At 39.4% G+C, this 59173-nt stretch overlaps 2 protein-coding genes and 1 long non-coding RNA gene across 5 annotated transcripts; 1 reads left to right on the forward strand and 2 right to left on the reverse strand.

Annotated features, from left to right (window-relative positions):
* Positions 1 to 3286: 3286 nt before the first annotated feature.
* On the reverse strand, positions 3287 to 54557 carry LOC122760175 (calpain-5-like). Of its 3 annotated transcripts, none has more exons than XM_044015262.1 (13): positions 54406 to 54557; positions 43455 to 43628; positions 30583 to 30714; positions 23000 to 23208; positions 22724 to 22916; positions 21987 to 22180; positions 19365 to 19442; positions 18519 to 18714; positions 18314 to 18436; positions 18023 to 18240; positions 17018 to 17139; positions 16025 to 16161; positions 3287 to 3317 (listed from the first exon to the last, which is right to left on the reverse strand). In XM_044015262.1, exons 2-13 carry the CDS (start codon positions 43617 to 43619, stop codon positions 3300 to 3302), a joined length of 1785 nt encoding a protein of 594 aa, XP_043871197.1. In that variant the 5' UTR covers positions 43620 to 43628; positions 54406 to 54557; the 3' UTR covers positions 3287 to 3299. The 3 variants fall into 3 exon arrangements, with proteins under 3 accessions (XP_043871197.1, XP_043871196.1, XP_043871195.1); XM_044015261.1 differs by lacking the exon at positions 3287 to 3317 and adding an exon at positions 13182 to 13913 and having other exon boundaries at positions 18023 to 18219; XM_044015260.1 differs by lacking the exon at positions 3287 to 3317 and adding an exon at positions 13182 to 13913.
* On the forward strand, positions 26006 to 27146 carry LOC122760176 (olfactory marker protein-like). Its single transcript, XM_044015263.1, has one exon. It carries the CDS (start codon positions 26161 to 26163, stop codon positions 26641 to 26643), a length of 483 nt encoding a protein of 160 aa, XP_043871198.1. The 5' UTR covers positions 26006 to 26160; the 3' UTR covers positions 26644 to 27146.
* On the reverse strand, positions 27722 to 30572 carry LOC122760177. The gene is made up of 2 exons (XR_006358332.1): positions 30193 to 30572; positions 27722 to 28082 (listed from the first exon to the last, which is right to left on the reverse strand). It is a non-coding gene; the product is annotated as an uncharacterized LOC122760177 (long non-coding RNA).
* Positions 54558 to 59173: the final 4616 nt, after the last annotated feature.

Consider the following 59173-nt stretch of genomic DNA (forward strand, 5'->3'; position numbering starts at 1 on the left):
CCAAACAGGACATGATGTAACCTGTTGATCTGTGAGCTTGACACTGTTTGAGCTGGTATGTAAGGTTTATTTTTCTGTTACAAAAATCATGAATTGTAACCTGATATCAAGTTTAAGACCTCTGTTCTACAGACTGAAGGAAACATCTCTGTTTCTCACAGATCTGTACAAATATCATTTTAATGCAGGGCAACTTCTGTTTCCTGCATCAAATCCTAATGGTCTTGGGTTTTTTATTTTGTTATAATGCAAACATTGTTCGACACGTGCATATGTTTAGGTTGTGTTTACCAACAATGCTCTGCGTTGCAGTCTGCTTTCTGTATTTGGTTCATTTGAAGACATATGTTTTTAGGTGGAGTAGAGTTCGCTTCTTTGATGCGCATCACAGTTCAGTCCACAAGCAAACACGACTTTTCGAGTAAAATAACGGGTTCAATTTAGAAGGAAATAAAAAATGTATTCAAAATCATTCAGCCCTAATCTAGGGTGTCCAGTTAACCTCTGCATGCTTTTGGACTGTGAGAGGAAACCAGAGAATCCAGAGAAAACCCACACAAACAAATAGGGAGAACATGCAAACCCTGGTCTTTTTCAGTGTAGTACTACGTACTTTACTTGGTTATTTATATTTCTGACATTATTTCTATATTTCTGTTTTACTTTTACTCCACTACATTTTCTCTAACTATCTTTGTTACTTGTTACTACCAAATAAAATCAGAAGAAGAGTTAATACCAGACCATATTTTAAACTAAAGTTTTCACCCATTCACACATTGAAACATGGAGTTAAGGACACATATAGACTAGCAGACAAGTGCAGCAAATGTCATATAATTGAAGTATCCGTTTGAGGTACTTTATACAAGACTGGTCTTTTTGCTGCAAGGCAACAGTGCAAGCCACTACTCTACCGTGTGGCCCAGTTATACTTTCACCGACAGCATTTAAGGTGAGAGTGTTTGCTGAGATGATGAAAAACATGGTGTTCAGTACCTGCTGCAGAATGACCATGGTTCAGCTTCAGATTGACTCCAGGACATTAGACGTCACCACGTGGAGCTTCTGCAAACCAGGCGGGATAAAAAAAAAAAAATCACACGGCTGAAAAATGACAGAAAACATGGTCATTCTCCCACATTTATAACAGGATAATTTCCAAATGAGAGGACTGTGTTCCATCCACTTCACAGCACTTGTCCACACAGCTGAGACAAAGACAGAGACAATCAGCCATGTGCTTCAGCTGGATGAAGGATTACACAGATTCCTGGTGCTAATCCCGTCTCTTTAGTGCGAAGCATAATTGTTGACTGACTGCTGAATCATTTTCTGCTCCGTTATCCTCAGTTGCACTGGTGTACAGACTAAGACGATTCTTTGGTTACGGTCAACTGTCGAAACAGAAGCTTATTCACGAGGTCACAAATTAAACACGGTGTGAACTGAAGGATCGAAAATGAAAACCATATGTCTTGGTTTTTCTGTGCGTTTTCTTTCTTTATTTTCATGATCAATTTAGTATTTAGTATTATTTGCTTATTTTTCCTTCTTGAGCATTTCATTTTTGCTGATCTTTCTTATAGTTTGTATGATTTGATTCAAAGTTTTTGTTTACTCAAATTAAACAAACTACATGATTTATGCCAGTTTTCTATGCAATATTTACACTTTGAGTATACTATGTGCTTTTTTCTGAGACCTCAAAAATCATGGATGTACATTTTTCTAAGTCTTTTTTTGTGTGCAAATTTTTCCTCTTTCTTCTTGATCAGTTGTTTTGCGGATCTGTCATACAGGTGGTTTGACTTGTTTCAAAGCTGCCATTAACTAAACTAAACAAACAATACAAGACAGTGTTTATATAAGTGTAGAAGAAAAAGAACTAAGTAAAACTTACATCCCCAAGACACAAATTAAAGGTAAAGTTCAAAACTTCCACTCCCTATTGTCACAGCTCATGGGACCCCGAGTCGACCTGCTCAGAGATTTTCATGTAACGGTCAATCTCACTAATGCCCTGACTGCTAATCTGTGTGTGTGTGTGTGTGTGGCCTATAATGCCCCTCTAACAAGTACATGTACTGTATGTGCAGCAGTTGTGACTCACATGGCCGGAAGAAAAAGGCGAGTCAGAGGACGTGACGCATTCATCGTCAGTGAGTTAAAGCGTCCATGTTTTCACCACGTCTGTGGTTTATGAATCTGCAAAAAACATGAACACATATAAGTGTATTCATTCATAATTTTGAAAGTAAAGTAAAAAGTAAAAAGTGATCACAGTAGGAAAAAGTTTTTCAGTTTTTCTGCTTGGTATTGTCAAGTTACCACTCAGATTAAGTCTTAAAATACAAAATATAAGATTATCTCATTTTGTAACATGGTGGAATACTTAATATAGAAGTATACAATAATAAAAACAGTGAATTTAAACTTCTTCTAGTACATTTTCAACTTATTTTCAGCTTTCTGTCCTCAAACAAGGACACTTCTGATATAAAGTTTTAGCAAAAACATATTTCTCTAAAGTTAAACGAAAACAGTTGTAAAATAGTAATAAAATACAAATATAAATATAGGATAAAATAAACACAAACACAGGTTTGTGCAGCTGTTCTGCTTAGGACACTGCATTGACTTCCATTCATTTTGGACAGTCTGAAAAAAGCTTTATCCCTAACCTTTACCTAACCACAAACCAAATTTTAGCTCTAAGCAGGTTTTGGTCTCCATAAAGACTACTGGTCCTGACAAAGACAGTGTTTATGTCAGAAAAAGATCCCAAACACCTAAATACAAGTACACACAAACATGCTTCAGCTGACAGGGGACATAAAGGCTCCTTTAAGTGTCGGGCCAGGACACAGTGAGCAGTAAGAGGCTTTAGAGTAAAGCAGCAGCAGCAGCAGCAGCATAGCTGTGGACTGAGAGAAGGTTAAGCCTCAGCATCGACACACATTCACCTGCTTCACTTACCTCTCAACATTTTGTGGTGGTTCCCTCTTCTTCTTCTTAACTTCCTTAGTCTTTGTGGTATGAGCCTGAGAGTTGACAGGACAGTTGATGCAGATGAAATTAAACAATGAAGGATCCCTCACTCCTCGAGCCTCTTGTCACTTTGTTTCCCTTTTCCTCTAAATCCTCTCCCACACTCTCCACTTGCTTCCCGTCCTCTCGTGGTCGCAGCCTCCTGGATGTGACTTGAGGGCTTGAGCCTCGGTTACAGTTTGACGTCCAGGTCAGGAACAGGAGTCTCCAGACTCTTGCTACGTCTCATTCATGGCTGCTGATCCTGATTAGCAGGGAGGCGGAGCCTGTTGGTGGCAGATACAGAGAGCAGCTGAGGGGTGAGGAGGAAGGTCAGAAACTTACTGTGTGACGCTCCAACTACAAGCTGAAAGAATAATACTGAGTAAATGTTGCTCTGACTGGACACATAATATACTATATTTTCTTTTCCAAGCGTTGATGAATTATCGCGAGTGACTAACAGGTAACGATTTTCTGTTTTTTAAAATTGTGTTGACATATATTAAACATATTTGGTTAACTAATGTTAAATGAGGACCAATGCAATACACGACACATGGTCACGATATTATTGGTATCGTGTATTGTATCGTGAGGTCCACAATACCAATAATATCGCGGACCATGTATCGCATATTGTGAGGCACATGGTCCACGATACCAATAATATTGTAGGCCATGTATCGCGTATCATGAGGTATATGGTCCACAATACTAATAATATCGTGGAATGTATTGCATATCGTGAGGCACATGGACCACGATACCAATAATATTTTGAGCAATGTATCACGTATCGTGAGGTACATGGTCCACGATACCAATAATATTGTTGACCATATATCATGCATTGTATAGTGAGGTACGATATGATTCCAACCCCTAAAAACAACAAACTCCGAGTAAGTTTTTCAGTTTTATTTCAAATTCATGCCACAAGTTGACATTAAATACAAAAGAAAAAAAAGAATAGTTTGAGATTGTAGCTATAAAATAACCACAGTGTAAACAAGAACCAAATTCAACAAACACGCCTCAAAAAAAAGAAAAGTTTAAGCTCACGCTGAAAGTAGCACACGGACGAGCTCACAGTACAGAAAATACAGCACGGCTTTCTCATACGTAGCTATCAGTAAACATACCAGTCTGAAACGTAAAGGTAGAGAGGATATATAAAATTAACAAGGTTATAAAATACTGATAAAAGTTATAAAGATAGTAGCGTCTTCTAGAAGTGTCACCATGCAGTAGGTATTTCCAGTCTCCAGTAAATAAATGACAGCAGAAAAATACAAGAAGCATCGCAAGCTCCTTCCTCCAGTGGACAAACCAGAAAAATCTGCCAATTTCAAAACAGTCTCTTCATGATTCTGTCCTCTGCTCTCCTCTGTCTTGCAATTTAGACACATGCAGCAGGACGAACGTCGGCAGGCAAGCTCAGCTCAGCTGTAATCATGTCAAGAAATGATAAATGAAATCATTTTTAAATAATCACGAGAAATTAATTTCTAAAAAAAAGTTTCGCTTTTCAGTCCACCTTAATAACCTCGTCCCATGATACCTCGGCAATTTCACTGAGATGGGAAGAGTTATCGTGACAGGTGTTGTCCTTTTTCTTAGCGATTTAAACAACAGTGTTGAGGGTGAGGCGATGCACAATGTTATCACGTATTGCGATAGCAACAGTCGAGATTATTCTGTCATGGTGAATTTCGCTCATTTGGATAATCGCTGTTATTTTTGCATTACACAGGATGCACATTTTTACCACAGGATAACCTTTCTGGAGGTCGTCATATTTTGGCCAAAAGACAAAAGTAACAGGCATTTCTTTTCACCATCAACCATGATGAAGCACAGTTGCCCTCTCTGTTGTGTGTATGGGAGAAGAATCCACTATCCATGTGGAGCAACTTGGCGGGTTTCACCATTATATCAAAATTGCATCTACTCGCACCTATGCATTGACTTTGTGTGTAAACTCGTAAACTTGTTGGGTGACAATTTTTGCGTTGTGTCCTGTATGAACACATTATTAGCGACTTAAAATATCCAACTCAGCAACATGTAGTTATTTCAAATTGCCACAAGGGGGAGTCTGCATTCTTTAAAATAAAGAATCCTAAAAATCAGCATCAGCCATCGAAGAACCAATATATGGCCGACCTCTGTATAGTATTTTATAGTAGTAGTTTAAAAGGAAATGTTTTCCAATTATCATAAAAACATTATGTACATATTTTGTTCGTCTCACAGAGTATAACACACCTGAGGACAACCTGGATAAGTGTTTTTGTTTCCTTAAACATGACCTGGATAAGCAACAAAGGACAGATAACTTAATGGATTTTAAGAAATTTAAAGGACATTTATTTAAGAGTTGTATAACTATCACTATATAAACACACCTGAGCAAAAAATACTCAAAATTTCGTATTAATGAATAATAATAACATAAAATTCAATTAAATTTTGTGACTTCTGCACAATTATCGCTCCTATTTAAAAAAACAAACAATGCAATATAAAATTAATCCTAACTTTGACTGAACAACACAAAATACAGCCTGAAGATGTGACGTATAAACTAATTTACCAAGGGTGCATCTGTGCAGCACGACACAGAAATTAAATTTAATTTAAGGAAGAAAAAGGCTGAGGAAATTTACCAAAATGTAGAATACTGCACCCCTGTATCAAATATTTGCCCCCAAAATGTCGATGATGTTTGGACAATTAGTTTAGAAAAAGAAATATAAACCGAAGCTGCGCTCAAGAAATTACCCAGGTATCATGGGACAAAAGGCGTTCATGTTCACTGGAGGTATCGAGCAAGAACATCTTCCTCTTGAGCTAAATGCCTGGTATATACTGTCTAATGATAATAACAACTGATGAACCAAATTGCTGCTACTTTTATATACACACTGTATACTGCAGGTTACTGAATACAAAATGTTATAAAACCGGATACTGTTTAAACGCATGCAAGTGTGCAACACAAGCCTCTTACTTCGCGCAGTATGTTTATCAAAGTAGCAACAGCAGATTATGTGACACGACACTCTGAGAACCTCCCTCCCAAAAAAAAATATATACTGTAATCTGTGAGTCGCCAACAGTGCGAGAAGGTCTGAAGCAGTTTTTGCTACATGCACTGGCAATTCTGGATTCATACAAAGCAGTTCAGCTTTATCCAAAAGGGTTCATTCATTGTTGTGGAAACCAGCTTTGACGAGGCTGTGCAGGAAATATGAGTCCACAGGAAATGAGGAAATTCAGAGGGAAAAATCAAGGAAAAGTTCCACACACTCCAGTTATTCTGGTTAGTTCCGCCTAACAAAACACTTTTGACAAAGGATCATGGTGTGCAACAATTAAAATGCAGGGAACATTTAAAGACAAAAAACAACAACAGAGTGTGCCACAAAGTGGTCTTACATTTGTCCAACACATAGCACACATCTTTACAACTCCATCACCAACCTCTAAGCTTCTTCTTTATGCATTAGTTGTTTTGGTTTTTTTGGCACTGCTGTAGCACATTAGTAGAAGGCTGAGGAGGAGGAGGAACAACACCCTTAATGTTTCACTGCAACCTTCACACACCATCACTTCTTCATGTTACTTTTCAAGCAGAATCATGAGCAATTAATCCTTTCCAAATGAAACAGGTAACACTTTGCAATAAGGATATCTTTATTAACGTTAGTGAACGCTGTAATAAGCATTTACTAACTGTTAATTAATATTTTAACTAATGTTTAATACTGTTATTCAAGTTAAATGAGATATGACTCTTAATTTAGACTTCATAAATACATACGTATGTGAAATATGCCTTACATGAGCACAATTAACCACGTATTAACCATAGTTAATCTATAATAATGGTTAACAAATGCTTAATGATAAACTTATACCCTACATTTATGAAGTCATAGTTAAGGGATGGATGGTTAACACTTTAAGACAAGGGTCACAATGAGCATTAATAAAGGCAAAGTATGATTAACAGAGTTAAGTGAGGATTATTTAGTGCCAGTATACATAAATAAAGGGTCATTTACGGTACAAAAAAATATTTATCTTAACAGATACAGAAACCTTTAATCAATATGAACTAAATAAAGGCATTCACAGTTACCTAAAGCTTTAAAGTACTTTTTAGTTGTGGGTTAATAGTTATTACTGGCATTAATAGTAATACAATAACTTGTGAATTAATAACTTCATTCAACTGAATAACATTGATAAATGGTGACTTAAAACGTGAAAGAACTGTTAAATATTTATAACAGCATTAATACTGTTAACGTATTAACGTACACATATTGTTAAGTGTTTCCACAGCAACACAAATATAAATTTTTGTACATTGGAAACAATTTAAATCTTTAATTTCTCATCCCTGCAATAGTATATGGAGTAGTTAACGTGAACTGTCATCATGCTTCTTCACAATGATGAATAATGAACTTTGACTTTATGTCACAAATCACAATTGCAATATCCATTGCAATTAGACATTTTTGCTTGAGTTGTTCGGCCCTAATCGTGAGTGACAGTAATTCTGAAGCACAAAAAATAAAAAAGTGACATCAGCTTAAAACTTACGATGTTTGGGTTAAGATAAGTTACTAAAGAAAATATTTTATAATCAAATAATTAAAAAACATGGCACTTGAAATGTGTACAAAAATAAAAAAGTAATATAAACAGACAAATAAAATGTTAGCTCCTGATGTATTTTCTGTATCTCTGTGAGGTGTAAGTGTTATGTTTACCATGAGTGCAATGTTAGCCTAGCCTGCTAATATGCTAACATTTCTTTGTGACTAATGGAAAGGACATTACTGCCAAAGTTTGGGAAAAATAATAATAATTACAATAGTTATGATTGATTTTACGAAGAACGTGAACAACTGTGACAAACCTAATAGCTGTTTTTAGCTAAGACAGCTTAAAATGTTAGCCTGCTGGAGGCACAAAAAGAAAAAAAAAAGGGGATTATTTAGGTTTTTATGAATCATCCTTTCACGACAATGATGTATTTACAAGTGAACCACTCAGTAAAAATGGTTGATTGATTAAGTCTCTTTAAAGTCGGAACAAAAAGTGGTGCTGTTGTTTGAAAGGAAACACCTGGATTTTCAGAGATAAAAAATCTTTTTGTTTTTAACCAGATATTCAAGTGGTCACCAAAGTGTAAAATTTTCTACCCAGAAAACCAGAAATTGTTTGTTTCCTTGCTTGTAAAAAGACAGATATTAAGATTTTTAAAAAACGAAATAATACGAAAAACTGAGCAAGGACTTATTTTTTGCAATATCAACTAGTTGGTCATACTGGCAAAGTGCCCAAAAATATAAATTAACTACCTTGGTTGTTGAGAAGCACAGAGCATATTAATTTCTCCAGATGGTTGGAGGTTTCTCTCGGTGTTATGGAAATACCATCTTTTCAAGCATCACTGAATATTAATTTTTTTTTGGGGGGGGGTGTTGGCGGCAAAGCAGATGTTTAGCTCTGCGAGTCAAACACGACTGACATCCATGACAAACACAAGCTGCTCCCTAATCTGTGTGCTCTCATTTTCATCCACCGATAATCTCTTGCCCGTCAATCCTATCCCCATAGAAAGCAGATTTTGTAAATATGAACAGTACTGACCTGTGAGGGGGATTAGAGTTTACACAACAGTCACACCTGAAAGCTGCTCTGTACAAATAGCTGACCAATAGAGGGCTCCATGAGAGCAGTTACGACTTCAGCGGTACTGAGTGAGGAGAGGAGAAAGGAAGGGAAAATGGTTTTCCTTCTTTTCTGGTCGGTTAATAAAAACTTTGCTTTACACAACTTGGCATTAGAGGTAGACCAATTAATCGGGTCGATGTTTGCCATTTTTTGATGAGCGGCATTGCCTGATTCTTACAAATTACAAATTGTTTCTCACTGAAACTTTACTTTTTTCATCCTATTTCATGTATTTAATATGTAGTTTGTACATAATTTTTTTTATTAAAAGAAATACTGTATATAACTGCACTGAAGTGCAAAAACAAAATATATTGCAAGACAGACAATTAGTGTTTGACAATAACTTGTTATTAAAGTTTTTAAAAATCTATTTTACAACATTAAAGTAACACCAAAATAGTTGGTTTAACATTAGTGCCACCAAGGACCAAATACACTGTAGAATGTTACTTGAATGTTAAAATATTTCATTTTAAACTTCATTTCAGAGTGTATTTAATTCTTTAAGTGTTACAGTAATACTAAAAAGAGTTAAAAACTTTAGTTTCATACTTATCCTTGGTCCTAATCCGATCTGGTGTTTAATGAACTCTTACTTTAACACTGCAAATTTTACCGTGAAACAGTTATATTAATCAGATCTCTGAAAAATAAAGAAAACTGGATAAATATATGGGCCAAAAGGTCAGCTGCCCTGATTTCTAAAAATCCCACATCGGTCGACCTCTACTTGGCACTTCACTTTCTAACATAGCTTTTCACTTCAATTTCTGTCCCTTTCACACCAAAATAAATGACGTCACAGAGCACAGAGAATATAAATAGCACCTAAATAGTCAACAACTGCCGCTAAGGTTCACAGATGCTAAAGGCGTTATCATTATATCACTGTGTGACAAGACGTAGGCTATAACTATTGATATGATCAGACTGACGTGAGGTGCATTAGTGTAGACATGCTGACTGCTCAAATCTAGCACTTCATTTTTCAGATAAAAAGGATAAATATATAAATATATGTATATATATATATATATATACATATATATATATATATATATATATATATATATACATATATATACATATATATGTATTCATATGTGTGTATAGTATTCATATGTGTGTATAGTAACAATTGAACAGTACAATAACAAGGCCATGAACATACTGGAAAAAATAATCCATGCAAGACACATTTACAGAGATGTGAACTATAAAGGTGTTCAAGTAACGGAAAAGGCGCTGAAAAAAACAAAAACTAACTGTCTTACATTCAACAAAAATGTCTCAAATGACATTAAAATAACTACGATTCTTAATTCTCAATAACACGGAGACAGGGAAGAAAAACAAAACACTGAGACATACTGAAAACCCCCCCGATGAAATTGCACTTTCAGAGAAAATAAAAATATGTGTGTTATTATTATTATTAATATGTGATTTTCAGTTTGGGCCTCTGTTGGACACAAGGTGCTCAAAGGTCAAACTGGATAAAATAAATGCTGTTGTTCATCACAGAAAGGTAATACCAGTATTGGTTGAATATGCCATTTGTAATCCATTTGAAAAGTATTATACAGTTTGTCCCATGTCCCATGCTGTTTTCCTGTAATGGAGACGCAGTCAGGACGAAGGCAATGGCACAGGTTGTTTGGCAGGACGTCTCCTCCGATCTCCCGCCGTTCTTTCACCATTAAGAGGCTTTTTACCACATTTAAATGAAGTAAAGTGCAAGGTGTGTTTTCACCTCAAGGGCTGTTCTCCTTTTTAGTTCACACCTTTTCCCAGAAATCCGTTTTTTCTCCTGCATTTAACAGATATACATTCACGCAAACACACACACACACATGTTTGTTACGCCGTCCCTGTGGGGACAACTTGACCTGCACCTAAATCTAATTGTAAGCTGAAACCAAATAACTGATTTTTACCTTGTCCCCCATTCGTTGGATCATTTTTATGTTATGGTACCCATTAGGATTTAAAAACAAGTACACCGCTATCCCTATGGGGAGAAGTCAACCTGAACCTAAATCTAATAGTAACCTGAACCCAAAGACCAGGTCTTAACCTCCAGAAATCAGCAGTCACATGTCCCTATTGGCTGGTGTGTCTTCACTGTACGGTCCCCAACAGGATTTAAAAACAATGTACACACTCTCTCACAAACAAACACGCACACTCACACTCACACTCGGCGCTGTTCTGTGCCGACATCAGAAGCAGGAGCTGCTGTGTCCTGACGTCAACGTGGACAACAGACTCAAGTCAGAGGAAGCGTCAGGCAGTGGTGTTGCCGCTAAGAGAGGATGTGGCACAGGGGGTGGTGGTTTGTAGCTAGGCTTGGGCCATGCCATGCCATGCCATGCCATGCCAGGACATTCCTGTCTGAACGGGACTATGAGAACAAAAGGCCTGGCTCATCTTTGGTCCCATAAAGCACTTGAATTATGTCACGGTAAGTCTTTGTGATGGGTTGGGAATCGAAGAAGCACCGGCTGCTAAGCTACGACGACAAGATGTGCAGCACAGGCAAGTTAAGTTTCTATTGTTTTTTTTCCTTTTTAGGCATGCAGTTTGGCGATCGTCCATAGCAACCGGCAGAAAGCGTCTCAGGGGAGATTCAGATGGTGCCAGCGATGGAAGACGAGCACGTTCACAAAACGACAGGCAAGCTCTGATTCCTGGGGGAGGAGGAGGGGGAGCGGCGCGTTGGCTTTCATTTGTAAAAAGTCCACGGGTTAAAAAAGTTGACAGCACTGCATGCTTTCCAAAGCACAGGAGGAAACTGTAGAAGAAGTGAGTTGTCCGGGAGGCAGGAAAGTCCACACATATCAAAGGCTTGAGTCGATATAGAAGAGGGAGAGACGTAGAATCTAAGATGTGGACTGGACGATAAAATGGAGGCTGTGCTGTCACTGAGGAAAGCTGATGGGAAAAACATAAAGGGGGGATTTAACATAACCTCCCGTCTCCTCCACGTAGAGAGACATACTCAGCCTTAAGGCAATGCATAGCCCTTGGAAACATTGGCACATGCATGGCGAGTGCAGACATGTCTGCATATGTGTTGTATGTGCACTGTGTGTTCAATCATGACAATAAGAAAGGAAAAAAGGGGGTTTCTTCTTATCGGTTAAGTCGCAAATGAAGTGAAAGTGATTAAAGGTGCAAAATGCAACGTTCTGCCTCACATGATGTTGGTATCACATCGGACGAGTTTTGTTTCAGTTCCAAAATGGGCTCCAGTGCCAAGTGAAATATTTTACAGTATTAATATACAGTCGCTATTAATATATTATATTAAATTATTAGGGTATCTTAAAAAAAGCTAACAAAACAACAATTCTATCAATGAAAAATCTGAGGCTAAATCACCAACTTACAAATATATTTCTGTGCTTGAATCTGAATCGAGTTATGAGTCCTGGTGTCAAATACTACAATGGCGTGTTTCCACCAAGTGGAACAGTTCCTATTTTTTGTGTTTCCATTAGGAGCATTACCAAAATAACCGATCCATAACCCAATCATTTCATCTTTCAGTACCCTTTGCTTGGGGTTCCAGACCCACGACTATCAGCCAACTGAAGAGCGTCACTCCCTCGGGACACCGGTCGCGAGGGAGTGACGCTCTTCAGTTGCCTGCTGTCCATTCTCATACAAAGTTTGACGTCTTGTTGAGACAAACAGCCACAAACTGAGCAGAAGGAAATGAGCTGCTGTTGTCTGTTGTGTCACATTGTTGTAGTCGCAGCAGCACAATGTCACGCTACGTATCTCGCTGACAGAGCCCCTGTATGTAAAGATGTTTAAATGGTTGTTAATTTCAACACCTGTCATATTCACACACATATACACATCCATCTTCTACCACTTTTATCCTCCACATGAGGGCCGTGGGGGGGCGCTGGTGCCAATCCCAGTTGATAGGGCAAAAGGCCTGGTCCATCACAGGGACACATAGTGACAACAACCATCTACAGTCAATTTAGTGTCCAATTTGCCTAATCCCCAAATCTGCATGTCTTTGGACACTTTGCACACTTGGGGAGAACATGAAAACCCCATGCAGTTCTTTGTTCCAAACCAGGTCTTCTTGCTGCAAAGGCAAGAGTGCTAACCACTACACCAGCTGTGTGGCTGTTGATGAGTATCACATGAACACCAAAAAAAAGCAGTGTGGCAGAAAGCAGGAACGAGGCAATATGAGATTCAGTCTCGGTGAAATACAGCTGGAAAAAAGTAAAATCCAATTATTATCCAAAATCCATAAAAATCATGTAGACGGTTCACTAATCACAGGCTGTAAAGACAGACATGAACCACCCACATCATGTCATCAGAATGTAAGTGATCAGTGACCACGTGGACCTACGAGTATTTTCAGATAAAAGACAACTCAAGATACATACTCAAGGCTGTGAAATTGGAATCAGACATGAAAAAGCGATTTTGATCCCAAGAAGAAAGTACTTCAAAATATCCTGGTGACAACAAACCTTCAGTTCTGCTGCCTTCTCATCCTGGACTCATAATTACCTTGATGTAAATGATGTACGTGAGGGCACACGATCACGCAAGCTTTGGTCTGACACGTTGGCACTCAAAGTTTTGCATTTTGCACCTTTAAAAATCAACTCGACTGAAGCTCAGACATGATTTAAGAACAAATATCATGTTGTGAAGAAACACTAAATGAAGGCCGATTTTGGTAGGTATTGTTCAGTCAGGACCTCAGTGAGGAAATAAAGGTGTAGTCCTTCAAATACACTTGAAAGAGAGTAGAATTCAAACACCGATGCAGAGGAAAACAGGGGGAAATGATGAGAGAAACAAAGAGAGAGCGAGCGGCACAGTGAGCTCCTGCGATGTTTGGAGGATGATTGAACTTTTGAGCGTTGATCATTACAACGGCATACACAAAGTCATCAGATGTTGGTGAGCGTGGTGGAGGTGATGAGGCGCACAGTGAGCGTGCCCGGGAGGTCGTTGTCCTGGCGGTTGCCCTTGTCGCGGAGGTGAAGCGTGTGCTGCTCCTGCCGCTCGTTGGGGTCGCTGAACAGGATCACCTGACCCAGGAAGGTGTCCACGATCATGTTCCTGTTGTAGATCTGTTGGTCGCTCATGTGAGCAAGGCAGGGATCCGGGAAGCAAAGGGGAAAGCAGGAAAAGAGAGGAAAGAAAAGACAATAGGGAATAAGCAGTGGAGAATATTTGTAGAGGACAGGAGTGATAGGAGTTTGGATTCAACCGACATGTTGTTTTACACAGAGTTGTTTTATCGGTGCTGCTCGAAAAGAACTTGTGATGAGTCTGTATTCTATGTCAAGAAAATAGAACAGCAGAAATGCTCTTTGCACAGATAAAAATTCACATGTACTCAAACAGCTATGTTTATTCAAGCATCAAAGCTGCTCAACTGATGACGAGAATGAGTTTAGGAAAATCCACAAATGGTTTGTATCATTTAGTTTTTTATCTACACTTGAGAGGAGACGTAAAAGAGGATTTCTGGAAAACCCAGTGTAAAAATGTTGAAATGCCACCATTAACCGGACAAATAACTATATTTGGTAACTTCCGCAGACATCAGAAAAACACGTTACCCCGTGTTACCGCAAGATCTTAGGAACAGCTAATCAGCAGAGATCCAGCTACGTCACAGAAAGCGTCATTGTGAAATTCGATGGAGGCCTGCGACGCTCAAAACTTAAGTTCCCAAAGGCAAAAAGTATGGTCATGCAGCTCGGTCTTGTCCTGCATCTATTGTAATGTATGTATTTCAGAGACTGAAATATGGATGAAAGGAAATTGGATCAGATCAATCAGATAATGTGTTTTTCTTATATATTCTGATATGTATTTTTTGTTTTACCACAGAAGGGCAAGGGACCTTTATTGACCTGAAAATAAAACACTATGTTTTAGCCTTCAATAACACCCTAGGGTTGACATTTTAAATTTACAAGTATTTTGGTGTATTTACAAGTATTTTGGTGTATTTCATACAGGCCAAGGTGATTTTTAGGAGGTTTCCTGTGTAAAATATTACTTGAAATGATGCTGTGTTTACAAATACTATAACAGTATTTATTTGCTGCATCCTTCATCTGTTCTCAGTCGCGTCATATAAAAATAACATATCAATGTATCAATGAGTGGTACAAAGCTTAGGCTTGGTCAGCATTGTGTGGACTCATTTGACGATGATTTTTAATGAAACAGGCATTTGTTTATGTGTTGTTTTCTTTTAAAAGTTACAGTTAGTTTGACATAGTGACTTTGATATTTGCCTTCACAGGTTTAATATTCTGATTACAGAGCGTGTGTTTAAATATCAGGGGAGCAAAAGAAATGAAAATTTATTTCAGCGCATCTCTGCTCCGGGGGCCTTGACAACCTCCACAGCATGAAGACATCTGCTTTCACTCACCACGACACAAATTATACAATTTCACACGTCTGATTGAATAAATTCAATATTACATGAGCTATAATAATTCACTAACAAGTGCGCTGGCTTACAAATATTGCCTGATATTGAGCCTGTAATTGATTAGTTATGGATGTCAAGGGAAAGAGAAGCCCCCCCACACACACACAACAAAGGGATGATATTTGGCTTCAGCTCAATTTAATGAAAATGATATAGTGAATACGGGGATGAGAGTTAGATCCTGTACTTTAAATCTACGGCTTACAAATTTAAAGGGTAAATACCCTGAATGCAGGATTTGTTCAGATATCTTGTTAATGAGAATGGTGTGGAGACATTCATTTAAACTTGAACATTATTGTCTAAACTAAGTGTTTTCATGGCCTGGGAATGCTAATATAAAAGAAACTTAAGGTTCTTTGTTTTCTATTGTATTCCCAGCTTTTGCAGCAAAAGAGGATGATGTGTGGACAAGTGAACTCTTCAGTTAATCAGAAAAATGGCAACAGCCTGTTGTTGTGACACGAGATATTTGATCAGCTAAAATGCGTCACTGTTTATGTTATTCACCTTTTAGCAGCAATTGCTGGTTTGTTCACACAGCAGCGACAGCAAAGAGAAACACGCTTGTGTAATTATGTATAATTATCGCTTGTAAACTTGTTAATGACTGGTCGGGTATTTATCTGATGCCTGAGACCAAACACAGGTCACAGTCAACAGAGCGTCGTGTGTTTCACTTGTTTCATGTTCAGTCGTACGCCGTCCGCAGAGTGACAAGCTCACCTCGATGTGGATGCCCTCTTTGGGTTTCTTGCGATAAAACAGGCCTTTGATGTCGAAGTTTGGGCACCGCATGTCCTTATGAACTGGCGAACGAACCCTCTCTCCTTCACAGGTGATGATCACGTAGGGATTGACAGCTGCAGGGAAAAAAACAATAACAAAAACACGTCAAAACCCAGTGCTGCAATGGGACACTAGGTAGTATATGTGTATTTGGTTGGTTCATGCATTTTTTATTACTTTACACAACTGTTTTTCCACCAATTTAATTATTAAAAATAGTACTTTTTGCTCCACTCCACTCCATTATCAGCACAATATCACAAATGGCTGGTATTGGCTTTAAAATGTGACATGCAGGGACAAAAGGCTGATACCTCCTAGACTTCTATGCTTGTGCCTTCACCAACTGTTTTTTTATGAAGACAATTTATATCTACATCTGCTGCAGCATGAGTATGCTGAAAAGAAACTGTTAGTTTGACGAGAGAAGAGACAAAGTGCCCTCTCCATTTAGACGCAGGGGAAAACATATACATGTATCATGTTATTGACCCAAGAACTCGTTATATCAGCGTTACATCAGATCATGGTCAAGATTTCACATAAAAACATCACATTATATCGTCTTACACTGTGGATCGTTCACTTAAGGAATCTTTAAATGTCTGACTGGACTCGGTCAGCGTGATGATTCAGCCCAGGAGATGGAATTATTATTTGCTGGAAGAGCACATTTTCAACAGATTGATCTAGTATTATTTCAAAATATACGGAAAATCAATTTTAAAATTCACAAAAAAGTGGGTTTTAACATGAGCATGACAAAAGCAAAACAGCTGCAATAAACAACGCTGCATTCAGTTACAGAAGATGGCGTTGTGGGACCTTGTGCTTTGCTCAGAATTCATTTGGCGGTAGAGACAGTGAAGCTCCGCGTGTGTTTGCTGGAGTTTTCGACAACAACATGTGTGTACGTGTCACTGATCGTACCTCCGTTGGAGTCCTGTCCCTGCAGACCCTCAGCGTTCAGTACATGGACCTGAGTGACCAGCTGAGGGTAGCCACACATCCCTGTCCAACATGTCTGAGGAGGCTCGTCTAGAGTCAGCTCTCTGGGAAAGACACAAAACATGACATAGATGTAAGGGAACAGGTTTTTTTAGTTTTTTTTTCATAAACATCAATGGCTCAGATTTTCTTTGTGTGTTTGATCTGCTGAACATTGATCTACTGTGTCTCAACTTGCTGTGAAGCTGCTGCTATGCTCTGACATAAGTAGAAAATGCCAGCACTTTCATTGGTCCTACATTGGTCCTATATTTCACAATAAAAGCCTTGTTGGAAAAAACATAACCGAGACACCAGAGTGATTTTACTGGATTTTACTGAAACAGGTGCAGAATGTGTTGTGTTTGTGGCATATTCAACAGATATAGACGTTGAAACAAGGGCTGCAACGAACGATTAATCTAATCATCGATGATTAACCTGTTGAGCGATCGTAATTGAAATCGCTTGGTCCATAGAAATGACAGAAAACATAGGAAAAGAGACACGTGTCACGGTGAGGACAAGGGCAATTCAAACGTTTGTTTGAACTTGGTGAGTAAAATGTAAAGTGGAACCTTAAAAATCGTTGATTAAGATGTCAGGATTAAGTAGCTACCACATTATCTAGCAGAGGGCGCTGTGAGAGCAGCTTGGCTGTAGGATCCAGTTTTAATTCCCAGGACACAAGGAAACTAAATCTGACATTAAGCATCTGAAAAACACTGTGTGGAAGCATTTATGGTTCCACATCGTAGATGCCAAGGGAACATACAAGCCTGTGGACTCAGTGGTTAGCTAAGCTTTTAGCGCCACCCAAGTCCAGTGGAGGAGAAATCACAGATGAGCAGTGGAACGAGAGTTCACTCTCATGTGACTAAGAGTAACAGTTACCACAGGAGTTAAATGACGCTCTGCTCTATCTCTGGATAGAGATTACGGATTTACTTGCAGTCTGAAGGCACATCAGTAAAAACACGCAGCAGGAAGTCGCCCTGCTGCGCCGGGTCAAAGGTTGTGGGGATGATGACGTAGCGGCCCTCCTTCAGCTCCTTCCTGAGGAAGACGCAGCGCGAGTTGATGTAGATGGAGCCCGCTACTTTCTGCTGGGCTGAGTGCATACGGTACTTCCGATTTAGCTCCACCTGCAAGATGAGAAAATGCCACTGAAAAGATTTCATGTAACAATGATTTTTTCTAATTTGTGCATACATTAGTGTCTCATTTGAGCATTTCTACCCGGTGAATATCAAAGCCTATAGCCAGGTTTTCCCCTTTGCCCTCTTTGGGTGTGGCTCTCTTTTCTTTTTGCTGCAAGCAGATCAGCACCTCGTCCTCCACCTTCTTCACATCAAACACGTACTGCAAAGAATAAAAAGGAACAATCATATGAAGCTCTGTCTTATCTGTAGCAAATAACACACACATCAGTGCCAGGACCAACCTGAGGGTTCTGCAGGAAGGTAGCTTTGTGATTGATGCAACCGCCCGACCGGTTGCGGAGAGGATCCTGCCGGTGGACCCAGGATCCCCTCATCACCTCCTCCTCCCAGGTTTTGTGGATGCTCAGGTAGGAAGTGTTAATGAGGCGACACAGGATGAGGTCGGTGAAGTACTGGCAGAAGTCGTCAAACGTCATCCTGCAGGAGGGCAGGAAAAGAAGAGGAGAGAAAGGAGCGGAGAGAGTGGAGAGGCAGAAGCTTGAAAGAAGAGCTTCAACAGGTGTTAAAAAATAGAGGAAATGAAACCAGGAATAAAGAAAAAGGGCAACACGTAAAAGTGAGACAGAGAACTCTGCCATCGTTACTGAATGAGATTTAACCAATTTGGTGATGTTGTTTTTGGCACTGTTAAAAAAAAACATTCAGCATTTTCATTTTGACTTTAATAATCTTTGAATGGAGGACACTTAATCCCACGTTGCTCCTGACGGCTGTGCCGACAGTATGTGAATGGGTATGAAAGATGAGTGATGGAAAATTAGCTTACATTTTTAATTTGCTTGAAAATGCACATAGATGTGCTGTATGAAAGTGTGAGTGAATGGGTGAATGGCAAAACTGCAGTATAAAGCAGCTTTGATTGTCTAAAAGAACATATACAGAATATACGAAAAATAAAACCAGTGTCAAGTCTTTAAAAGCTGCAGCGATCACCTCTGAGTGAAAGGAGGGTGTCTGACTGAGCTCAGGACAGAGAGGAACAATCAAAACAATTATTTTTAAATGACTCACAGACTCTTTCTGCAGGATTTTCTTTCCTGCTTTTCCGCAGATATAACTGTTCTCACCAGAACTCGCCGTCGTCCTGCACGGTGACGCCCAGCTTCTCTCTCTCGCTCTTGCTCACCTTGTTCCACTCCTCCGAACTGTCGAGAACAAACACAAGAGAGCAAACAATGTATTTACTTTAGCAAACTTTAATACAAAAGCTTCACTCTTTTCTCTTCTCATCTAATCTAATTCTAATACTGTTTTGAATATGGGTTTGGATTTTCACAACATTTTCACAACAGACTTAAAAACACAATTCATGACCCATGTGTTCAAACTGGCAGTTCCATAGTTTTAACATTCATTAGTTAATTTATTTTATTACTGACCATCTTTTTTTTGTTGTTATCTTGTAAAGGTGTCTTTGGGTGACTGAAAAGCGCTATAAAAGTCTGATATATAGTTATTATTATTATTATGATTAGGGCTGCGACTAATAAATATATTTATAATCAATGAATCTGCCAATTAGCTGTTTGGTCAATAAAATGCAGAAAATGTTGAACATTTTTTTATTTGTTTTCTTGAAGCAAAAAGACAAAATCGATAAAACCATAATTGAAAAACAAACCTAAAACTTCTCCATTGTTGTTTGCTTGATATATTCTGGTCAATGAATTTAAGAAGGCAGTGTGCACAGACACAGGCGCTAATAGTTCTTCTGTTAACTCTTAGTATTTTGCATTTTTACTCTCAGTATTTTGTATTTCATACAAACAACTCATGATGCACCGTTAGAAGAGGCTCCTGTGATTTTGTTTCCAGAATTTGACTGGCATTCATAATAATATTTTGACATATGAATCAAGTATCTGACCCTCATGAGCAGTGTGATGTTGTTACTGTGAATCAAACCTTAACATCCAGGTCAGTCCTGTATTCACTGCTCCGGGGGAAACAGGAAGATAATGTACTGGAGGCATTAGCTCCGTGTTTACGTCTTTGTGTTTATGTCTCACTGATAAACGTCGTCATCTCAACAGTCTGTCAGACTCCATTTACTGTAACAGGTTTAATCAAACCATAAATAAATTATTCAGCGAGTGCGAGTCAGTGATTGAACGAGAGGAGAGATGACTCACGTTGCCTTAATAACATCTTTCTGTCTTTGGGGCCGATTAATAATTCAGACGGCGTTATGATCCGACTTTACCACCTCCCTGTTTGTTTGACTGAGTCTGGCAGCAAACAGTTCACAGACATGGAGAGACGCTCGGGGAGCAACTTAATCTCCGATTCCTTTCTTCTCACTAACAAGTGCATGGAAGTAAAAAAGGGAAAAACGGAATGAAAAGCTTGTTTCTGGGGGGGAAAAAAAGCTTCTTGACTTTGGTCCCTTGTGCAAACCAATCTTTTTGGCTCCCATGGGCATTTAAATTGAAGAGGTAGTTGGTTAAATTTCAGCCTCTTCACAGAAATTTCAGTGACTGCACCGTTTCACATCGTTCTCGACAAACAAACAAAACTCCTACTGGGCTGAATTCACTTATTCTTGTTCGCCTTGTGGCTCATTAGCTTGATTGCATCTCCATTTTTCATTGTCAACCAGGCGTTTCCTATTGTGCAGCTTTCCTGTCACCATGGGTATGATACATGGACTGGTGGGTTTTTCCTTTTGCAGTCGTTTCATGTTCCATGTTCCATGTTTGCTGATTTATCATGGGCAGACTCATCAGAAACTAATTCTGAGGGGGCAGTAATTCACACCCATAATTATTAAACTTAACAGATCATAAATCTTCATTTTTCTGTTATTTAAAACATCTCAAAAAAACAGAATTCCATCAAATATGGTGAAGTGATCTTGGAGAAGCAAAACATGATTTCTTGGTCTCTTAAACCGCAAAGAAAAGGAAACAAAATTTTGATTCTGTACGATATTGATCACCACCATAGGAAACAATGCATACTTTTCAATCAGAGCATGTATAATCCTGTGTTTCGATATCATTTCACTCACCAATGAATCCACTGTATAATGTATTTTTTCAACAATTGAACTATCTTTTGTTATTTTAGAGTCTATTATGTAAACTGTCCTGGGTGTGGTTTTCATAAAAGCACCTATATCTTTCAACCTTAATCTCACTTATACATTGATACACTTGATTTTAAAGCCATTTTTCTTGTATTAATATGTGTGAAATAAATAAAATAAGACAATGAATCAACATGTGCTTTGTATTTAAAAACTAAATACCTGTATACCTGAACTATTTGGGATGTTGGTACAGGTCTTACTAGAGCCCAAACAGCCACCGGCCAATTTCATCCTTAAGTATTTTCCTTTTTTTGTTTTTATTCTTTTGAAGACCAATTTCATTTATGTACAGATTATACCAAGGTTTTTATTGAAAATGCCGTATATAATAGAGATAAATGTAGGGAGACAGACCATTAGTGTTGTTGGTTACTGAAGTTAATAATTTTGTATTATTTGTTATCATTAAACATGCGAAACATTATCGACATATAAACGTTAGCGATTATAAATGGCATCAATTATCGGTTATTGGTTGTCCTGATTTCTAAAATTATACATACAAGAAAACATTATTTCTGTTACTCTGGAAACATCACACAGATGACTGTACGATGGCTCATTGAGGTTTTGTGTAGGTGTCGGGGGTTGTAATTACCTGTCGCTCCAGGGGCCGCTCCACTCCTTCTCTCCCCACGGGTTCCGCATGCGGATCATGTGCAGCTTCTCTGATTTGAAAAAGGCCAGCAGTCCGTGACCTAGCCTCACTTTCCGTACGTCCGTTACGGCATAAGCGTGGCCTTTCACCAGGCCACAGTCCAGCCGAGCCTCCATGTCCTCTATTGTCGTCGCCTGGAAAACAGCGAAATCTGGTGGTTAAAAGCAGACAGGTCACTGTGGGTCACCAAAATTATGTAAATTAGGAGAAGGTTGGCAATGTTGTCTGGGAAATTACTACAGGGAAAGCAGCTAAAGAGACAGCGAGCTGGGCTGCAGTTGTGCTTTTGTGTTTGTGAGCAGACTTTAAAAAAGGGCTTGAGAAGCAACAAATACAAGGACATTTGTTGGCTGGAAAAACTGTTCACCGGAAGCTGTGCTGACATTTCACTTTTACTATGTCCAGTGTCTTCAATGAAAGTATAAAAATAAATACTGGCTTTGAAAAGAAACAGGCTGGTGGAGCCAAAGCTTTGATTTTGACTGTTTGAACTTTAAACGGTTATAATTTTGTTGTTAATCTAAAGAAAAGTAGCTGTCATTTCTATATTCCTGCCTACATAGGTTATTTTGTTAGTTTATCATGTTTGAAAGAGTTGTTTCTAAAAATTTCATGACAGATTACAGAAGTCTGGCGTGAGTTGTGGAGTAGGTAAATCTGTGCTGCTCTCCGTTTACCCTGATGGAGCAGCTGATGAGTCCATCTCTGTTGTGTACTTTGAGAACTCGTTCAAAAAGTTGGTTGCGGGCGGCTTCATCCGTGGCCATCTGACCCTCCAGCAGGTCCACAGGCTCCGAGACACCGCCAGTGAAGTCGACCAGTGCGTCGGCCGTGTTCCCTCCGTCCAGAGCCTCGTAGCAGCCGTAAACCCTGCGGGAAGTATGAGATGATTCATTAAATTTACAGTGAATGTGCGTAATTTTTGTGCGTAATTTTTCAGCAGTAGTACTAACTTGGCGTAGGCCTTCTCCACCAGGGCACTCCAGAACTCATTGCTGTCGTTGGAGTGGCAGTACACCAGCTGGTTGTCCACCGTTGGTAACCGGTCGTCAATCACCACATCCACCCACTCACCAAAGCGCCAGAAGCGGAAGTGGAAAATCCCTGCGTACGAGTCTGGCTTCTCCGTATCCCACTCCTGCTCCTTCCAGTCTGGAATGACCTGGAATAAGATGGAGGAGGGGGAAGAAGAGCAGGGGCCGGGTAAGCCAAACAAACACCTGATAGTCCACAGAGCATAAATAATATCAAATTGCAGTGGGCTGCCACCATATCCCTTCTCGTCCGCTGATTCAGGAATATGGGACGAATGCATCACCCTGGACCTTGTGCTCATAAATCCAGCTGTAATAGGACATGGGTGAGAGGTAATAACTGTTTGACTGCAGCGGCTGAGTATGTGCCTGCATTTGCTGTAGACCAGCAAACACCCCTGTGAACACAGCCTCCATTTTGTGAACTGTGAACAGTGGATATGTAACAAAAATACAAATTCATGTGCAGTCAAATGTGAAACAGAAGGAACTCTGTGGCAAGAGCCTTGTCCTGATGGGTTCCTTGGTGGCAGGGTGGTCTGAGCTTCTGCATCCACAGTAGCTTTCTCAGGGTCACTGGCGTTTCGCCCCTTTAGCCTGGACATCTCGCCTCAGTGGCGCTGGGAAGACTAAATTAGACGACACCTGCGGTACAGTTCCCACAGTTGCTGGGAAACTTCAGTGGGGGAATAAGGTTTTGCACATCGTCCTTCCAAACCAACTAGGGCTGCAATTAAGTATTAAGTATTTTCATAAACAATTAATCCGTCAATTATTTATCCAATTAATCACATAATTGTTTGGTCCACAAAATGTCCCGAAAATGTTTCTAACCCCTGGTTTTAATGATTTCTTTGTTATATGGAGCAAAGAAACCAGAAAATATTCACATTTAAAAAGCTGAAAAATCAGAGAACTTGTTTTTAATCAAAAATGTTGACAATTCATTTAGTCATCGATTAAAAACTGATTAATCGCTGCAGCCCTAAAATCGACCTTGTCAACAAAGTCCTAGCTAATGAAGAAATTAAACAAACACAAAGCAACAGTATCGATGTTCTGCCATTGTTACACAGATTCTCCATCACACTTGGAAGGGAAGTTGCGCTGCTTCACCAATCAATTTGGCAAAATTTTACACACTGCACACTTTGAATATCAATATCTGGCGCCAACATATTGATAATCGCATCTGGCGAGTCAGGACAAGTTTGTTCTAAAATATAAGCCTCACAGCCACAGTGTTGTGATTGCTTTTTGAATATTAAGAGAATGTTGCAGTCCCTTGAGTCCGCTGTGACTCAGTGTCATAAACAGAGCATCCAACCTCCAGCTGACCTGAGAAAGGGCATCCATGCAACATCTACGGCACACAGGAAAACTGTAAATGACGCAGCGAGCGACACCACATATGAACTGACTGACACCATCCCAGCAGGCGTCCTTGGGAGATGTCAGAGTGCGCTAACGTCACAGGGGGTTCCTGTCAAACCTCCCAGCAGGTGGTGATACTGACACACACCATCACTGATGGAGAGAATCTTGTCTCTCCAGTGAACCGACTCTGAAGCAGCCACAGCTTCTTTAAAAAGGCAGAGCGACAATAACACAGAGAGAAATAAACAAAGCACTGCACCACAGAAACATCACAGTCATTCTGAAATCCTTTGGGAAGGAACCTGTCTTGCTGCTGCTACTGCTGCTGCTGCTACTTACTCCCTCTGACTCTGCACTGTCTCCGACTCTGACTATCTGAGCTGTCATCTGGAACCAGTGTCGCAAGGCAGCAATAAAGACCTGGAAGGTAAGTGACCTGAGAACTGTCCAGAAACACGAGCAGGAGCCTCCTTAGCTTCACTTGCTGTCTACTGAATACTGCACTGTAAAACCCAGGACAATAAAGAGGATTTCCCCAAACTACAACCCACATTCCACCAAACCCACATTTCAGTCGTCTGTGTGTAACCACACGGCCTCAACTGGCTCTGTCTGATGCCACTTTATGTTTCATCATCCTGCTCAATATCTCCGTTTGTTTGTTTACAACTACTTCATTGTTTGAATAATGGATTTGATGAAGTTGTTGATTAAACGGAGCAGAGGGAGAGACTTTGAATCGTCTTTAGTGCATAGGTTTCTCAAAATCAGGTATGGACTCAAGCCTAACCTCAATTGGATTAATCTAATAACGATAATAATACCACCAAACCAATACTGAAATGGCAACAGTACACACATATCCTTAATTTACATTTAATCTTACATTTAAATGATAACCCTTAAGGATCTTGCCGTTTTAAGACTTTCCTGAAACTTAAGAGAGAGCTACACAATTTGAACCAACACTGAAACACATCTGTTCAAATATAAACAACACTTATAAATTATGATGTCCTTCAAATTAAACCAAATCTTTACGTTGAGTCACTTTACAAAGTAAACAGTTCACACAATGAGCAAGCACTTCGCGTCAATAAAGAGAGAAAAAAAGACTTCCTTTAAACAAGAAGAAATCTCTGGCAATCAGAAGAGCAACAGGGAGCAGGAATTTTTGGTCCTGAAATAGAAGACCAAACGTCCAGTGACATGACACGACAGAATATGAAGGTGTTAGTGACACAGGGAAACTCTGCAGGCACAACATAAGACTTTTCTGTCACTTGACGAGTATAAATATGCCTTTACACTGGCATAACCACTTTGATATTCACATCACTCACACAAGCCTCTTGGATTTTGGTGGTACAGCGTTTCTTTTGAAGCCAAGGAAACAAGAGCGACAAACAAATGTGTGACAAACAGAATCCGGCACGGTTCCCTGAAGGAAATGCTTGTTCTGTGGTTGCAAATGTCATTAGTCCTGGTTGCCTAGCACCCCAGCTCATCTGTACCCTGCCTCCACCCTCTTCTATCAATGTTACACAGACGTGCTCACATGCAGACCGTGCCAGCCTGCAGGCAAGAGCAGATAGTAGGAGTTACTGGACTACGCGAGTGTGAAGACGCTTGGTTTCAACTTGGCTGTCGACTTAATCCACCCCCTCGTTTGATATCAAGCTCTCAGGCCGCTGAATCCAAACATGTCCACAGTGCTGGAGCTGTCGTTCCGTCCAGACACTCAGCTGACGGAGGTCATGCGCCTGCGGGTTCAGTCTCTGCAGCAGCGTGGACAGAAGAGGCAGGACGGTGAGCACCTGCTGCGTCCCAACGAGGCCGTGTACCGACTGGACTTCTCCAAACAGTCCCTCCGATTTTCACAGTGGACGGTGCAGCTGCCGCAGCCCGGACGCATCACCATCACCGCCACCTCACAGCTCTGGACGCCGGACCTCACTCACCTGATGACGCGTCAGCTGCTGGAGCCCGCCGGGGTTTTCTGGAAGTCAAAAGACGACACCAGCGACGCGCCCATCCAGTGCTACGAGGCTGACGCGCACGAGTTTGGCGAGAGGGTCGCTGAACTGGCTAAGGTAAGGAAAGTGATGTACTTCCTGTTTGCGTTTGCCGAAGGCTGCAGCCCCGAGACCGTTGACTGCTCCATCACCTTCACAGTGGACAGCTGAGGATCAGAAAACCTTGGTCAAACACTCGCCACAGACTCTTCTTCTGCGCTTGCTGTGCTGGTAAACTTTTAGTTGAAGATGTAAAGTAGATTTTTTTGTGTACATGGCTCCCAACAAAAGACTGTATCAGAAAAGAAAACCTTTCAGTGCAACATCTGAACTCCTGCAAGAGCTAAAGAACAAGAATAGGCTGTTTTTCTTACTCATTTTGCAAGAGAAGTCTTTTGTTCTGAATTTGAATTTGAATCATTTGTACTTTTCTATTCTGTGAAATTGAGCATATTTCAGTAAAGTTCTAATAAATCTAACACAGCAAGCTGTTATCACTTTTGATTCATGATGTTTATGTTAAGTTTTTTGGAAGGTTTTGGAATTAGTTTTTTATATTTGTATAACTGAAAATGTGTGCACTTTTACTAGAGGTGTAAATCTTTCACAATGTCACAATTCAATTTGATTTCTGATTCCTTGGGTCACAATTTGATTAAACATTTTCAAAACAATTTCTGATTCAAAATAGTTTTTTTTATATATTCAAAAATTTATTCAACACAAGGAGCTGCTGATTTAAGGTCTAATTGGCTGCTGTGTAGGGCAGGTGGCTGAGCGGAAGGGAATTGGGCTTGTAAAAGGAGGGTTGCTGGATTGAATCCCTGTTAGGTGAAAGGATGAGCAAGGCACCTAATCGCCACTGTTAATTGGATACGCTACATTGAGCTCAGCTACAGGGGGACCACATCCAGTACTCCTCGTCCTCAGATACACGGGAGGGTTGCGTCAGGAAGAGCATCCTGTCAAATCAAATACACGGATCATCCACTGCGGCGACTCCTAGAGGGAGAAGCCACACTTTTCTTGTGTGCTAAGAAAGTTAGTGTTGTCATAAAAATAAGATTATAGATCATAAATAAAGATTTTATAGTTGGTAAAAAAGCTTTCTCCTATTTCAACTGTACAACTTTTTACACTTAATTTTTCATCACTGTACTTTTAATTTCTTTGTTACTTGTTATAATTTGCCTGATTTGTGCTAGTTTATTTGTGATTTGTGTGTACAAATAACTAAAACAAACTAAAATAAATGATCAGTAGTTTATTAAGAAAACTTCAAGCACAGTTCATTCTTTGGGCTTGTGTCTTCAGCTAAACCGTTGTCCTCCCTCTAGTCTCCTGTCTCACAAACATTCAGCCCTGATGGGTTTGGCAGAAATGAGTCCCATGCGAGATAACGGCTAGAGACAGTGTGTATTTGTTTATATGTGAGTGAGTGATTCCCCAGTGGACGGTGGAACAGGTTCCTCCTGCCTCATCTGTCTCTGTCATACACGGTGACCCTGACAAACAACAGAACCTCGCTGGCATGTGGATTCCATTTCGCAGCCTCCTCCTCCTCCTCCTCCTCCTCTTCCTCACCACGGGGGACAAAACAGTAACAGTGACTGTAAATGAGTGGACACTTGTCAGATGAAAAGCGTGAGAAAAGAAAATAACCGAGAAGTCCCTTGACGGTAAAAAGCATGTAACTAACTTGCCACCTGAGCGATCAAATCCAGAGAGACTGAACCTCTTTCTTTGAAAAAAAATGTCCACCACTGCAATTCCCAGGTGTGTCAATTAAATTGATTTTGCCTCCAGCCTTGAATGCATGAATATAAATCTTTATTGAGTGCCCTCGTTGTTACGTGTCCTTTAGCTCGGTGCTTGCTTGTCACCTTTTCTGACCAAGGCCCGGGTTTGTGTGAAACGATGCGCGCAAAAATTTGATTCAACAGTTTTGGAGTGAAATGAAAAGCACTCAGATTCTGTTGCGGGTAATTAACGTGTACAAAATACACAATAATTATGTTTTGAAGCACCGGCACTCAGTGATTCACCGGGGATAAGTATCGGTCCCTGTGAGACTTTGACAAGTACTTGTTCTGCTTTCATAGGAAGTGAAGCTGGAGGCTAATGGAGGATGAACACATGAACAACTCTGTTTCAAAATTCAGTTTTACAAAAGGCAAACAGCAAATAAATTAATAAATACTAATAATAAAATGTTTAAAAAAAATTGTTGAAATTTTCCGGCTAATTAGCCAGCGTGAGTAACAACATTAATATTCAGCCTTTCCCATTAACTGTGACAGCGTGCCATATTCATCAGCGTTCTTTAAACATTTCTCAAAACATAACAGATTTCTAATGCGGTTTTTATTTTATTAATGAACTGCACAAATGTGGACGGGGCTATTTGCCTCAAACCACCCTCTGGTCCATTAAGTTTTATGCAGTCAGAGTTTCAGACCTTTATAGTTAAAGCTGCAGTTCTCCATCATGTGACACCTGCGACTGCTACAGATTGAATTAATCCTGTGATATTTGAACATCCGACACGCATGTATGTTGAGGACAATCTCAGGAGTATTCAACGTAAACTGGCTGCCTCTTAGCAGTGTGTTACTGTATAACAACAATGGAAGACACTAAAGAAATAAAATATATTAGTAACTAAAGGAAAAAGCCTTATTTGGCAATAGCTAAAGCTTTTCACAACAGTTTTTAACAGTAAACTATGGTATTTTGAGAATAAATTAATCAGTTTAAGTTTTAAAAGAATAAAAGTAGTACTCCAGCTTCTTTGTTCATATTTTTTGGCTTCTTATCTTCTCTTTGGCAGCGACTGCAGTTTTTTTTTACCTTACTTTTTTTCAGCAGTGGTGCGGGTGTCCATGAGGACACCTAGATATTAATTATCTAGGTGTCTAGTAGCGTTGGCACACTGTTGAGAGAATGTAAGGGGAAAACAATGTACAACCTTTGGGTTGACATTGGCATTCTGAATTTTTCCTGACATCTTTATGGACCAAATGACTTAATTGTTTGACTGATTCAAGTCTTAAGAGGTTGGTTTAGGGGATAAAAAATGCAGCTGCATCCTGTATCTCTCCAATGCTTTGCAACAAAGGTCTCAGGAGGCTCGAAACATGCCGTGTGCATGAGAAGCACAAGGAAGATGAGGAGTGGGGATGAGCTGTGTCGGTGACACAGCTTCTCTTTAATTTTTTTGTCCGTTTCACATAAGAAGCGATCCTTGAAGGAGATGTGGAGCAACAAACAAGTAGTGTGCCGCACATATTAAAACATCAAGGTAAGATGCACTCAGTTCTGGAAGATGGAGGTAAATACTGCACTAGAACATGAATATCTAACCCAAGAAATGAACATAGGGCTGGGGTTGAATTTCAAGTTCTTTGAGTGAAATGTGGTGAAAACATTTAATAAATAAATAATAGATAATAAGGGGAAACTGATACGTGATTGAGCTAGTGTTGTTTGGAACTGGGGTTTACTATTTATGTCAAGACAGTGAACGCAACGCACAACAACTCAAAATTAACCACGATGGTTGTATTTTGTAAATAGTTAACTGTGGTTACATTTCAGCAAGAAGTTTATAAGTTTATAGCAAAGATATGTTATAAAAATGTGCAACTATGTGCACATAAAGACACAGAGTAAATTAATTGGATGATGATGCCACATAAGCAGGAGCAGATGTTCACACACCTTTTGAGTCGTCGATTATAATCCAGCGTTTTGCAAAAACAGGCCGAGGGATCTTGTGTCAAATCCCATTAAACTTCTGTAATCACTTTGTTTCCTCTGTCAAGCTGCAAGTCAAATACCATGTCAACAAAACATCCTGAGAAACAACGGGCTTTTTAATAAAGACTTCCATTTCTGGTACCAGTAGTGATGCAAAAGTTAAATTTCAGTGTTAAAAAAAAGTTTCAAAAAGCATTTCCAAACCACATCACATAATATCTGAAATGTTATTTAGGGATTTCTAATGGAAAACAGATTGTACAGCCACAGTGCACATGAGGAAACCCATAGTTGTTCAAAGATGACACAGAAAAAGAAACAGACGACACACATGTACAGACACACACTTACTTTTTGCCACAGTGACTCTCTGGAGGCCAAACTGGAACACGCCGCCACGAACCAGCAGTTACCTAGCTGTCCCTGGTGCAAATCGTGCGCACTGATGCCATCGACAAATAGGTGAGGGTCCTCACACAGCTCCTTCAGTCAGACAACAACAGGAAAGGATGAACATCTGATTTAATTATTTCGTGGGTAAACAAAGCCTGTAATAGGATTGTGATTCAAGGGTTAGTACAGGTTTTAGAAGTGTGGTTGTGTGCCATATCGACACACTGGCTTCACTTTATATTGGTGTTAGGACAGCTTTTTTTCCCAGCTGGAAACTGAAGAATACAAACCACTCACACCAAACTCCATTGAGAAAATGTGTGTTTTTAGCTCACATGGACATGGGAGCTTCTGGTCTACTGCTGTTCTGTGTGATAAGTTTGTGCCACAGAGGTAAATCTGAACAAAAGGATTTCAAACAATGAAGTCACAAGACAACATAGTGGACGTTACTGATGGAGGCAGAAGTGCATTAATAACTCCTGTGTGCCTTGATGCAAAAATTGCTGATTTCCTTAATGGACTTTGGTGCGGTAGAGTAATCAGTTAATAAACTTAAGGTTCCGGCCGGAAAAAGTCGTCTAATGGCAGGAAAAAAAGCAGCGGACATCATAGACATAAGCAAGCATGTACTTTATCAGCTGAGCCTTTTAATGAGTGGCTTAAATCAGATTTCCTTTCTATTCTGCCCCTGATGGCAGTCACGTTATCCATAAAAATATCAGCATGCCTTGAACTATCCGTTTAACAAACTGTGTGTACAATCAAAAAGTCCAGAATCACTAGAACACACGTATCATCTTCACAATCTTTAACCTGAGTGTGGGACGGCTGCGTGCATTTGTGAAATCAGATTCTTTTTTTATTTTTATATGTTGCTGAGTCGAGGTTTCATTTTCTGCTGCAGCGTACAGCAAATAACGTCCGTCTTCTTTCTCTCCTCCTGTGCACATGACACAAACACCTTTCCATCAGCCACTGCACATCACACACACGCACATACATAAAATCAGACCTCCTGCCGTTCCTGTGATAATGTGTGGGATGATTACTACAGCCTGCGGGCTTGAAACTAGCCAATTACTAAGAGAGACACACTGTGCTTTGCTCTTTTGTCGAAACACAATGGCCTCACGCTTCAGCAAAAATCTGTCAAAAAAGAAGGGGATGAATTGAGTTTTTCAAAATAAAACAAAAAGAAAAGAAATATATAATAACTTTAAATGGTTAGGTTATTATCTACCATGCAACCCCATCACGGAGGCCTCTTATCAGTCCTACATTCTGCAGCACAGCAACAACAACCCCAAACAATTCAATTCAATTTATTTGTGCCAAATCACAACTTACATTATCTCAAGGCACTGTACAATATTATAGAGAGCAGAGAAACCCAATAATTCACACTATGAGCAAGCACTTGGCAACAGTGGAGAGAAGAAACTGACAGAACTACACTCAAAGATGTGCGGCATCTGCCTTGACCGGTTGGGGTGAAAGGAAAAATTGGCGACAAAGGAGAGAGGGGAGAGAAAGGACAAGAGGGAGAGTCTGAAAGAAACATCCTCTGTGTTCACATTCATGTACCAATAGATTTACAGTCTTAGGGATGGAGGTCACAGAAACTGCACCTCCATCTGATTTATAGAGAAGCTGAACAAAACACACATCTGAATATGAATGAGGACTTTTTTTCTCACAGATTATTTTCCTCTGTTAAAGAGTCTGTTAAAATGTATGATTTTACATAATAAACAACATCTGAAACACATCAAAAGTGGCAAAATATCTTATTATTGATTGAATATTCAAATATTCTAAACTTTTGTGGTATCTACAGCGTGTTGAGCTTAAGAGAAGCAGCTTCCAGTTGCATTCAAGAAATCCTGTGAGCTTCATCACTTCTGCTAACACACACTAACTAAATTCTTGCTGCCACCTTGCTCCATAAATACGGTAAGAATTGGCGTAGAAAGATATGTTTTTATAAATGTTATAATTAATTCATTTTTAATATAATATTACAAATAGTCACAGTAACCGATCCAACCTTTTCCAACAAGCAAACTGCTACAAAATGTGTACAAAATTACCATTTTGGATGAAATATCCTGATTCATACAAATCATATTCTACAGACTGAGGAAAACATCTTTGATTCTCACAGTTATCTGACAGTAATCATTTTTAAATGTGTAATTCAAATGAAAGTTAGAATAATTGTGTAAAAATAATTTTTCCCTGTCATATTTCGAATCATATCGCAAGTGCCAGTTTAGTCAAAATAATAATCATTTTCAAATAATTTTTAACTGTCAAAATAACAAATCATTTCCTCGATTAATTGGTTAGTTGTTTCATCCATAAAAGGTGTTTCCCAAACCTACGACATAATCATGATTTCTAATGGGTTTTTTTTTGTCCACAAAGCAAAATTATTAAAAAATCAGACCGCTTGTGTTAATTATTAAACACAACTGTGGCGTGACCCAATTTTCATATTTCATTTCAAATTAATAAAATAATAACTTTGTAAAGTGGGTTTTCTGCACATCTGCTTCATAAAATACAACAATCCAAGGTCACGGGCAGATTTAAAAGTAGCTTTAAAACTGTGTTTAAACTGCACTTGGCTCGTGACGCTGCAGCGATTTTATTGGCTATTTGGCATCTGCTCATAGTCGGCAGAAGGTAGAGTTTCTTTTAAAGACTGTAACTGGTCACCATGAGACAAAAAAAAAACATAGTTGATATTAAATTTCTTGTTGCTCATCAGCCACAGGATATGGTTATAAAAAAATAAGTGGCAAAAATTGATGGAGGATTTTAATGTGGAGCAGTTCTACAGGAAAACACTAACCTGCTAAAACTGTACCTACACTTAACCTAAAAGAAAATGCAACAAAAGCATAATCTCAGTGTAATCTTTGTGTAATCTTCTGGTTTTGCATCTGCTGAAACGTTGTAGCTCTGTACAGTACCGGATACATTTTATCCGGTACTGTACATAGCTACAACGTTTAGCTACTACAATATTTAATGTTATGTCTGAAAATTATTGGTATAAGAACGAACTGCATCATCGCTATCATTTTAGTGAGCGGCTCATATCAGATTTTTAACACCAGCTCTCTATGAAACACAAAGAGCTGCAGAGTTCCAGTGTCTGCTGGTCTGGGTGTTAACCGTCTGTCTGCTCTCTGCTTTATGGGACCAGCGGGTCGATGGGCACCTCGGCCATTACTCCGCCAGCGGAAACCCCAGTGCCACTTAACAGCTCTTTAACTTTACACACTTGCAGCTCTCAACTAGGGTTAGAAAAGTAAAAGAAGAAGAGAGAAGGAAAGCATGAGTGAGCGTTTGTTCATGTAAAGGAAATACAGAAATGAAGCAAAATAGCATTGTTTTTGTCATGATATCCACATTTTCTCATCCAAGAAGTTAAAATAGAACACTGATACCAATAATCGCCAAAATACCTAATATCAGCTCCCGTATCTGCAATGATTCCCAAAGTCTGGATCGGGATCGACGGATAGATAATGGGAGATTTTTTTTGGGGTCCCAATTCCCCCAAACTTTCATTTAAGATTTAAGATATGAGTATATGCTTTAAATAACAAGCATAAAATTAAGTTTCAATCAAGTTTGGAAATTATTTTATCAATTTATAAATTCAAAAATCAGGTGTTACATATATGGAAATAAGTTAGTCGCTACATTGATTCATATTGTGATTTTTGGTCACGATAGTGTGACAGTCATGATTTTCAGGCTGTCTGGATTTATTTTGATTTTAAGAATTGTCAAAAAATGTTCAATGAGTGAGTGCTTCTGCTCCTTTTTTTAAAGATCACTTTCACTTTCGATATCTGGCAGTTATTCAACCATTTAGGAATTACAGTACTGAGATGCTGACGTCACAAACGTGTGATGCACTGGTGAATTTTGTCTGTGATTGAGTCCTGAGGGGTTACCGTAATGACAAGTAAATGGGCTCAAAGCTCTATTTCTCTGCTTTCCGGTATCCATCCATCCATCTTCCACCGCTTTATCCTGCACATGAGTGCCATGTGCCAATCACAGCTGACATAGAGCGAAAAGGCGGGGTCACACCATGGACAGATCGCCAGTCCATGTTTTTGAATTTTCTAGATATCACAAACGGTCTAGTAATTACGCTAATGAGAAGTGTGCATGCCAAATCCTGTTGGAGACGACGCGATGGTAACAGAAGGGTTAAAAAGTGGTATGTTTGGGAAACACTGGTGAAGAAGGTTGTTCTTGCCTGGTGAACTTGCCTTTTTTTTGCCCAACCTCACATATGGTGAACTCAGAGGTGGCGTCATTCCCAGTTCTGTACCAGTAAATGAAACGCACCTCTAGCTCTCTGAATGAGCTGGTGAATCCTGCAGTGTGAGCTGGAACAGGCTCAAACTTGTCGTTCTCCTTAAATCAATAGCTTGAGCGTGTGCTCGCCTGCAATGTCACATGTATGTACTTCAACGCAGGTCATCGCACATGGAAACAATGTACAAAAACATGCACACACACACACACACACACACACACACACACACACACAGGACACAGCCAAGGCCAGTGATTTGCTGACGCTACAAAGCTGATAGCTGCAAAAGCAAACTTTTAATCAGAAGCAGGGGCCACTGCAATGAGTGCAGAGCTCCCTGGAGACCTGCAGACTCCAGCAACAGCCCCTCTCACCTTACACAGACCAGCACTGGAGAACTCCCTCCCTGTAAGGTGTGTCTGAGAGTGGAAGTCTGTGCCAGTGTATGAAGCAGAAATGCTTGGAAGCTGTATCTTGGAGACTATGTTTGACCCGTACCAGAGTTAAGATCTCTAATCAGGTTTTTTTTTCTTTTTCCCCTCTTTCCACAACAGCATTGATTGTGAGTGTCTGAGCAGCAGCGAAGGCTCCCAGTGGTGGCCTGCCGTCCAGGGATTGGCTCGGCTAGAAGAGTAATAGAGTATCGATCTCTGTCGGGGCCCTGCAGACACTGAAGTAATGTGAATATTGTGGCTGAGCACGGCCTAATCATTTACCCTGAGACTGAGAACCTTTTCAACTATTGCATTATGGTCCTTCTCAGCACCATCCATCAGCGGGAGAGAAACCATCAGCCACACATACAAACACACAGCATCAGCCAGAGGAAAGTAATAAAACATGAGAAGTGGAATCCAGTCGTTTACAGCTAAAGGTCCTTGTAGAGTGAATGTTGGGAAGTGAAGTTTTCTTTTCAACATGATTCAATGTGTTTCTTCATTGTGTGGAACTTTAAGAGCCCACAAAAGTGATCAATCTTTTTCCCTCCAACACAAACAAACCATTGTTAAACTAGTTTTTAACACAATTTTCTTCTCATTACTTGGCACAAGTTACAACCCATAGAGAAATGGTCAGCTCCTTTGCTTTAAAGCAATGGCTCCCACACAAGCTCTTCTTTTGGCTTCTCCCTTTAGGGGATGCCACAGTGGATCATCTGCCTCCATCTTGCCCTATCAGCAATATTTTCAGTAGTCTGCATATCTGATTTGGCAAAGGTTTTACACCAGATGCCATTCCTCTGGCTTGGTGGCTCCCAAACAAGATGATTTCCATAAATTCAGATTTAATGTACAATTTTATTACTTTCTTTTTTTTTAAATGGCATATTTTAGCCAAGTGTCTAGTATTGGGAAGTTGATTATTAACCCTTTGCAGTTTGATTGCCATAATTTTAACCATTTAAAAACAATAATATCGGTTTAATTTTTGCTGGTATGTCATTTCTTCGAACCCCTCTTGCAGTATAATTAATACCAGAGGAGGGCATACATCGACTAAGTTGATAATGTAATGAGCAGAAGAGGTTGAAGTGCAGATAGAACCTGTTGCCCTAGCTGGGTTGATAGGCAATTTCCAAGAGATGTTTGGTAAATGAATTACAACTTTATTTTACTCATGTTATTCAAAACATACACGCATGAATTTCAACTAAAAAGTTGGAAAAAATTATGCTAATTTGTTTGAGGACCCATATAATATCTCCCGCGACCTATGTGTGGGTCACAACCCAGTGTTTGGGAGTTTATTTTCCTGTAAATGTTGTTTTGGAGGAAGAAAATGTAACACGCAATTTAGCACTGACCTTTCTACCATTTTTTTTTACATCCAGGTTTGGCACTGGAATTTAAATTGCTTAAGAACAGGAGAAATGGCTGAGTGAAAATGTACCACCTGTAGCCTAGATTTTGTGGCATTACCTTAACCTAAAGAAATAAGCGCGAATCGGGGAGGGAAGGGAGGAGAGGAGAGGAGAAAGGCAGACAGTCTGAGACACTGTGCGACGGTGAGGAGACACATTTTACTAGAGCTTGCTCTTTATGCTTGCACGCTCTGCCACTGGGACATCACTGCAGCTATAAATCGCAGAAACGCAACTGAGTAAGGATAACGGCGAGCACATGAGGCTCAGGGTGGGAGGTGGGGGAGGTGGGGGAGGAGGGAGAGGTTGAGGAGGTGAAGGCTGTGTGAACCTTCAACCTGACATTGATACACAACCACATCCAGCAGCTTGTCTGACCGACAGCATATGTGCGATACTGATATCAAACCTGGAAGATTGAGCTTCTCTGGCTGAAAATGTGAAGATAAATGATCTGTTTTAATCCTGAAGCAGCATTATTAATTAGTGAAGCAGGTAAAAATGGACCTTCACCAAGTGTTACGGCTCTGAATTAATTAATAAAGCTGTTGTTCCAGATCTGTTTCATATAAATGAGTCTATTAAAGTTGATGCATAATTCAGTATAAAATGGCTGCCTGTACTCACACTACAGCAAAATTACTATAGGTTTCAACACAACCCGAGGGTATATTACCGTACAACTTCATCTAATTGACAAGTGGTTTGTCACAGTTTGCTCTGGTTTAGATAAAATAAAGCTATGCTTATTCTAGGGATGACTAAATACCTCTTTTTCATGGACAATACAATACTTGAATGTCTAGAAACACCAATATTAGTATAAAATAGTCTCGTTTTTAAAATAGATTTAACACAAAACAACTAAGTTGTGTCACATTTATGCTGATACAGTTACCACCTTGAGTGTCAGACATGTGAAGGCTTCACACAAAACATTTCACAACATGTTGTGAAGCGTTTCGGTATATTTAAGGTTGAACAAATAATACCTCATTTTCTTTTTCTGATATCCAATTCACTGATTTGCCAATATTAAACCAATACTGCAGTGCTGAGCGGTATGACCAAACATTTATATCACAATGTTTTTCCAACTTTTAAAGGTTTCGTGGGAAATAAAATGGTATTTTTAATTATATAAATGAACATTTACATTACACATTGTTTGTGTACTGTCAAACTTTGTCAAACTTTTCAAACTCCCAAATGTTTTGGTACAAAATCTGTGTCGTCCTGTTCTACCATCTCAATTATGGAAACATCCAGGAGTCCAGTTACTACTGTCACAGTTACATCTTTAGTTTAGCATGCATTTGGGTGGTGCAGCAGTGAAACGGGTCCTCTTTTGAAACTGATTTTCCATATACTTGTGGACTTGTGGGGCTATATGAACAATTCATATCATAAAAAAATGATCAATTCTGGTTTTCAGTATGAATAAAACAGCAATATAATACTGAGAATCTGATTAGCTCGGAACTAATTCATTCCTGGTCAAATCTAGTCCGATAGTAAATGGCGATTTCTTGTTCGATTGAAATTGGAAATATTGTTTACTGATCACAATGGAGAATCAGAAGAGCTGGAAGCAATTTTGATGACTTAACAGTAATTTTCCTCTTGCTCCTACATATCAGACCTTTCTGGCAGGCTTTTAGAAAGGAACACACTCTCCAGAATTTATTTTGTGCTGGAAAGAACTGCATGTGGAAATTTAAATTGTGTGTAGGGATAAATCCTTATTTGTAGGTTTAACATAGATCCTCTCTTATGATGTATGATGTAGCACTAAATACCAAGAAACCCATTAATCACTGAAGTCCTTCAGGACCACATGCAGCCATCAGAGCTTTTGTGGTCTCAGAGAGAGTGGGGTCAGGAGTTGCAGCCATCATCATTACTCTGAAAGTCTGACTTTATCTTTAAAAGCTTCCCAGAAAGAATTCAATACATCAAAGGCTTTCAATATGAATCAATTGAGCAGGGAAGTATTCAGCTTTTGTTGTTTGATAGGTGGATTACAGCTAGAGAAAACATAAATTATGCAAAATCTATGAAGAGCACAGGTAAACACAGGGGACGTGATTACTTTATGTAAAATAAAATTGCAGCCTTTTCTACATAAACATACTTGCATAAATCAGAAATACAGATACATTATGTCTAATGTAAAGACCTGCATTGCTAAGAAGTCAAGGCTATTGGAGGAAAAAACTAGACTTTTCGTATGGTTGAAAGAGAAATAAGGCATATTTTTTCAAATGTAATGCTTTTATCGAAGTTATGTAACCGCATTGAAGCACTAAAATTGGTGTTGGAATGACTGTTTGTATGCGAGGGTGATGTTTTGAAAGTAGCTTTGGTCAAGAACATGATTACATTTTGATTGTTTGGAACACAAACTTGCTCTGCCCTGAAGCTCTTTGACAACTTCATAATAAAGCCCCCCCAAACCCCCCAAAAAATGTTGCTTTACCAATGAACAAACAACAATCACACACTTCAGTGTGTGTTGAGGGTTTCCAGTGAAAACTAAATTGCTCAAAGTCAATTATCGGCCGTCTCTTTGCTTTGTGTTTTGATCTTTTTTCCTGGGTTTGTTCATTTCAGCGTTTGTAATCAAAAGGCCAAGTCACACCAGAATATCCATCTCTGTGTCTCTATGGTGAAACATTTGGCGCTAAAGGGTCTGGTAATGAAGTGACAACTTTCAAGGCAAGTTGGTCAGTCACAGCTTTGCAACGTTTTGTCTATTTTTCTGTAATTTGTAGTTTACTCCTCCTAGTTTTTGGAGTATTTGCTTTATCTCTTGTTTTATTTAAATTATGAATAGAGCTGCAAAAAAGTGAGGACGATACCCGTGCATGGTTTCACATTATGAACCTTTTCACTTTTACGACAACTGTCATGGTCCATATAAAGAAGGTGAGTAATATTTTTTGTTTCATGAGAACAATCAATATGGGTTTTTCTATGGTGGCTGATTTTTAGAAATCAGGGGAGCCGATGGAGAATAAATTATATCATATATTTTTTCTCTCTCCATGTGATAAAGTACAACTGTTAAAAGGATATAAAACAACACAAAAAATAAATTAAATTAACTTCAGCAAACTGTCTCTCCAATCTACACTTTGTGTCAGCACTGCAGTGCAATAATAAACTGTATTTTCAATAAAAATTATGTATTAACTAAATATTAAATACATGAAACTAACTAATAAAAGCGCTTTGGGGTGAAAAAATTTGTTTTAGTGAATTAATAAAAGAAATATTTAATTTGTAATAGCCATCATTTTTATTTCATGAAACACGTCTCATAACAGCTTGGGCTATATGATAAGTGAGTTTCACAAAGGCAAAAAAATGATGCACAAAAATTCAATTTATGTCGTTTGTTTGCTTTTACAATCCAAGGCCAAATCACTAATAACAACTTCCTCATATGCATATTTGAATAAAAATCTTTAAATGTGCTTTTCTTGGGGTTTCTAAACTCCCAACATGAACTGCTGTCTGCAAAGACACAAATGGTGTCCTGACATAACGAAAAAGGCTGCTCCTCCTGCTTCTTCCTCCCCTTGACTTCTCCCAGTTTTCAGTTTGCATGACTGACATCAGCACAGGCCAGACCATATAATCTGTGTGACCCAGTTTCCATGGCAATGCACGTCGCCTGTCACTGCGGCGACAAACGGGCAGAAGGAGGTTACTCCATCCAGAACCACAGCCTGCTGTGTGTGTGTGCGTGTGTGTGTGTGTGAGAGAGCAAGAGAGAGTGGGGGGATAACAGCAGCAAGAGAGTCAGCTCTCAAAATCCTGAGGTCCTGCGGCTGACGCCGCACGCCAAGGAACCAAGCGTACAGTAGACACACACACACAAAGAACACTGAGGAATGGGGTGTAACCACGATTAATGAGAAGTGACATAACGCAATCTGGTGAATTATAAATGATTAGTCATACTGTAGATAATCAAACGCTTATCCTGCAGGGGTTCTTTGGCATTGAAAGTAAACAATAGCTGCTCAGCCTTTCTGCCCAGTTGCATAAAATGATTTGAATTGATAGGGTCTGAGGGGATGTCAAGGTCAGTTTAAACAATCTTTGTCTTTTTCAGCTCGTCCTTCAATAACATCTGTAATCTCCACCAGTAAAATAGCCATTAAACATATTTAAAAGAAGCTGTATGTACGATTATTCAAAATTACCTTCCGCAAAATCCTCCACTGCCTACAATGACCTATGAACTCACTTGACAATTTGTGCCTCAATACAGTCTGCCAGGAAGTCCACACTGCATTGATAATTATCTATGTAACAAGCAAGTGTTACACAAATACCACAATGTCACCCATTCCTCTCTGAAATGTTGATTTTCAATAGGGATGGATCAATACACACACTCCACAGAAACAGAAAAACGTTGTAACAGAAAATCATCTTTGACCTGGCTTAGGATGCAGCATACTTGCTGACAGAATACTAATATAATACCAATATCACAACCTTTAGTATCTACCTATACCGATATCAAAGTCAATCGTACTGCAGTGAAGGTTCCTAGGAAGCAAAGAGGCTTCCATACCTCTTAAGGTAACAAGTGTGGAGCCACAACACCACTTCCTGGACATAGTGATCAAGGGACCATGCACCTGACAGTCACTCTGGCTGAGCTCCAGAGATCATATGCAGGAGAAACGTCCAGAAGGACAACCATTATTGCATTACTCAACTGATCTGGGTTTGATGGCAGACGGCCAGGCGAAAGCCTCTCCCTCAGTGAAAGAGACATTGAAGATGCTAAAGGACTGAGTCTGGTCTGATAATGTTTGACCTCACTTTTAAGCATTATGTCTACTTTCTGGACACGGGGGTGCATTGTTGCCTCACAGTAAGAAAGCCACCGGTTAGTTCTCCCTGTGAGTGTGTAGGTTCTCCCTGGGTTCTCCGGTTTCCTCCCACAGTCCAAATAACAGGCTGACACATCACGGTCTGTCTTTGTGTCTCCGCCACAACAGCAGCAGCCGAGTGAGCGTGTGGGTCTGTTTTTGTGTGTGTGTGTCCTGCTCTGTGTCGTGCTCTGGACACACACACAGAAAAACAGACCCACACGCTCACTCGGCTGCTGCAGCTGTGGCGGAGACAGCAGCTCCAAACGAATGTCGGTTAAAACAAATTTTGAAGCTTGATTTGCACGCACCGTCCCACTGGAGCTGAACGATGACAACACTCGTCATCGGTCCCTTGTCTGATGACAACAACACTCGTTCTTCGCTGTGAATTCGTCTGAAAGGGAGCTTGGGAAAATAGACCACAATCCGAAAAAATGTGAATGCTGAAAAATATTTCAAATGGGAGAATAATTCGCCTGGTGTGCAAAGGCCTCAAGAGTGATCGCTGTTTGCCCTGTAATGGACTGACACCCTGTTCCCCGTCCTGCGCCCCATGTTAGCTCCAGCCCCGGCCCTCTATGACCCTCATGTGGAGGATAAAGCGGTAGGAAGTAGATGGATGGATGTCTGCTTTGTTTTAAAGTGTGAGGCACTTTGTATTGTCTGGTTTTGATAAGTGCTCTTTCAGAGCGATTGCAAAACAAAACACGGCTGAGGCTGATGGAAATGTCAATAGTTTTTGCAGGTATATATATGTGGGCATGAAATTTTCCCCTGACGAGTGGTTTTAGAAGAGAAGCGATGGAGTCATCAAACGGATAAAACTTCTCAGGGGAACATGAATGTGTACAAGTGTTTAACAGCTTCACTGCAACACATCACCTGAAGACAAGGAATGTTCTCCACAACATTTTATGACAATGACAAAAAGCTGCTGAGATATTTTTGTTAAACACAAAGAAAAACATGGCCATTACATAAGCTGTGGAGCCACTCTGGCTGAATTTCATTCAGGTTAAATATGACAGCTATTTTATAAAGAGTTTGATAAATCATAACCAAGGAATTAAAAGATAAATATAATCGTAAATTTATAGTATACAGGGGTCAAATTCACTATCACTCGGTTCGAGTGTTTTTACAAATTAGGTGAAGTTTCTTTGCGTCATAAAAAACAACTGATTCATTTTGGTTTGTGGACAAAACAAGAATTCATACATACCTAATTTCAAGGTTTGAGACACACCAATCAACATTTTTAATTTAATGGACCCAAATATCTACTTGAATACTTAGAAAATAGAGAAAATAATCACCTGTCAATCAATAACCCTAACCTGACCCTAATAACACAAGGTGGCAGCAGCAACCATTTGAGATAAAATGAATGAGGTTGCTTGAATACACCCTTGGATCTGCTGAATGCAACGAAACTTACCAGGGGCATTGAATGCATCTCATTAGCTGCTAATCTTCACAACTCATCACCATGCAAACCCTGCATAACTCTCACTTGTTTGCATGCACACACGTTTGTTGTTGTTTGTTTACTTTCGGAGGTGGATTGTCCTGTGATACAATCATGCTTGAAGTTGAAACATATTTTTAAGTCTGTTGCGTAGGTTTGGGTCAAGCAGTAATGCTTTTCCCTGCCTCATAAACACGGCGGTGGATAGTTTTAATCAGCTGTAACAGTTCTTTAACTTTTCTCGTCACTTACCCGAGGTCTCTTCCACACCACGCGTCCAATCCTGTTGCCCTGGTAGAACAGCGAGTCGTCAGTAGCGGGGAAACGGGGGTCCTCAAAGAGGAGGCCACTCTGCAAGCACTGCCTCTTCAGGGTGGAGTACTGCTGCCCCTCGAAGGCCTTCACTGACGTGAACATCCTGCAGCCCTGAACAACACAACCAGGGAAGAGGGACAACCAGTCAAGACCTGAGCTGGGAAAATCCTCCACAGGCACAGATAAACTTTAAATTAACAGTTTTTCATCACAAAAAAACCCCAAAACATTTATCACTGAATGTATCTTTACACCCAATTTCACCTCCTGCACCTCAGGAACTCCACTTACGCCGCTGAGTGACAGCCAAATCCAGCAGACTTTAATACCTTAACAGTGAAAGCTCTCAGTGGAAATGAAAAGTCAATGTGTCCTGCTGCCTTGAGCATCGCCTGGATTCACAGAGTCAAAATGATCAATCTGTCAATTTACTGATATCCTCCTGGGTCTAATTATCACTGCCATGCTCTGAAGGATCTGTGTACACATTGGTCAGCTCACAATCAGCGATGACTTCAGAGGGATGGGGCAGGCGGAGGCAAAGAAGATGGAGCTATTGATGAAGGGCTAATCAATACTGAAAGGTTGGATTTATAGGTGACACCCTATAAACCACAACCACGGCTAATGCTTCTCTTCATCACCTTGAACTATTGATGTCAAGCTTGTACTGTGATACATACATATGGGATATAGAGCTTTTTCTCACAGATTTATGTTGTGACTCACAGGTGTTGTCGCAATCCCAGAGTTGGGTGTTTTCATCAGACATAAAAATAAAAGCAGTAAATCCTCACAATCTGAAAGGCTGTAATACAAACTTTTTATATTTATGCTTGAGCTGGGATTTGTACTTATTTATTATGAAAAATAACAGTTTTGTGGTGAGGCCATTTTAACATATCTTGCTTGTATATCAATAAGTGAAAATACAGAATAACACAAATTGCTTGTACCATTAAATGAGTCATAAAGTGAGTCGTAATGTGACCTTATACTGGATCAATGTAAACCTAAATGGTGTTTTTTATTCATGTATTTTTATCGTTTTTTTCCTATCACCGTTGGATTGTACAATCAATTTTAACATTATGATGATTAAGACAAAAAGTTGCCCATTTCAGCTACAACTGATGAATCATTAATCATCAGTAAGTAAAATAAGTTGCTCTTGATGTATGGTACATTTTATGCATGGCACACTGTAAAAGTAGGGAATCTACTCCTGTGTGCACACTGCAGTTCAGCCGTTTAAGTAATAAACCCAAAGCCAGCTTAAGTCTCCTAATGCCTCATTATTATCCAGCAGCTCTATCAACAATTAAGTTATTTTTTTAATTGGGGTGAGTTGACCCGTTCACTTTCCAGCGGTGCTCAATGACATCCAGTGTCTGCACAAGATAAAGTGAACAGAAAACAGAGACGCCAAATGAAAAGGAAAACAGCATCAACATGAGACAGGATGACAGCGCCTTTCAAACAGCTTTAACCTGAAGGCAACACAACCTAACTTTTCCAGAGATTCACGGGGAATCTGATATTTTTGTTTAATTTAATCAATCCAAACAGGCTTTGTATCTGGCTGTGGAAATAAATAAAAAACTGAACCCTTTGTATTTCACCTGTAAAATGTAAAAATCAACCACAAGTGCAGTAATTTTACAACTAATCATCTGATATTTTGAGTCGAATCTATTTACACACATTCACAGTAAACTAGTAAATAAAGTGTAGGTCACCAATTCAATTTGGTCTATGATATAATATATATTTGATATAATCACAATATCTCATGATGATAATATTTAAGTCATGATGCAATATTACCACGACATTTAGGTAACAATAAGATATTATCATAATAAGTCACAATACGGTATTATAACGATATTTAAGTCGCAATACAATATTTTCACAATATTTAAGTCAGGATACGATATTGTTACGATATTTATGTCAAAACACAATATTATCACCATATCTAAATCATATATTGTGATATACTCAAACAACTCTTGTGAGTGAGCACTTGGGGTATCTAGTGGAGTGAAATGTCAATAGATTTTTTTATGCTAATATACACAAAAAAAGTAAAAAAATCGACACTCTGTGTCTCAAAAGAGACACATTATCACTAATAAAACCACCTCTACTAATTTGTGGTGCATTTTTTATCACAAGGTGGCATCAGCAGCAAGAATTTAGTTAGTGGACTTCATGTGTGTTTGCAGAAGTAGTGAAATGTAAGAGAGTTCTTGAATGCATCAAGCTGCTCCTCAGTAAGATCAACACTCTGCACCACAGAAGGGATGAGATTCACCAGGGTCTTTAAATGCATCTCAAGTTTAGAATATTAAAATTGCATTTTTGCTACAAATGTCCATATCTAGTCTTTGTTGTTTTCATAAGCTTAAATTGTTAAATCTCTCTTAAATAAAGAAAACTTCCAGTAACTTGTACTCAGAGTAATTAACAAGCTACTGTAGCTGACTCTTGAGCGAGTGATGAGGTGAATTCCTGGGAGAGTGAGTAGACCGCAGTTGGAAGCCAAATTGGACAGATGGCCCGGTGTCTTGGCCCGTGACTGTGTTGGGGAAAACCATGCTGTCATCTGGCCTCAGTGGACAGCCAACAGCTTTACCTGCAGAGAGCAAATCCTGAGAAGCTCCTGCGCTGGATGCCTTTTTACAACTAGCGCTGCTCTGAATTTAAAATTCTGTCAGAAACAGTGTAATGTGCTTTGGGTTTTTCCGGCCTTAAATAGCAGAGCTAACTTGGGTGCAGTGAAACATGCTGTAAACAAAATCTGACATATCTTGACCTAATTAGCAAACAGTTGCCTGGTTACACTTCCAGCAGATACTGAGCAACATTCACTTTCATTTGTAGTCGTGTCGTTTCTGTCCAAGCTAATGAATCTTAGTAATCAGATAATTAATTTGTTTTTACATAACTTTTTTTTAAATTGGGTACAGCGTTGCAAAAATTGCGCAGCATCTTGGGACGCCTCGCATCTGCGACTGAGAGTTATTCATGCTTGTCATTTTCTGCTCTATGCAACACATTTAAGTCCTAAAATAAGCTTGATGCCCTCCCTGAAGAGTACTGCATGTAGTGAGGGATCAAAATAACCACCGTCATATTAAAGCAGCAATAGGAAGGTTTGCGAGAGAAATAGTCCATAGTTTAGTTTCATAGTCAGGACAAAAGGTTTTGGGATTGTGCCTCCTGGAACCAAGAAGAAGTAGTAGATCAAATGGTAAATCATGCAACCTATTTTATTTATTAATCTTCACTTCACATTTCACATATGTAGAAAATGTAATTGCTTCTCAGTATGGCAGTAGCCATTAATTTAGTCGCTTCAATAACCTGGAAGTATGAAGGTCAGTTGAGAAGTTACCCGGCCAAATTCCAACAGTAGAAAGCGACATAAGACGGCAAATCTTTTTTTTTTATATTGAATATTTGTCGCTTTTATATTTTAAGGAAACAGTTTCGTACCTGATGTAAAATCTACGTATCAACCTTGCTTTATGGGAAATTAAAAATTCCTAGCATCTAAATGTGAACTGAAAATTTGTGCTTCGATGTGTTTTGTGTTGAGGATTGAACAATGTACAGCTGAGTGACAGCTACTTCATGAGTCCTGAGGATCGTGGGAAACTTCCGCCTCACCACGGTCATATCCTGTGACGTAGCTTGAGCCTTTTAATAACTTTTTTATCTTTAATATGTTAACATCCCGCAGTCCCACTTTGAAGCTGACAGAATCAAGTTGTTAAAATAGTTAACGCTCCGTCAATACAAACTCCTGTTATTGGCATTATTGTCCAACACTCTTATGGACCCTTTTCTCTGCAATTAACATAAATCTGTAATTAACAAATTACAGTAAAGCACTCGAAAGTAAACATGACAGTTTCACTCGCAGAGCGTCACTACTTCATGTCTCCTTGTGGTGGCGCTGCTCAGATGAATGAGGGAAACCTGGGTGGAAGTTATCTGGCTGAAAAAGAGGGAGTTTACAGCAGGATCATGGTGGAGAAAGCTACGTTAAAAGATGCCCACCCACGTTCAATACATAGACTTAAAGCACTTTGTCCTCTATGTTGTGAATAAATAGAGAATACCCACACTTTTCACGGCCGTTTTGTTTTCTTCAATGAGACAGATATCGTGATGTATCGCTATACGATTGTCTTGCAATACAGTGATTATTACAGAATCGCTGGATCATGTATTGCATCTTGTAACATGAGTTACAATGTGATCCCCACCTCGACTGTAAGGTCTTAAAAAAGGTGCAGGAGTCTGGTTTTCACTGTCGTTATTGATCGATAATGGCAGAAAAAAAGCAGGTTGACTGAAGTTAGAAGTTTGGGGAGACACGAGTCTGTGATCATATAAAACTTCAGCTCTTCTACAACATAACATAAAAAGATGGGTGAAATTTAATGGATCAGAGTGGAAATTCTATAACAACCACAGGAAGAATGAAACCGCCACAAACCACCGGAGATGCAGACAATATGGTCTTAATGTGGCTAAAAACTTGTGGCCATTTTGAACTTTGACTTTTCTGAGTTAATGGACATTGAAGACGGGAAGTGAGACAAAACGGCACTGAGAGCGTGGATATCTGCAGCAAAGCTTTCTCATCAGTCATCTTAATGGGTAAACTAATAAAGGATGATAATACATTTATGATTTCAACAGAGGCAAGAGACAAGTTTGGTGTCCCCAGTGGCTTCTTTTTGGTCACTGTGATAATGACGCAGCAGTCGCAAGTGAATCGTATAGATTTTGATCATCGATAACTCAGATTCAGTGTTCTTAGTTTTTTCAATGTGAATATTTTCTGGTCCCTTTGCTCCGTATCATAAAGATGGAATCATTTTAGTTTAGATGCAAACAAGGATCAAAATTTTTTAAACTGTCTGACAGTGACATTTTTAAAAAAAGGGATGATGAAAAAGATTTTTCGGTGCAGCCCTAGTAGCAAGAGACAACTAAAGATGCAGGTACTCAGAGCTGGTGTTGTGCTACATTAAAACACTCCTGTGTATCAATATCAGGTAAACACTAATCTCTGCAGTGTTTTGGATCTGGTATAACACAGTTCCTTAGTGTGGAAAGGTGGTAAAATGTGGTGGAAATCATGTGTTGCTGAGGAGACTGAGGAAATGGTGAAATGTTAAAGAATTCATGAGTGACAGATGATACCGCCTTAAAACAACAGAGTCATGATTCAGACACGACAGGTCCTGCAGTGGAAAGAGAGAGAGAAAGAGAGGTGAAAAGATGGGGGAGAGAGCCGTTCAATCAATGTTCAATACTCAGAGGAGCCAGGTCGCAGGAAAAGTGCTGCTTCCAACAGATGGGAACACAGTGTGGACACAATATTACAGTGTCTGATGCAGAGCTTATAAATCAGCTGCTAAAGTGATGTTGGGTAACGACAGATAACTCAGAATACTTGCTTTCTCCTCATTTCTGAATGTGCGTAAGTCGCGTCCTCTGGTACTGCACTGAACAGTATTACACGCTCACTGACTTGTAAGATTTGCAGGGAGGTCAGAAAGGTCGAAACAACCCTAATAGAGCTGCGGTAGCTGACACCACGGAACCAAAACTACGCCATTTTGGCAGGAAACAACGCTGTTCAGACACAAAGGTATAGAGTACAGTATAGAGGCAGCAGCATATACTGTATGCCAGTCAATATGTCGGACAACTCGTCACCTCAGCGGCTGTTTTCATAAAAAGTGAAGAAGGTGGATAGATGTTTTGAGCCAGGATGATGAAACAGTCAGTGACAGGCTAATGGGAGAACATTTCCACCAGAACACCAGAGACCATGAGGTGGATCACTGCTATAAAACACACTCAGGTATTGTCATTAATCATGATGCTGAAGTAAGCCGAGGGCACTGTACGCTCTCTTACCAAGTCTTGCTGATTTAGCGTTGGATGCTATTCATTACGCTACTTTACACTACATACACTCTTCCCGTAAAAGTATCAAATTCATGCCAGCAAACAGTTTTTCCGTTTGCTATGGGAAAATGCATAAAGACTCAAAATCACCAAAATTCTGATAAAGAGACGGCTTAAACATGAATTCAAATAAACGCTGTTGCTTATTTATCCACGTTGCAGGCCACTATGCAATTGCTGTAGGACTTAGAACAAGATTCCTGTTGCCTGTTACCTTTCCCTGCAAGTTTGCAAAGTTGTTATAAGTCTCCCATTAGGGAGCCGTAGCGTGCACCCTTTTCAGAAAAAACCCAGGTTAGCATCCAGATTTGCAGCGTCCCAATCAGCAGTTAAGACAAAAACTTAAGGGAAGCGTAACCTTCAACAATTTTTACAGTTATTGCTGATGTTTAAGTGTGTATATATAAAGTCTTACTGTATTTTAAGACACACTATGACATTATTAAAACCTTTTTCTATTTGACAAAGTCGGGGGCACAAGCTTTCCCTTAACTGCCGACTCAGCGTCATTGCAAACTCCACAACTAATTAACTTAAATAGCTTGTTCATTTTACATGTTTTTTATTGTGTTGCGTGAGTGTCCTCTGGAGAAGAATGAGGGAAGGTTTATCAGAAAGGTGAAGATGTCAAAATGCTGCAGCTGTTTAGAAATATCTGTCTATCAAGTTCTGTGATATACTGCTTGATCTCTTAACGCTTGAAACTGGCACTGGTACCGTTCATTTTTCAGGAGCGTTTCCTGCCAACATGGCAGTGTGAGCAAACTCAGTCACGTGACATTCAGGGTTTTATACCAGTACTATTCCTCCTACGATCTCTGCTGTAATAGAACAACACATACTAAGTATCCAGGTCCAGACTAAAGATAACTTTTTTTATCTATTATTCTGTCTTCTTTATCCAGAAACTTAGATTATTCAGTTTGAATGACTTTTATGTTTATATAAAGCAAAGAAACCAGAAAATATTCACATTTAAGAAGCTGAAAACTCGAACCGATTCATCGATTATTAAAATAGCTGGCGATTCATTTTGTAATCGTTGCAGCTCAGAGTCCAGACTGCAAATTGACTCTGCTTCACTGGGCAGTGAACAGGAGTTACTGCTGGTCAGCAGACGTCAACATTCATCTGGTTCAGCTGCTGCTGTGTGGCACTGTGCAGTGTCATAGTGGACTATTGGCGCTTTACCACTACACAGTTCCAGCACGACTCGACTCAGTACCTGGTACTTTTTTAGTACCTGCTCTGGCAAGGTTCCAAGCGAGCGGAGCCGATACTAAACAGGACGTAAACAGACTACAGGCCACTGATTGGTCAGAGAGTGTCGTCACTGGAAGAGTCATGAGCATGACGTCCATCACGAGAATCAAACCGAACGATGCCTAACTATACATGTAGATCAATTAAAAAGACTTTAAAGTCCTTTAGTTAATCACCAATATTTAGCAAGAACATTTCTAAAATCTCAACATTCAACAGGAGTCCTGGAGTCAGGAAGTACTGAACAATTCTGTGAACAAATATTTTTAACCAATTGATTCTAATGATTCAGTTACACCGAAAACAACTGCTTTTCAAGTCACTAGTCTGTGCGTTTGTGTCGTGTGTAAAACGACGTCATGGCAGTTTCACACAGCCATGCTGTGATGACTCTGCCCACGTTGAGGAGGTACTATAGTAATGGAAAATGATAACAAACCGAGTTGAGTCGAGCCACAGTTCTCTTCATTCATTCATTTTCTACCACTTTTATTCTCCACACGAGTGTCGTCGGGCTGCTGTAGCCAATCCCAGCTGACATAGGGTGAAAGGCGGGGTCACACCCTGGTCATCACAGGGTAAACAAACCATTCACTCTCACACTCACACCAACGGGGAATTTAGAGTGTCCATTTAACTTCTTAATATTTTTGGACAGTGGGCGGAAACCAGAGAACCCAGAGAAAACCCACACACACAAGGGGGAGAAATCACAAACTCTTGTGCGAGTCACTACAGCACGTGTGGCCATAAACCACAACAAACTTGAACCATCCCTATTATGTAATAAAGGCAAGTGACCTAACAACAACAACAACAACAAGGCAACAACCTGCAGGTGCTGCACTGTGAAAAAGATCAACTGTGGCATGAGCCCAGGCACCATGGAGAGCGCCTGACCTTTTTACCCAGTAAACCAGCGCCATGGACAGCGCCCGCATTTCAGCACCAACAAACCAATGCTGTTTTCTGCCTAAACAAATGGCCAGGGAACAAATCAAAACATGTTATAGTTACAGTATGTGCAGAATCAGCACACTCTCAGTGGCAGTGTGTTACTTTAACTGTTGTTGCCAGGCTGTTGCTACCGACTGTAGGCCACGGAGTTTTGTCACTGACAAATTCAATACTGCACTGAGCGAGCGCATGAAGGAGTCAGCCAAGAAGCTTTCTTATCCCATTTAAACCAAGGACATGTTGTTTTTAAAGAATCAATTTTGCTGTACAAGCACAATTTTAATTCTCATGTATCACAAATTGTTTGTTTGTTTTATGCTTTTGCAGCATCTTATTCTGCAACGATTATTTTCAAAATCGATTCACCCGACGATTATTGGGTCCACAAAATGTCAGAAAATGTGGGTAATTGATTCATTGGTTTGAGTGTTTGTTTTTAATTTCAATGTCTGATTTTTTTCAGCTTCTTAAATGTGAACTGATTTATTTGCTCCTTATGACAGTTATTTATTAAAACTGAATAATTTTGGTTTGTGAACAAAACAAGACATTTGAGAACATTATTTCTAGGATTGGAAAACACAGTTTCGGCCATTCTATGGACCAAACAAGTTATCGATTAATCAAGAAAATAATCGTTAATCTCAGCGTTATTACAGAATGATCTCAAACAAGTAAATCCACCTGTATAAGACGCCACTCTTTCCCCAAATACTCGATTCTTGCTGCAGAATTGCGAAGCTAAACATTCAAGCAAATACTCGACATGAAAACGGATGAATATTATGGGCTATAATGACAATATCAGCACCTGGAGTGCCAGACAAGACTATAATGATGATGTGTGTTCGAGGGAAACACTTCTAGCCCCAACGGAAGCCGTGATTACAACTGCTCGCAAACCTGCATCACACCATTAACAGGCTCAGCAGGCAGTGACAGATTCTGGCGGTGTTCTGGTCAGAGATCAGGGAGGATCAGAGAGTGTATGTGGTGATGCTGGTGGTGGTGGTGGAGGAGGAGAAGGAGGAGAGTTAGTGACTGATTGAGTCTGCTGCTACTGACAGGCTGATTACACTCAGAAGAGAACAGGGAGCAGTAATGCACCAGTATACTAGGGAGAGAGAGGGAGGGGTACACCAGACCTTTCCTCATCAACCCCCCCTCTCTTCCTCCTGCATCAGGGAGGAGGAGGAGGGCTATCCCAGCTTCCCATCCTCCCAGCATCGTGATCTCCTCTCTGCAGTGTCTTCTCCTGTTGCCAGTCAACAAGGGCTTGGCCCATGCCATGACATCCAATACTTACACTACAACAAAGCTTCCATAAATTTGGATTTCATCAATGATCAGCCAGAGCATACAGTACATGCAAAATATCAACAATTGTTTTTTGCTACACTCACTCACAAATTTAATGTCATTATTAAAGATTTTTTTGAGGTTCAGACACATTTTTAATAAACAATAACACCGTCAGGACACATATTAGAGTGAGACAGTGGGGTTTTTGCTTTAATTTTGTCAACTGAGGTCAGATATCCAGTCAGACTGAGATACAAGAGACCTCTATTGCACAATCAAATTAATTTTAAAGCACTGTATGAGAAGATTATTATTAAATCAGACATGGTATGTAAGGCATGTGTAGAGATAATAGTTGTTTTCATAATCTATTCATCTTTTTTGGTCCATAAAATGTCAGAAAATGTTGATTACTGATTCCCAAACCGAAAAAACTATGACTTTAAATGATTTATTTGTTGCATAGAGCAAAAAGACACTGAAAATATTCACATTTAGGAAGCTGAAAAATCTGAAACTCGTATTTATTAAAACAAACACGAAAACCAAGTATCAAATTAGCTGATTAATCGGTTAATTGTTGCAGCCCGAGTTAAGAGTGTAGTTCTCTGTCATTTCAGTGGCAGGGAATCCCCATCTACAGGAGCTATAGCAGTCTCTGGATCCCACTTTCAGAAACATAACGCACACCAAATGGTGTAAATGGCTGTTTTCCACACGGGCATTTGCTGTTAATGTGCACACATCATTCCCCTCTTGGTGCTCTGCAGAACAATACACTTGTGAGATGATTAATTTATTACTCCTCATGCAGTGGAAAACAGACTCCAGAGACAGAGGCGGCACAAACATCAGACCCTGACAACAAAACTTAGAAATCCCTTCACTTTGCACACGAAGGAATTAGTGCTAAATTCTAATATATCATCCTGAAGAGATGTAGATTTGTTTTTCAGCTCTGGCATCACACATGTGGATGTGTTTTTCCTGTAAATCATTATTATTTTGTAAGCAAGATGGATTGTTTTAAAATAAATAATAAATGTACCATATTTTTTAATATCTAATTAACAGCCGTGTCTTGTGCTGGATAAGAAAACAGAGCAGAGCAGTGAACAAGCCTGAACTGCGGCTCTAAATACCCGATATATTCCGCTATTTATCCGCAAATTAAAAGCCAATTTCACACGGGCGCATCCCAGTGCTTTGGTAAATATCTGCCCGGACACAGAAGCCACACATAGGGGTGAGATAGTAACACGATCCTGGCATCTTCTGAGAACAAGCTTGCGGTTCTCCAGCAGCGCCTGAAAACGCACCTGCCTCCCCGGGAGAAAGAGATGCGGAGCGGTTTCACCGCGGTTACCTGGACTGAGGCCTCTCCCGTGGCAACTCTGTTCCCTCTCGGGTCCTCCTCCGGGGGTCCAGCCGGTCCGGCTCTCGCTCTCCTGGGGCTGCTGGAGTTCCTCACCTCGCTCGCTCGCTCTCCCCTGGTCCGCTGGCGGAGCTCCGCTCTCCTCCTCCTCACCGCACCTCAGCAGCGTCAAGCTGCCGTGGAGCACACCGGGAGGCGGCGGAGGAAGCAGGATGCTCCGTTCTCCTGATTTCAAAATAAAGGTTTTTATTTACAATAAAGTGCACGAGTTTTGCAAAAAAAAGATTTCATTAAAAGAGCTATAACTGATATTCCTATCGTTCTCCATGGGTATGATGATTTACGTTGTGGACATATATTACAACAATACTCAACAAAACTCACTGTAAGTTAATTGCAGTACCTTTCTGTTATCAATAGTTAATAAAGTTTTTTTTTAAATTAATATTTCAAGTGAGTAACTTGACTATAAGTTGTGAGTTGCTGTGCACGTGAAGTGCCACAAGGGGGAGCTAACTTTTTTCCGGTTATTCCAGGAATATTATAATCCGATTTTTCTTAATATTCTAATTTTAATGTTCACAAAATGCATCCCAAGATGAAAAAACATTTCGTGTCATATGTGGGTACGTAATGATTTTACTTATAAAACAAATCGATAATAAAAATCTCAATAAAACCATGTTTTTCTTGAAAACATTTCAAACGTCAATGTCATTAATTTAATTCTTTACACCTGTGCTTTCCAAACCATGACCAGGTGGTGATGAAGTACTGTAATCTGCCATGGAATAAAAGTTACATTTCCACATAGTTAATATAATATAAAGTATGTAGCCTATAACCTTAAAATAAACAGAAATTGAATAAAATTAGCTAAATAACACAAAGTTGTACTTGTGCAAATGTATTCGCGTATATCCATGACCAATCGAGGGAAGTTGATAAATCCCTACTTTAGACTTGTGTTAGTTTCAGAAAAAAATTGAGCATATCAAAAAATCACTTGTATACAGTAACGTGATAATTCTCTGGGAAGTCTTGTAGCAGTACAGTAACAGTTAAAAGTTTGTTGTGCTTGTGTTTGATATAGATAAAGATTAAACGATATCACCAGAAAGTGTCATTTCTACAATCTTCAAAACAGGATAGTCTGCTAAATTATTAATGTGTTATAAGTGATATTTTAATCAATTTACCACGTAATTCGCTAATTAGCTTACCTCAATTACCTGGCACCTGTTTCTACGTCAACGCCGCCATTTTGAGTCTCCCAAAAACCTTCACGGAAAATAACTTTTCCGCAGTAAAAAAATAAATAAAAACTTATTTAACCCGCTGAATTAACCAATTAAGAAATAAAGCAGCACAAAGAAGCAATGTGTTCCTTAATTTTGAAGGTACATACCGGAAGTACGATATTTTCCTCTGACAAGCATGCTGTCAAGCTGTAAAAGTGGTCCTCGCTCGGAGGAGGAGGAGGAGGATGGGGGGGAGGAAGATGCTGCAGACTGCGCATGCGCCGAGCAATCAGGCCTGCTGTAAATCCTCTTTGTTACAAATAACAAGAGGAAGCTTTGTGCTATAATTAAGAGAAAAATATCCACCTAATTACAGCCCGAGGAAAAAGAATATACAGCCAGTTTTATTCTAGGTTTCTGTGTCAGGAACAGAATTGTTCAGACAGCAAAAAATAGTCCTGACTGGAAGATTTTTGAATAAATACAAGAAAGGAAATATATTCTAAATAGTACAGGAAAATGCATTGTTTACTCCACTTTGAATAGAACAATAATAATAATAAAAAAGAATATCTTCATTATCCCTGAGTGGCAGTTTGCTGCACAGTCAGCAGTTTTCACACACACATGCATCCAACAGGCAAATACACATTTGTTGATGAACATTAAAACAGGTGACAAAAAAAATCAAAATAAAATGAAAAATACAACCCATTCACATTGTTAAACAGTAAAATGTCCACAAAAACAAGTCTAAAATGATAGATTTTGTTACCTGGTCAAAAAATATCTTGAAATTAGCTGGTAATTAATTTATTTTCAAATGCGAACGGTACACTTTTTAGCTGTATATCATTTAATAAATGAAGTCAAGGGTTTTTACACTGATGTAAAACACAGACATCTAAGTTCTTCTGTGTAACATCCATTCCTTTTTAGTTTTGTTACTTAAAAAATTGTAAGTAAATTTTTACTGACATATTTTCATTCAAATTCATCCCTGGAGTTTTTGTCTTTCAGGGCTGGGACATGTGATTGACATCGCTCAAATAAATCCTCCACAATAGATGATTTAAAATTCAGAGTCACTTCCCTGATGCCTGTGCATCTGCCCTGTGCAGATGACAATGAAAACAGCACAGAACATTGTTGGGTGCCCTCTCCCCTTGTGTCACACTCTAGTGTGGTAGTACAACCTTGTGACTTCCGACTAAAAAGAGCATTTGTCAACTTAAATTGACTTCACTGATTTGACTAAGAAAAACCAAACTGCTCACGACAAAATGTTAAAAATAAATGGAACAGTTTATAACAGAAGGAACAAAACTGAACTTGAGTGAAGAAAAAACAGTGGAACTCTGTTACTTTATGTCAGGCACACTTTGTTTCATCTTTGTATTATTTTCAGATGATATTGTTATCAGATTCAGGAACACAGACTATGCTGAGCCTCCTCTGTCTTGATGCCCTCAGGTCTCCTCTTCATGGAGCCACCTTGTGGCTAAAAATCAACGTCATCATAACTTAATCATAAGTTCTCATTTTCAAATGATTATTAATACTATTATTGGAATTTGAAGCCGTGTTAGTCTTGACTGTGGGTGATGGGGACCTCTGCTGGTGACGTTAGGTACTCTTTATTTAGGCAGGGTAAAAGGTTTCCACAATATGCATTCACACACTCAGCTAAGATAATAATTATAGCCTAAGCCTCCTTCTCCCAAACAACGAGCTGTTGTAGATTCATTTAACAAAAATAAATGTACTACATACCGATGTATAAGGAGAACGGTATAATATGTATCAAAATAAGTTCCTTGTCGTAAATGTCCACTCACTTTCCTACTTAACCCTGATACTTACTCTATATTAGAGTGTAATTTTATCTTTTTTATTTTTATTTTTTGTGATTTTCTTACTATTGTATTTTATTTTTATTTTATTTCATTGTATTTTTATGTTACTTTATTTTTATTCTATTTTTATTATATTCTCATCTCTTAACTGAGCTGTTGTGAATGTGTGTTTCCGCCCTGGGGGAGGAATAAAGTCATTCAATCTATTCAATCTTAGGTCGCACGCTACTTTTATTTTGAAATATTTATACTTAAATTCCGCTTCCGGTCCGTCCGCCGTTATAGTGATAATTAAGAAACGAAAAAAGGAATTTGCAAATAACAAATTTGGGCCGTTATTTCATTTTGTTTTTTTCTCTCGTTTTTGATGCTGACAGTAAACTCTGTTTTCCGTATTGGTTCAATACAAAAAGGGAAACGGGAGCGCTGTTCATTTTTTGTTTTGTTTTGTTTGTTTTGCCGTACTATTTTCGTTTTTTTGTTTTGTAAGTATTAAAACGCCGGTTTGCAAGTCAGTTCAGTGAAATATAAATTTCAGTGTGTCAACTTAACTTAACACAATGAGTTAGAATATGATAACCGGAGCTCTCTCTCTCTCTCTCTCTCTCTCTCTCTCTCTGGTGTGGCGGCAATATCAATGCGCGGTGGGTGCAAATAGTCCTGAAATTTGATCGAGATCTGATAAGGAATTGAGAATAATAATATGAGAATTTTATAAAACTAAAGCAGACTCTCCACTCTGCTGCTATTCCCCAATAATAGAAGAGGGAAAACATCGACTGAGCAGGTTGACATCAGTCAATGACGGTGAAAAGGCAGGTGGCGGATGACTACTTTTGTCAGTGAGACCATTTGAAATTTGTTCACGAACTCTAATTAGCGGGCCAAGTGCAACTGCGGAGTATTTCGGTTGAGACACAGGTGAAACAAGGTGAGTAATTGCATTTCTAAAACTTTTTACTTTTAAGGTCTGTAACGATAGTTTAACACAGCTGGTTAATGCAAGTGGTGGATGCCAAGCTAAATTTACAGTGTTTTAAGTACTTTTTGCTTTCATTAAGAAAAAATATAAGCAGTATAACTCATTAACCTCTCCTAGAAGCACATTGATGGCAGTTGGTAGAAGTGTTGTGTGATAAGTAGCTGTGCTGTTTGAAGCTGCGTTAGCGCTATGAAAGAGGCTCTGAGTGTCAGCAACTAGCCGTGGCCCGTTCAATGTGCGTGTGGCATCGTGTCAACAACTATAATAGCTGCTTCACTGAAATAGAGAGTATTTGAGGATGTATAACTTACCCAGCACCCGGGGCGTCGGGTAATAAGAGGGACTCGGATTTAACAGATTCAGTGAATTTTGTGACTTTGGAGAGGTTGAGAATTAATAGCATTTATGAACACAAGAATATCTATTTTGCATGAAATGTCTATTGAAATTCCAGAAACGTTTGGTGCATTGATGTTAAGGTGGAATCCACTGTTAAATTATTTAGTTGGCAAACCTAAATTTGTAAAACTTTTTTTTTTTCAGCATTGTCTCGTTGTCTGTGGTCTTCTCAGCTCGTTGTCTCTGGTCGTTGTCTTTGCTCATCGTCTCTGGTCTTCGTCTCATCTCAACTCATCGTCTCTGGTCGTCGTCTCGTCTCTGGTCATCTCATATCTGCTCAT

Source organism: Solea senegalensis, unplaced genomic scaffold (genome assembly GCF_019176455.1).
Source record: "Solea senegalensis isolate Sse05_10M unplaced genomic scaffold, IFAPA_SoseM_1 scf7180000013153, whole genome shotgun sequence".
In the NCBI taxonomy this organism is placed as follows: domain Eukaryota; kingdom Metazoa; phylum Chordata; class Actinopteri; order Pleuronectiformes; family Soleidae; genus Solea; species Solea senegalensis.

Coding starts and splice junctions, on each gene's coding strand:
- LOC122760176 (XM_044015263.1), top strand. CDS start 26,161: ATGTCCACAGTGCTGGAGCTGTCGTTCCGTCCAGACACTCAGCTGACG.
- LOC122760175 (XM_044015260.1), bottom strand. CDS start 43,619: ATGTTCACGTCAGTGAAGGCCTTCGAGGGGCAGCAGTACTCCACCCTG. Junction 18,715..19,364: donor CAGGACGACGGCGAGTTCTG/GTGAGAACAGTT, acceptor GCCCTCCTGCAG/GATGACGTTTGACGACTTCT. Junction 16,162..17,017: donor GGGACAGGACTCCAACGGAG/GTACGATCAGTG, acceptor TTTTCCCTGCAG/CTGTCAATCCCTACGTGATC.